Here is a 64,990-nt window from a genome sequence, read left to right as displayed (position 1 = left end):
AGCAATTACCAGATCATCGGCATACATAACATGGTTGAATACTAGGGAGCCATCCCTTGACCGCACCCGGGCATCGATCAGCCTCCCATTGTATCTGTAACAGATGGAAATTCCTCCGGTATAACTATTGAAGGCTTCACGAACTACGTGGTTGTAATAGATGCTAAATAATGTGGGAGCCAGAGGACATCCCTGTCGCACCCCAAAATGAACAGGGAATGGCTCCGACTCCTGGCCACGTAATTTTACCCGGGCCCGCTCACCATCATGAAGGTCCTTAATGATCGTGAGCAGCAGGTCAGGGACTCCGAAAGCACGAAGAACAACCCAGAGCCCAGGCCTACTGATGGTGACCAGGTCAATAAAGCAGAGATGTAGGTCTTTTTGGAATTCATTCTGTACACCTCTGCTGTAGCAGACGGACAGAAAATATGGCATCTGCGCAGGACTGCCCTTTCCTGAAATCACATTGGGGCTCCACAAGCCTCTCCTCAGCGTGCCTGGCAAGGCGATGTTGAAAAATCATTGCCAGGACCTTTCCCGGCACACTGAGGAGTGAGATGCCCCTGTAGTTGTCACAGTATGTGCAGTTCCCCTTCTTAAAGAGGGGGACCACCAGGGCATTCTTCCAATCCTGCGGAACCCGTCCAGTGGTCTAGACTGTTGTTATTACGTCATGTAGGGCAGTCTGTGCACAAACGCCTCCCTCAGCATTTCGCTTGGGAGATCATCTCTGTCCGGTGCCTTTCCTGGTCTCAGATTCTGGATCGCCTTTAGTACTTCCTCAACAGATGGCACCTCAGCCAGCCACTCACAGGGGGTGACTTCTTCCAATATTTCAGGCACCGCAGCCTCAGCAGAGTCATCCCCACTTTGTCCTACGATGTTTTCCGCGCTGAGGGATTTCCCCTCCCACAGGACCTCACAGAAATGCTCAGCAAATCTGCAAACCTGTTCCTGGGGGTTGGAGATTGGATCACCGTTCTTTCCCCAAATGTTGATAATCGGTGTGGCGCTGCAGGTTACTTTTCATGGAATTAACAAAAGGCGGCTTAACTTAGCTTCCCTTTTGTTCAGCTTAAATTCCGCCTCCGTTTTAACTCACTGGCCATCTCCTGCAGTATAAAAATAATGTCACCAGTTTATACCCCCCCCCCCCGCGGCCCATCCTGACTCCTCCCCCCCCCCTTCTTAACCTATATATAATCTCGTGTCTCTTAGAGCTCTTTTCACTTGATGCAGTACATTTGCTGTGACGGTTCCACCTGAAGACGGAAGATTGTGTAGCCTCCAAAACGTCGTGATTTAATGTATTTACATTTTTTACCTACGTGACTTTACCGAAAAAACATTGCAGTCACGAAAACTTCAAATCTCGAATTAATGCCATCTACATGGAGGATTTTCACTTATCTGTTAGAGTTTTTAACAGACAACGAGACAGGAAGTCACAGCTTATCGAGACGCTAACCTTCCTCAAGAGATGCCGCGACAATAATACCCATCGCTTTCACACTCACATCTGCTGCTGTGTCTTCACCGAACGCTAAACGGATTCTGTTTATATCTAGCCTATCACTAATCTCAAAGAGAATACGATTACTCCGACTTGAACTCGATAATTTAGACCAAGATTCTCTTACAATCAAAGTTAATGTTAACACAAAAAATGTCCCCTTCCGATTGGGATCGTGTTGACAACATGACAACCTCCTCTGCTGATTCACTGTCAACCAAATGTGAAGCTAACCTGATCGCTAAATTTAATCTCCTAGCAAAAAAGAATCCAGAACCATGCATTACAAAGCTAGATGTTAACAAGATCGTTATTAATCAGAGTAACATCCCAATCTCTGACAATCTAAAAACGATACTAGCTAAAGGGCTGAATTTCGCAGTTATCCCTAAACATATCCCAGTAGAGGATATAATATCACATGTCGATGTAGCCTTCAAATGCTTAGGACACATCCAAATGGACGTTGCTAAAGCTGAAATAGCCACTATCCTCAAGAATGCTAAGAAACCCATTAGCAACATGAGCAAAAACGAGCGTTCTGAACTCGCAAATTTAAAAAAGAGGGATGACAGTCATACTCTCGGCCGACAAGGGCAATGCCACTGTCATCATGGATAAAAACTCATACAACAACAAAATCCAGGACCTGCTCAATGATGGAAGCTACTCCAAAATCAATAGAGATCCGACTAAGAGCCTAACTACTAAAACAAACAAGATCATCACGAGTTCGACTTCCCTAATTGAACTTATCAAGCGGCTCTCCCTGAAACCCTCGGCTGCAAAACCTCCCAGATTCTATGGGTTTCCCAAGATCCATAAAGAAGGTACCCCACTACGGCCCATCATGTCCACGATCTACTCACCTACCTGCAAACAGGCCCGTTTTCTGTTGGATACTCTACTTCCCTTCACTGGCAAGATATCTGCAGCAGTACTGAACTCAACTCACTTGGTCTCTCTTGTCAAGGACATTGCACTGTCTACTGATGATGTCCTCGTTAGTTTTGATGTGGTCTCTCTGTTCACCAAGGTCCCAGTGCCTGACACCATAGCACCATCCGCCAAGCTGTTTCTCCCACCATACAGAAACAGCCACTTGAAACTCCGATCAAAACTGTGACGTTACCATACATAGCAGGCGTGACCAAAAAGATCTCCAAAATTCTAAACAAACATAAGATCCAAGTCCGATTCAGTACAGTACATAAAATCCGTGATCTAATTCCATCTGTGAAGGATGTCATCCCTGACTTGCAATACCCTGGAGTCTATAAACTGAGTTGCAGCTGTGGTGACTGTTACATTGGGGAAACGAAACGTCATGTCTCTGATCGTGTCCGCGAGCACAAATCAGATTTGAAACACGGCAAAATTGAGTCTTCCGCCGTTGCCGATCATTGCTACAACGCGGTGGGCTCTCATGAGATTGTTTTCTCCGAGACTAAGGTGCTCTGCAAACCCTCTGGCTACCATCAAAGGTTTGTACACGACGCCATTCAGATATACAAACAGACATAATTTCAACCGTGATGATGGGTACAAACTTAGTCATCATTGGAAAGATGTTATCAACCATACAAAAAAGATGTAATTACACATTTTTGGACCATCTTATCTGACAGGCACTATTTTACTTTACCGAGTATTTACATCCCTAACGTTTAACAGTACTCTCTTTATTGTCAGCCAACACTGGTATAAACATAGGCATTTTCGTTTTCCTTTTCTATTATGTACATCCACATTGACTTGCGCATAAACACGTCGTTGACCACGAGTACCTCATCCCTCTGTTAGCCCCCCCCTCCCGATACGTTCCATTCATTGGCTACCACATTCTGATAAGCCCCTCCCCTCCCTCCCCCCTTAACTGGCACTTAAGAGCTTACATCTTGAATCCCTCCTTCACTTGATGCAGCAAATCTGGCTGTGACAGTCCCACCTGATGATGGAGACTTGTGTTGCCTCCACAAAGTCGTGATTTTTATTGTTTGATTTTTATTATTTTTTATTTCATTTTTTTACCTACATGACTTCACCAAAAGAACTAAAAGTATGAATCCTTGCAGTCACGAAAGCTTCAAATCTAGAAGGAATAAATAATTGAAGACTTAGTCCAACATGGACTGAACCCTGATGTCCCTGCGCTGGTTAGGCACTGCCTCACCAACACTTACTTCACCTGGAATGATACCTTGTCACCAGTGATAGCCAATGTTTTCATGGAGAAATTTGAAACAGACGCCATCCAGACATCCACTCTGCGTCCTTCCCTGTGGAAGAGATACGTGGATGATACTTTCGTCACTTGGCCACATCGCCTCCCAGCATTGAACCAATTTCTAGATCACATCAACCCCATGCACCCATCCATCAAATGCACCATGGAAGTGGAGAAGGATTGTAAGCTACCATTCCTGGATGTTATGTTTGAGAGGAGACCCAATGGCTCTTTGTGACATTCTGTCTACAAGGCCACCCACACAGATTCCTACCTGAAACCTGATTCCCACCACCATCCGGCACAAAATAATTCCCTCATAAAAACACTATACCATAGGGCCCACTGCATCTCTGACCAACACCACCTGGACAGGGAATTGGAACATGTACATCTGGCCCTCAAGATGAACGGATACTCGGACCGTGCTATCTGCCAAGCTGTTTCTCCCACCGTGGAGAAACAAGCCCCGGAGACACCGATCAAGATCATTACGTTGCCATACATAGCAGGCGTGACCAAAAAGATTTCCAAAATTCTAAACAAACACAAGATTCAGGTCCGATTAAGTACAGTACTCAAGATCCGTGATCTGATCCCATCCATAAATGATGTCATTCCTGACTTACAGTACCCTGATGTCAACAAACTGAGTTGCACCTGTGGGGATTGTTATATCGGGGAAACGAAACGACATATTTCTGACCGCATTCGCGAGCACAAGTCACATTTGAAACATGGCAGGACGAATTCTTCAGCCGTAACTGACCAATGTTGTAATACTGCTGGTTCTCATGACATTGTGTTCTCCGATACCAAGGTGCTCTGTAAACCTACAGGTTACTACCAAAGATTTGTCCATGAAGCGATCCAGATATACAAACATAGACATAACTTCAACCGAGATGATGGATTCAGATCGAGCAATCATTGGAAGGATGTAATTAACCAAGTTAAACGTTAGCTGCACGTGCAGTTTATGGCTAGACAGACAGTTTAGATTCAATTGTCATAAACATATCCATATGTTATTAACCAAGTTAAACTTTAGCAGCCTTGTAGTTTAATGTAGTATACTGCAAGGCAAGCAGTTTAGCTGCTACTACTCCACATGGCTCGCCCTTGGGCCATCCGTCCTCCTCCCCCCCCAGCTTTACCTTCTCCCTTAACCTTCTCCTAATCCTCCTAATCCCCTGCAGCATAACAGAAGGTGGCTTAACTTAGCTTCCCTTTTGTTCAGCTTAAATTCCGCCCACGTTTTAACTCACTGGCCATCTCCTGCAGCATAAAAATGATGTCACCAGCTTATCTACCCCCCCCCCCCCACGGCACATCCTGGCTCCTCCCCCCCCTTCTTAATCTATGTATAATCTCGTGTCTCTTAGAGCTCTCTTCACTTGATACAGTAATTCTGCTGTGACGGTTCCGCCTGAAGACGGAAGCTTGTGTTGTCTCCGAAACGTCGTGATTTAATTTATTAAAAAATGTTACCTACATGACTTTACCGAAAAAAACCAGAGTAATTAAAGAGCGATTTATGATAGCGGGCCATTGAGGTAGACTCCATCTCCTCAGCAACCCACGACCACAAACCATCCTTGCAGCGCCTCACGGCTCTCCGAACCTCCGAGCGAAGGCTGCGGTCAGCCTCCTCATTCTCTGACGTGGGATGCTGTAGACGATGAGTGGGCCTGTCGCTTTTTCTCAGCCAGCCTGAACACATCTGTCAGCCAGGGTATCTGAGGTTTGGACCGTGTACCCAAAGCAGCCATTGCAGCTGCATGAGCCACAGTCCTAAACCTCGCCCATTTCCCCTCGACATCAGGAGTGGGGGACGATGCCAACCCCAGCCGCAAGCGATGATGAAATTCTCGATTGCAACTTTCATCAAATAGTTGGGACCATGCCATGATGGGTTTGAATTGGGTCCTGGGTGTACACCCACCACTGGAGTGGAAGAATGGCAGGCACACCTTACAGGCGACAATTCGATGGTCAGGTGGCAGATCAGCTCCACGGTAGGTCCTGGTGGCAAGGACATGGGCCCGCATCCGCTGTTCCATCACTATGTAGTCCAGGAGATGTTCTTGCTTAGACCCGGCACAGACACACTCTCATGCACACACCTTGACACTCACTTTCACATACACACGTGCGCACACACTCACGATCGACTAACTCATGACATCTCGCGGAGGATCACTCCACTGAACACAAGTTCCGCAGTTCAGATTTGAAGTGCGAGTTCGCGTTTAAAGTCAATGTTCAAAGAGTATATTTCATGGAAGCTGGTTCGTACGTATTCGTAAGTCGGGTGTTTGTAAGTCAAGGACTGCCTGTAATCCTATTTTATTTACCTCTACACTTGATCTTTTTTTCTGAGGCGGCTGGGCCACGCATGTCAGCTCATCAAAGTGGATTACCATGTCGGAATTTACAGGAGCCAAATAATCGAAATTGATGTTTGCAAATTTGGAAGACAAAACCGGAGAACTTGAATAAAAAATCAATGGGACCAACAGGGAGAACACACATTCCAAATACACGTGGCAGGGTCACGATCGAATGCATGCCTCCTATATACCACACGAAGGAGATAACATCTCGCCACAGAGACGCCACATTAGCCCACACCACTAAACAACCCCCCAACCTCGTATTTTAATCTTCTAAATCAACCCAAAATTGCCACGGCTATTTTACAAATTAATTATCAAAATAAACTTCAAATGTAAGCATAAATATGGATTTCCATTTATCCAATGAATCAAACATGGATTCACATTTATTTTAACCCAACAATTATAATTTAAGTTTATGAATATACTTTTAAAATTTTCTTCATACAGCGAGGCTATAACTACACGTGGCTTATCGATCTGTTGCTGAGCCAGCTGTGAAGAGAGCCCCTAAAACGTGGATTGTACAGCTGATGTGGACATGGCTTTAATGTGCGTGTATAGCTTTGGGTCCAATCCCCGTCACAACTGCTTTGTGTAAGACGACACATGCCAGATGAATTCACACCGGCAACACTCGCGTCGCCCTTCACAAGGCGAGACTAAACGCGACCTGTTCCAACAGCGCCATACTTCAACCCGGGGTTGTTCAAACCGCTTCGAGCTTCATTCGGGCAGCGAACCAATGAAGCTCAAGAGCAGTACGTTTATATCACTCAGTTATGGAAATTCTTAATCCACCGGTGCACTTAAATGATCAAATATGTGATCAATGCATTTGCGTTTAGAAATATCTTGGCAAATGCCAAACGTTTGTCAGCTGGTTCAGGGTCGATGGCAAGAATCTTGGCATGAAACGACTATCGCCTCACCCTAAAAATGTATAATTTTAAACTCTTTCTTTTAATCTCATGAATGTGTCGTTGCTCTGAATCTCTCTCAAGATGGTTTCAGGAGTTCCTTGTAATCAAGGACTGCCCCACGAGTGGTCATATGGATGTTCTCAAGTTGAGGCGGGTGGGGTGGTCAATCACGTGACGATGACCATGTGTCTTCTTGGTTCTATCGGTATAGTCACGTAGAATGGAAATAATAAAATAAAACATAATAAAATAATTCTCACGACGTTTCGGCCACAACGCAAGCAGCCATCCTCAGGTGAAGACCAGGTCTGTCGGGGAGACATCGTCTGAATGAATCACCATGCTTGGAGCGTATATTTAAGCTGGGTTGGAAGGGGGGGGAAGGGCGCCTTGACAAAAGGACGGCTGCTTGCGTTGTGGCCGAAACGTCGTGAGAATTATTTTATTGTTTTATTTTATTATTTTATTATTTCCATTCTACGTGACTTACCGAAAGAACCAAGAAGATGAATCCCTGCAGTCACGAAAGCTTTAAATCGAAAGATGACCATGTGACACGATGCTATTCTAATTATAGATGTGTGGTCAATCTCGCCTCAGCTGCTTCTAAGTTCTTCTCTTTTTGGAGAGATATTCCTTGGGGAATAATTTGAAATTTCTTATTTCTCGCGTGAGCTTTTCCAGCGTGATCTTTTCTGTCACTCGGGGTTGGAATATTGCAGATGTGTGGTGGTATTGTGTATAACAAAATATTTGGCAATACAGTTCAACTGGGGGGTGCGGGGTGCTCTAAAGTCTTTTGAGATTTAAGGTGTTTAATTTCAAATGCATTAAGGCAATACAATACATCCCATACATTGTGATCTTAGCTTTTGTTAAAAAACCAGAGCTATGCAATGAAACAATGGTTTTTAAGACTACAAAATCATTTTATATCATATTAGATAATAGAAGTCAAAACCCCACTTGAGTACAGGCTAAATCAACGTGGAGGATGTTTATATCTCCTTGAGAAGATCCTGTGTCTGTGGATTCTCCTTCCAGTGTGGAGGCCAGGACGCCTGCACACTCGGACGCTGCTCCAGCAGCTTGTAGTAAGCACCCAGATTCGGGTACCTCTCTGCAGACAGTCTGCACGCATACACACACAATGCACAAACGATAGAAAATAACCATAAAACAAATTTAACTTGTAAGCATAGCTAAATCTAATTTAAAATATCCAAAGTCCATACAAGCAAAATAATGTGTAAACATATTTTATTAACTACAGTACTATCCGACTTCCAAATGATTTGGGCACTGCAGTGGCGAGATGTTTATCTCCCTCGCATGGTATAAAGGAAGTCGTTGATACGACCCCGACCCTGACGCCTGTATATTTGGAGTTTGAAAATCTCTCCCTGTGGTTATGTGGATTGTTCTCCAGGTCCTCTGGTTTTTCCCTTCATATTTAAAATCAACATCACGCATTTAAGAGTATTTGGGTGCCACACATTGCCACGTGATAAGCAACTTTGTTGAGCTATCATTGGTAGCTAGGTCGCTTCTGAGAATATATTGTAAAACATTTCAGTGAGAAGGTAACTGGATAGAGAGCATATTTTTGATATTTTTTTCATTGGAGCCGTGGTATGGCCCAGCGGTAGCACGTTCGCCACCTGTTAGAGGTGTATGGTTTGAACTCAGTAGAACGCCCTGGTAAATAACTACAGGTGTATGGAAAATACCTGGTGTATTTACCATAAAATGTACCCATCCTGCATCACAGTGGAATGTTAAAGATCCCATAATGTAACTTGGAGTGGGTACAGCACACACGCAGATAGGAAAAGAAAATAAACATTTTACGGAAATATCAGCTGTACATTATCCGCGATACTGCAGGAGTCATGGTCCAAATTTGACAAAACCTAAACAACTACTCGCACTTTGCTTGATTAATAACCACAGCGAGCGGTTCTCTCCCAAATGTGAAATGTAGGACCCTCCTGAAAAAAAGGCTTGAGACTTCAATTGGAATGTAGAGAAAAACTGCAAACTGCTATATTAATAGTGCACAGTGCATTGTCATTGAAGTTTAAATGAACACTCGTGAAAAACATATTGTTGCATTAACTATTACGTGCGTTATTAGTGTTGTTTTACATGTGTAGTGGTATAGCGCTGGCTGCTGGCGGAAAAGGGGAACTGCGGTGTACGGCAGTACTCGCGTCAGTATATGAGAGACGGACATCTCGGGGAAAGTTCACAGAAGGGGCCTATCGGGGAGCCCCAGGAACCCGCGAGTAGGTTCTAGAAAGGGGGCGTGGCCAAGGCGGAGCAAGGCCACGCTGGGAGAATAACAGGGGGCCCTGAGCGGGAGCTCGGGGCTGTTGCTGGAAGTGGGATTCCCGTCATGCTGCTCAAGTCCATCGTCGTCACCTTCTTGTCGTCGTCACCATCTCCTCGTCGTCGTCTCCGTCTTCACCATCCCGGGGCGCTATTAGTCAGACAGCCTATCAACTGTTCTAACTTAGTAGTGCCGCCGACAGTAGACGGTCATAATAATAATAGTGTGCACCCACGTAGGGTGTGTGTTACCCCGATAGTGTGTGTTAATAAAAGAAGTGCCTCCAAGTATTACTGTCTCCGAGTTGAGTCACTACACATGTTTTCAAATTTACAAATGTAGCAACAATTGAATTAATGTAAATTAATGCGGTACATGCAAGTATGTAATTATAAATGTATAGCCGTCAACATCATCGGCTGTGATCAATACTTTTTGCGGAATTTTTTTTATTCTGACAATCCAAAATACTGAATATATATTAACTTATTATTGACCCCCCCCATTCACTCGATAATTATTTAAAGTAAATAAAACATTTAAGCCATGCTATCTGTGTACCAACTGGGTGTTTGGCGTCATGTGACCCGGCTGCAGGGCGAGGAGAAATGCGTTTGGTAAGTTGCACCACCTCGTCAAGGTGGCGTTCTTGTGCACAACTGAAGTCGACATTCACATTTTTCCATTACGCCTCGCACTGCTATTCTACTTGTATGCACATGTTTTAGCAGCATTAAAGGAGCGCTGGAAAACGGCCATATATATACACACACACAAAGTATACACTTGGGATACACTACCAGCTCAGCATTTTATAGCAAAGGATCTCTGCATTTCCCAGCTTCTTTTCAACAGAACACATTGTGACTCAAGCATGTGCTGCTCTGCAGGCAACTGTGGAAAAGTTCCCATGTACCTTAGAACTTACCCAAATCTGAAGCAGTAAGCAAGGGTAGGAAAGAAGGCAGCATCAGCGATGGTGAAGGCTTTTCCAGCAATGTAGGAACCTGGGCCCATCTAAAAAACAACAGCAAAATATCAGTTTAACACATAGGCTTTCACGACCAATATCATTCATAATAAAGGTTTTGTAAATGTTGCAGGTTTTGTAAATGTTGCGGATTTACTGTCCAACACACCAGTGGGCTGAAGTAACTAACTGGCGCATTGTTTACGTGACAAACCTTACTGGCTGTGTCAGGTGGTGGAGGGTGACGACACATTTATTAAGAGCGAAATATCTACTTTACAAAACGTCCGTGAGTATTTTTCGATTTAAAGCTTTCGTGACTGCAGGGATTCATCTTCTTGGTTCTTTCGGTAAAGTCACGTAGAAGGGAAGTAATAAAATAACAAAAATAAAACATAATAAAACAATTCTCACGACGTTTCGGCTACAACGCAAGCAGCCGTCTTCAGGTGAAGAATGAGACACTGCCAAGCTAGGAGCTTATATATAAGCTGAGTTGGAGGTGGAAGAAGAAGAGAGCCTTAACAAAAGAATGTGCATATCAAGAGGAATTTAGCATATTCATGGGAAATGCGTAGGAGGTGGGCGGGGGGGTTTCAAAGTCATATTATGCCCATGCATTATGCAGGATCAGCAGCACCAAAGGGAGGGGGGGGGGTAGCATTAACAAAGGGAGGGCATGTTAATAGTATGTAGAAGCAATGAAACATGTGAATGGGAAAACGGTGGCAGGAGATCCGCAGCGGAGCAAATAATGCATTCCCTGTGGAGAACACAAGATACACAGTTAATGCCAGTGAGTGGACTGCGGTCTGAAAGTCACCATAAACGCGAACAACAATCAGTTAAGATCCGAAGTGGTTTAATACGTCCTTCCAATGATTGCTGAGCCAGAATCCATCTTCTCGGTTGAAATTGTCTCTGTTTTTGTATATGTGGATCGCCTCATGAACGAATCTCTCATGGTAGCCAGATGGCTTGCAGAGAACCTCTGTCTTGGAGAAGTCAATGTCATGTGAACTCACTGAATTGTAACAGTGATCTGCCACGGCTGAGGTGTTTGTCCTACCGTGTTTCAGGTCAGCTTCATGTTCACGGATGCGGTCCAAGACATGTCGTTTGGTTTCTCCAATGTAACTGCTACCACAGAGGCAACTTAGTTTGTAGACGCCAGGGTACTGTATGTCTGGAACCACGTCTTTTACAGACGGAACCAGATCACGGATTTTATGTACTGTGTTGAATCGTACCTGAATCTTGTGTTTAATCAGGATTTTGGAGATCTTTTTTGTGACCCCAGCAATGTAGGGTAAGGTGATGGTTTTGAAAGGCTCCTCAGCAGGATCCTTCTTGACGGTTGGAGTGATGGCCTTGTGGATTGTGTAGTCGGAGTAACCATTAGCCTTAAGAGCTTGGCGTACGTGTTTGAGTTCACTGGCAATGTGTTCCTGGTCGGAGATGTATTGGGCTCTATGGTATAGAGTCTTGATGAGGGAGTTCTTCTGGGATGGATGGTGGTGGGAATCCGGTTTTCGGTAGGCATCCGTATGGGTGGCTTTCCTGTAGACAGAATGGCTCATTGAACCATCAGGTCTCCTTTTAATTAGGACATCCAAAAAGGGTAGCTTGCCATCTTTTTCGACTTCCATGGTGAATCTGATGGCTGGGTGTATGGAATTGATGTGGTCGAGAAATTGGTCTAGAGCAGGCCGGCCATGTGGCCAGATGACAAAAGTGTCATCTACGTACCTCTTCCATAAGGTCGGGTGTAGAGTGGCAGTCTGGATGGCGTCAGTCTCAAATTTCTCCATGAAAATGTTGGCTACAACCAGAGATAGGGGGGAGCCCATTGGGGTGCCCTCAGTTTGCTTGTAGAAGGTTCCATTCCAGGTGAAGTATGTATTGGTTAAGCAGTGTCTCACCAGGGGGGGTACCCCAGCATTCAGTCCTTGATGAACCAAGTCTTCAATGATTGCGATGGTGTCAGGCACAGGAACCTTGGTGAACAAGGAAACCACATCAAAACTGACAAGCAGGTCGTCTGGGGACAGGGAAATCCCCTTGATTGTCGATACCAGGTCAGTAGAGTTTTGTACCGCAGAGGTGGTTTTTCCAGTGAAAGGCCGTAGGATTTCAGACAAAAAACGAGCCAGTTTGTAAGTGGGGGAGTTGATAGTAGAGACAATGGGACGAAGAGGTGTATCTTCTTTATGTATCTTTGGCAAGCCGTACAATCTTGGTGGCCTGGCTGCAGAAGGTTTCAACGAGAACTGTTTGGTCTGATCAATTAATGCGGTTGAAGCAGAAATGATTTTGTTGGTTTTGGTGACGAGGCTGTTGGTGGGGTCTCTTTTTATTTTTGTATAGCTGCCATCGTTGAGTAGTTCTTGAATTTTGTTGTTGTATTCTATTTTGTCCATGATGACAGTGGCATTGCCTTTGTCGGCTGAGAGGATGACAATGTCATCATAGAGCCCAATGCATCTCCGACCAGGAACACATTTCCAGTGAACTCAAACACGTACGCCAAGCTCTTAAGGCTAATGGTTACTCCGACTACACAATCCGCAAAGCCATCACTCCAACCATCAAGAAGGATCCTGTTGAGGAGCCTTTCAAGACCATCACCTTACCCTACATTGCTGGGGTCACAAAAAAGATCTCCAAAATCCTGATTAAACACAAGATCCAGGTCCGATTCAACACAGTACATAAAATCCGCGATCTGGTACCGTCTGTAAAAGATGTGGTTCCAGACATACAGTACCCTGGTGTCTACAAACTAAGTTGCCTCTGTGGTAGCAGTTACATTTGGGAAACCAAACGACATGTCTCGGACCGCATCCGTGAACATAAAGCTGACCTGAAACACGGTAGGACAAACACCTCAGCCGTGGCAGATCACTGTTACAACTCAGTGGGCTCACATGACATTGACTTCTCCAAGACAGAGGTTCTCTGCAAGCCATCTGGCTATCATGAGAGATTCGTTCATGAGGCGATCCACATATACAAACACAGAGACAATATTAACCGAGAAGATGGATTCTGGCTTAGCAATCACTGGTAGGACGTAATAAACCATTTCGATACACATTAGGGTGGGTAGAAGAATACATAGTGTTATATTAAAATGTATAAGGTATAGGGTGGTTTATAGCAATACAGTATGTAATTTAATGTTGGGTTTGTCTATGGCAGTATATAGTACGGTATAGACGCGTGTGATGTAAGAGAATAAAGTTTAGATGGAAGCATATTATATATTTTTTTACAACGTAGAATTTTTTATGTATTACTTACTGTTAGTAACTCAGCTTATTGTAGAGTATAGTAAGTACACTGATGATGCTATGTAGTTTATACTTTAGTTTGTTATGCAGTTTTTACTTTAGTTTTTTACGTGGTTGTTTAGTAACTGCAGCTACATACTATTAACATTCCTTTCCTTTGTTAATGCTACCCCCCTCCCCCCCCCCCTTTGATGCTGCTAATCCTGCATAATGCACGGGCATAGTATTGATTTGGAACCCCCCCCCGCCCACCTCCTACGCATTTTCCATATGCTGAATTCCTCTTGATATGCAAATTATTTTGTCTAGGCGCTCTTCTTCCCACCTCCCCCCCTCTAACCCAGCTTAAATATACGCTCCAAGCTTGGTGGTGTTTCATTCTTCGCCTGAGGACGACTACTTGCGTTGTGGCCGAAACGTCGTGAGAATTGTTTTATTATGTTTTATTTTTATTATTTTATTACTTCCCTTCTACGTGACTTTACCGAAAGAACCAAGAAGATGAATGCCTGCAGTCACGAAAGCTTTAAATCGAAATTTAACCGCCTCTACGGGGAGGGTTTCCACATAACTTTGAGATCCTTCAACAAGCTCCGTGATAAGAAGGCTCAGCTAATCGAGTCTCTCACCTTTCTGAAGAGATGCCGCGACTCTAAGGTAATACCAAACGCATTTACACTAACATCTGCTGCTGTAACTTCTTCTAATGCGAAACGAATTCTGTCTAGAACTAGCTTAGCTCTTATCTCAGAGAAAATCAGACTTACGCGCACCGAACTAGATCAGTTAGACAAGACACTCTACAAATCACACTTATCTTTGAGTGCAACAATGTCCACATCGGATTGGGAACATGTGGAAAAAATGACTGCCTCTTCAGCTGCCGCTATGTCGACTAAATGTAAGGACAACTTGATTTCCAAATTCAACCGCCTCTCAAACAAGAAACCGGACCCACACATTGAAAAGCTAGATGTTAACAAAGTCGTAATTAATCGCAGTAACAGTCTTATTTCTGAAGGTCTGAAATCCGTTTTAGCTAAAGGACTAAACTTTGCAGTCACACCTAGACACATACCAGTTAATGATATAATTGCTCGAGTAGATGTAGCTCTCAAGGGCTTGAGTCACATCGCTGCAGACGTAGCAAGATCTGAAATCTCTGCAACCCTCAAAAACGCTAAGATGCCAGCTAGCAACATCAGCAAAGATGAGCGTTTTGAATTAGCTCAATTAAAAAAAGAGAGATGACATTGTCATCCTCTCAGCCGACAAAGGCAATGCCACTGTCATCATGGACAAAATAGAATACAACAACAAAATTCAAGAACTACTCAACGATGGCAGCTATACAAAAATAAAAAGAGACCCCACCAACAGCCTCGTCTCCAAAACCAACAACATCTTTTCTGCTTCAACCGCATTAATTGATCAGACCAAACAGTTCTCGTTGAAACCTTCTGCAGCCAGGCCACCAAGATTGTACGGCTTGCCAAAGATACATAAAGAAGATACACCTCTTCGTCCCATTGTCTCTACTATCAACTCCCCCACTTACAAACTGGCTCGTTTTTTGTCCGAAATCCTACGGCCTTTCACTGGAAAAACCACCTCTGCAGTACTAAACTCTACTGACCTGGTATCGACAATCAAGGGGATTGCCCTGTCCCCAGACGACCTGCTTGTCAGTTTTGATGTGGTTTCCTTGTTCACCAAGGTTCCTGTGCCTGACACCATCGCAATCATTGAAGACTTGGTTCATCAAGGACTGAATGCTGGGATACCCCCCCTGGTGAGACACTGCTTAACCAATACATACTTCACCTGGAATGGAACCTTCTACAAGCAAATTGAGGGCACCCCAATGGGCCCCCCCCTATCTCTGGTTGTAGCCAACATCTTCATGGAGAAATTTGAGACGGACGCCATCCAGACTGCCACTCTACGCCCGACCTTATGGAAGAGGTACGTAGTGTTGTGTATACGCCCCCTTTTTATTTTTTTTAAATATTATTTGTTAATATTTTTTTTTTAGAATTATTCTGCCAACATATAAAATATCGTTTTTTAATAGACACGGGGCAACGTGAGAACGGACACGCCCCCACACTCCCACAGATGTGCGCACACCTCATTTCAAAGGAAAGAGGGCATGAAAGAAGGGTAATCAAGATCATAAAAACTCCCCGAATTTCACACAGGAGGAACAAGGGAGGGGGGAATGGCAGGCGGGGGGTTGGAATGACACCCTCTCGTAAAAAGCCTTGCAGGGCCGGGCACCACGGAGTAAGAGATGGTTATGTTCTTAACAAAGAAACAGCATTGACGACAAAAAGCACATACGGGTCTTTGAACCATGTTAGATGCACAAGTACCAACTTAGCCATGAATATTAAGCAAACAATATCCATCCTCACTCCAATTGAAAACCAGAGTCGCGATTCATCAATTGTTAATTAAATACGGACATTACTTACCTTAAATAATTTCTACGCGGCCGGGCCGAAGCACCAAAGAATAATTATGACTTGATTTCGCTCCAAAACAAAGATCCCTAGCCGGGATATCAGATTAAATAATCACAAGAAGTCAAATAATAAGTACGGAATTAAAGTGGAAGAGGAATCAAGAGCGGATAAGGCTCTCAAAATTAACCAAACACAACATCCCATGGGAAGCGAGCAACACGACCGTCTTTGTCTTTCCGAGAGGATCTCCACACGCAGGCACAAAAGCGAGGAAACGACCCCAATAAAACTCCCGGGCAATGGCTCAAAGGAAATTAACACGCTCTCGGAAATAAATAAATAAGCGCATGCGACGGGTGCTTCCACCGTGGAAACAACCGTCTTTGTCTTCCCACAACACGGACAGCAAAAATTGCACACGCGAGGAAATAACATTTCCATGAGAGATCGGGTCACGATGAAACATCGGGAACACGGTTTCGGCATAACTGGGGCATAATGGAAATAAGTCGCATTTCAACTCCCAAACCAAAACAACTTAAGCTGTGTGAGACAAAAGATATGATCCCGAGCAAGGGAGGGAATAATGAAGCTCGCTTAACGCGTAGGTTTTCGCGACAAATATTATTCAGTAACAAAAACATGGATTCGAATATTTATTTTATATATATATAACTCGACGCGAATCATCGGTCTGGCTAACGGATAACTCCGGTGGCGCCGTCACGAGGCCCCCACCCCCCCCCCCTTCCAGAACGACACACAGCTGTGTCTTCAAAGCTAATAAACACACGGACAAACACGCACGCGAAACACACGGACGGACACGCACACGACACACACACACACGGATGCAGATGGTCCCACCCACAGGAAGGTTTTATGACAGACTTTGAACAACTCGGGAAACGGAGTGGATTTTCTCAATATAAACCGAAAGAAAATCCATTCAAGACAGATCGTCAGGGCCTCTGGCCCCATCACAGATCTCCAGGGCTTCGGCTCCAACTCTTCTCGTCGCCGCCAACGAAGAAGCTTTTCGTCATCCAGAAGGACGAGGTTCGCGGGGTGCCGAGGCGCATCGCCTGACCCAAACGAGTACACGAGACTCAACCCCCTTGCCGTGTCACCACGCCGAGGTGCATCGCCTGCCGCACACGAGTGTACGAGCCCAGCTCCCTTGCCGTGTCACCACGCCGAGGTGCATCGCCTGCCGCACACGAGTGTACGAGCCCAGCTCCCTTGCCGTGTCACCACGCCGAGGTGCATCGCCTGCCGCACACGAGTGTACGAGCCCAGCTCCCTTGCCGTGCCACCACGCCGAGGTGCATCGCCTGCCGCACACGAGTGTACGAGCCCAGCTCCCGTGCCGTGTCGCCACGCCGAGGTGCATCGCCTGACCACGCAAACGAGCGCGGCCGCGCTGACAATCATCGTACGGGGTCAGCCGAGGGCGGAGTCTGCAGCAGCTGATCACCGCAACCGCGACAAGGAGGGCCCTTCTCCGAAAGTCGTTCGTACCCACAACTTCCCCCACCAATAGACCCACACACACGCACGCATCGACGCCCCACTCACCTGTGAGACTATCCTATCTAGTTCACCCTTACCATCGTATCAACCCTAGTCAATTATCAGAAGACTGATTATCAACCACATGAACCATTAGCTGGCCATGAGGAATCGTGGCCCATCGAGTGATTAAGAGTCCGTCGGTTATAAGAGTGAGGTTCTTTTCCGTGCCTTTCCCTCATTCCGCTCATCACATAGGCGATCAATAGACTCGTCGAGGCAAACTCAACCTCCCAAAATCCTCATTACGAATCGACCGTGCACAAAGAGAGAAAATCTTGTCAAACCAGTTTTCTTTGTCAGAGAATCTCGCCGAAGAATTAATTAAAACAGAGCCAGATCCGCTCGCCACACACACACGCCCTCCCCCACCATTATATCAAACAATCCGTTAAAAGGATATTATACTTGCCGACGAATCTATTGACATATACTTTCGCCTCTCGGATACAATAAGTGCTTTTTCTTACCGCAAAATGAAGTGTGTCATGCTTGGGTTCAAACTCGGCCAGTCGCCGATTGTGATCGATACCAAAACGAACTAATGAGATGCCTGGTTGTTAGGAGGGTTTTTAGTCATTCAGTTCGTTAAATGCATAAGAGTTTTGAGTTGTTCTCGCAAATGCATAAGTGTTTATTCATTCATTTTAGTCAAATGCATAGTCTCGTAATTGCATAAGAATTTTAGTTATTCATATTAGTCGAATGCATAATATAGTTAAATGCATAAGAGGTTTGAGTTATTCAATTTAGTTAAATGCATAGTTTCGCAAATGCATAAGTGTTTATTCATTCATTTTAGTCAAATGCATAATCTCGTAATTGCATAAGAATTTTAGTTATTCATATTAGTCGAATGCATAATATAGTTAAATGCATAAGAGGTTTGAGTTATTCAATTTAGTTAAATGCATAGTTTCGCAAATGCATAAGTGTTTATTCATTAATTTTAGTCAAATGCATAATCTCGTAATTGCATAAGAATTTTAGTTATTCATATTAGTCAAATGCATAATATCGCAAATGCAGAAGTATTTTTAGGTATCCATGTTCGTTAATTGCATAATCTTGCTCAGGAATTATTGACGCATGTTTGACCTGCATGATAGAATGTCACGTGCTTGTTAGAATAAAATTGCTTAACACCAACTGTTCGAGTGCTTCTTTCCAAGTCCATGCAAAACTATCTTATTCTTGATAACTGTATCCTGTGATGAGATATGAAAATGGAGACCTAAATATCATAACACACACTAGGATAATCGGTAAAGGTTAATCGATGATAATCGTGTTATCCTGATTGATATAACACTGGATAAACGAAGCTGAGCCTAATTATCATAACTGCACACATTAACATAATCGCAAGCATCCGCATAAATTACTACGATTATCTCCGTGATTATCATAATTTATGCATATAATTACATGCATTATCATAATTTATGCATATAATTACTCACACCATCATAATTTATGCATGTTAATACACACATTAACATAATTAATGCGATTTGCGCATTTTTCGGAAAATTATTAATTTTTATTATTTTTATCAATTTCATAACCCGACACATACAACATAATGGGGTGGCGTCGTCCGGGATCTCTCACAGACAGTGTTTTGCATGGATGAAGGAATGAACCACTACGTGTTAACCAGAATATCGGGATCGAACATTGCATTGTGATTGTAAACGGGCGTAAAAAAAAAAAAACGCCCTCTAAGGTTAAAACCCAGAATAGCAGGTTGAAACAGAGACAGTGGAATTAAGATAAAATCGTATCAAACCGATTGCATCCTGTGATAAATGGTGTTAGAGGTACGCACTCTGAATCGGAAAATAACAATAGCTCGAGTCAAACTGACTACACTCTGTGAGATAATTGTTTTATATGCACTCTAAAAGGAATTGTCAAAGTAACTCTTGCCATACCTAAGATGCTAGGATTAAGAATAATTTTTGAATGGGTTACGGGATACGGGGAGCTCGTATTAAAACGTACCGACCAATCTGTTACAAAGCAGTACAGTCATAGAGACATATGGGAAGGGAGCTGTATCGATAACACGAACACACCTCGGGGGAAACTAATTGACTGGATAAAATGTAACGAAGGCGAACACGATGCAAAAGCTGCAGAGAAGGCAGGACAGGACTCATTCCTTTTCACACAGGCATACAGACAGGGATTGTGGAATGAGGAAAAATTTGGAAAGGAAACGGGAGAGAAATCGTCTCTAATAAACGAGGAAAAATGTCCTCACACCATCGTAAGGGAGGAGAAATCAGTGCTCGTGACACCAGCGAAACTCACAGACGTTGATCCACAGAATAAATATGGAAGTAACAGTAAACCACACTCTTGTGTACGTGGACAGAGTCCAGGGACTGATCGCACAAAAATTATGGATATCGAACAAAAAATCCTTGACAAAGGGAAACCCTCACAATTCGAGAGAAGGGAGGGAGAGATACATATGCAAACAAAAACATGTGAGACTGACAACTTCACAGATAGAGGGAGGCAAAGTAAAGTCGACTGGACATGCTCCACTAAGGGCAGAGGCAAAAACTGAAGGGAAATGGCAACACGAGCGACACAGCACTGGGCGCGCACACAAAAAATACACTCCACTTAAACACAAGCGACACAGCACAGACCAAAGTGACAGATTGCCTGATGATAACTTGTTTGATGATGACGCTGACGGCGATCAACTTTCGGAATACTTATTCAACAGTAAAACCCTTAAATTGATGGACAAGGCTCTAGTCAGAATTCCCGATTTTGACCCACACAATCAGACTATGGATATACACACAAATATCGCAACAGTAGAAGAGGAGGCAATGATTAGAGGGCTGAGGAGACGGGATGAAAAAGCGAGTTTGTTGAAACGGAGCTTACAGAAAAAATCTATTCCATGGGTAAAGTCACTACCACACAAGGTTAGAAATGATTTTAAACAACTGAGCCTGGCAGTGATTCGGAAGTTTGGAGAATATTCGACACTCACTGAGGGGTTTTATGCTGTAAAATCGATGACCCAGGGCATGGACCAAGATCCACGTGACTACCTCGTACAATTTAAAAGAGCGTATTACGCAGGCGATGTAAATCAATACCACGAAGGAGATAAAATGTTCAAAATTATGTTTTTTGAATCCTTGAGCCCAGAGATTACAGAAAGGGTGAGAATGGTTTTGAATCCAGAAACCGCATCCTTACGCCGCATAGAGAGCAAGGCGTACATGGCATGGTTATACAGAGCTAAGAATCGTAATTCGGATCTAGAACACAGGGAGAGGGATAAGGAACCCAGCCTCTCAGAGAGGAATAAAAATCACCGAGCAGTCCCACAATGCAGGACGGAGCAAGGACGCACGCACACATGGCAAAATAACCCAGAGAGAGGTTGGCACGAGAATGAGAGCGGCACAAAGCCGAACATTCAGAGGAATCGCAGGAGGGGGAGGTTCAAAACAGAACCATACCAACACCCCATGCCACGACACACACGAGGCCAAAGTTGCACACTAAGATGGCGAGATAACCACCTAGCGGGAAGGTGTTACACAGACCGCGGAGGTATGGATGCGAACATTCAGGAGAATCGCAGGATGGGAGGTCAAACACAATCGATCCAATTCCGACCAATTCCTCCACCGGCTATACCAGGAGGGAATAGAGGAATAACACAGAATGCGGTCCAAATACATGATGAACCACCCGCCGAGGTTTTGTTAAACCCCGAGCTCAATGGGAAATACAAGCAGGCTGCAAGTGACAGGGCGGGTAAAAACACGAGCAGTGCTCTTGTAAATGACGCGCGGATCGAATACAGGGACAGGGTGGCATTGAAGCGTGATCGGATAGTAGATAACGGACAGCAGAGACAAAGAGAGCACACAGAGACACGCCCTGAGGAGCGCAGGCGTGAGCCTTTGAATGAAAAATATCCAAGGGAAACAAAAATTTACGTGGATCGGAGTGCTAAAATGGAGACGAATGTTCATGACATATCGGGAATGGTGTTGGAATCTAACACACTCGTAAAAACAAAGAGGGCAACATTACGAGGCACAGGAGTAAATCGACACACTGACTCGGCAAATGTGCATGTAATCGCAGAGAGAGCGAACGCCACGAACCAAGTGTCAAAGTGGGTCGTGTGCGCGAATTCTGGGTATGTGCAGCACAATTTTTCACCACACACTCCCACGACGCGAGAGAGTAAGAAAGGAAACTACCAAAACGAACCCGAAAACCGTAATCAAATTATGAAAGTGATAAGTGGTAAACCAGGCAACATGAGGAAGGTGACGCATAAATGCGTTCGAAACAGCTACCTAGCGTTTCCCAGGATTTAACAAAAACAAAAATGAATATTCGTCGGAGTTATGATGTATGAGAACCGATGTAACGCAATATCGATGTTTAACGTGTTGTTTATTTTCTTTGCTTATTTCAGATGTAACCAGGTTAAGATTGTAATACGTGCACACGCGTCGTAAGAAATAACCGCCGAGAGTAAGGGCGGCTGATGGGATTCATGACAAAAAGGGGGCATTACTTTGTTTGAAAATTCGCCAGTGGCCAAATCGACCCCTGATAATTTTCAAACGGGCGGACTGTTGGGTATATGCCCCCTTTTTATTTTTTTTAAATATTATTTGTTAATATTTTTTTTTAGAATTATTCTGCCAACATATAAAATATCGTTTTTTTTTAATAGACACGGGGCAACGTGAGAACGGACACGCCCCCACACTCCCACAGATGTGCACACACCTCATTTCAAAGGAAAGAGGGCATGAAAGAAGGGTAATCAAGATCATAAAAACTCCCCGAATTTCACACAGGAGGAACAAGGGAGGGGGGAATGGCAGGCGGGGGGTTGGAATGACACCCTCTCGAAAAAAAGCCGTGCAGGGCCGGGCACCACGGAGGAATATATAATTATATTCTTAACAAAGGAAACAACATTGACGATAAAAAAAACACAGACGGGTTTTGAACCATGTTAGATGCACAAGTACCAACTTAGCCATGAATATTAAGCAAACAGTATCCATCCTCACTCCAATTGAAAACCAGAGTCGCGATTCATCAATTGTTAATTAAATACGGACATTACTTAGCTTAAATAATTTCTACGCGGCCGGGCCGAAGCACCAAAGAATAATTATGACTTGAGTCACCCCAAAACAAAATTCCTAGACGGGATACCAAATTAAATAATCACGAAGTCAAATAATAAGTACGGAATTAAAGAAGAAGAGGAATCAAGGGCGGATAAGGCTCTCAAAATTAACCAAACACAACACCCATGGGAAGCGAGCAACACGACCGTCTTTGTCTTTCCGAGAGGATCTCCACACGCAGGCACAAAAGAAGGGAAATGACACCCATAAAGGGGGCAATGGCTCAAAGGAAATTAACACGCTCTCGGAAATAAATAAATAAGCGCATGCGCCGGGTGCTTCCACCGTGGAAACAACCGTCTTTGTCTTCCCACAACACGGACAGCAAAAATTGCACACGCGAGGAAATAACATTTCCATGAGAGATCGGGTCACGATGAAACATCGGGAACACGGTTTCGGCATAACTGGGGCATAATGGAAATAAGTCGCATTTCAACTCCCAAACCAAAACAACTTAAGCTGTGTGAGACAAAAGATATGATCCCGAGCAAGGGAGGGAATAATTAAGCTCGCTTAACGCGTAGGTTTTCGCGACAAATATTATTCAGTAACAAAAACATGGATTCGAATATTTATTTATATATATATATAACTCGACGCGAATCATCGGTCTGGCTAACGGATAACTCCGGTGGCGCCGTCACGAGGCCCCCACCCCTTCCAGAACGACACACAGCTGTGTCTTCAAAGCTAATAAACACACGGACAAACACGCACGCGAAACACACGGACGGACACGCACACGACACACACACACACGGATGCAGATGGTCCCACCCACAGGAAGGTTTTATGACAGACTTTGAACAACTCGGGAAACGGAGTGGATTTTCTCAATATAAACCGAAGGAAAATCCATTCAAGACAGATCGTCAGGGCCTCTGGCCCCATCACAGATCTCCAGGGCTTCGGCTCCAACTCTTCTCGTCGCCGCCAACGAAGAAGCTTTTCGTCATCCAGAAGGACGAGGTTCGCGGGGTGCCGAGGCGCATCGCCTGACCCAAACGAGTACACGAGACTCAACCCCCTTGCCGTGTCACCACGCCGAGGTGCATCGCCTGCCGCACACGAGTGTACGAGCCCAGCTCCCTTGCCGTGTCACCACGCCGAGGTGCATCGCCTGCCGCACACGAGTGTACGAGCCCAGCTCCCTTGCCGTGCCACCACGCCGAGGTGCATCGCCTGCCGCACACGAGTGTACGAGCCCAGCTCCCGTGCCGTGTCGCCACGCCGAGGTGCATCGCCTGACCACGCAAACGAGCGCGGCCGCGCCGACAATCATCGTACGGGGTCAGCCGAGGGCGGAGTCTGCAGCAGCTGATCACCGCAACCGCGACAAGGAGGGCCCTTCTCCGAAAGTCGTTCGTACCCACAACTTCCCCCACCAAGACCCACACACACGCACGCATCGACGCCCCACTCACCTGTGAGACTATCCTATCTAGTTCACCCTTACCATCGTATCAACCCTAGTCAATTATCAGAAGACTGATTATCAACCACATGAACCATTAGCTGGCCATGAGGAATCGTGGCCCATCGAGTGATTAAGAGTCCGTCGGTTATAAGAGTGAGGTTCTTTTCCGTGCCTTTCCCTCATTCCGCTCATCACATAGGCGATCAATAGACTCGTCGAGGCAAACTCAACCTCCCAAAATCCTCATTACGAATCGACCGTGCACAAAGAGAGAAAATCTTGTCAAACCAGTTTTCTTTGTCAGAGAATCTCGCTGAAGAATTAATTAAAACAGAGCCAGATCCGCTCGCCACACACACGCCCTCCCCCACCATTATATCAAACAATCCGTTAAAAGGATATTATACTTGCCGACGAATCTATTGACATATACTTTCGCCTCTGGGATACAATAAGTACTTTTTCTTACCGCAAAATGAAGTGTGTCATGCTTGGGTTCAAACTCGGCCAGTCGCCGATTGTGATCGATACCAAAACGAACTAATGAGATGCCTGGTTGTTAGGAGGGTTTTTAGTCATTCAGTTCGTTAAATGCATAAGAGTTTTGAGTTGTTCTCGCAAATGCATAAGTGTTTATTCATTCATTTTAGTCAAATGCATAGTCTCGTAATTGCATAAGAATTTTAGTTATTCATATTAGTCGAATGCATAATATAGTTAAATGCATAAGAGGTTTGAGTTATTCAATTTAGTTAAATGCATAGTTTCGCAAATGCATAAGTGTTTATTCATTCATTTTAGTCAAATGCATAATCTCGTAATTGCATAAGAATTTTAGTTATTCATATTAGTCGAATGCATAATATCGCAAATGCAGAAGTATTTTTAGGTATCCATGTTCGTTAATTGCATAATCTTGCTCAGGAATTATTGACGCATGTTTGACCTGCATGATAGAATGTCACGTGCTTGTTAGAATAAAATTGCTTAACACCAACTGTTCGAGTGCTTCTTTCCAAGTCCATGCAAAACTATCTTATTCTTGATAACTGTATCCTGTGATGAGATATGAAAATGGAGACCTAAATATCATAACACACACTAGGATAATCGGTAAACGTTAATCGATGATAATCGTGTTATCCTGATTGATAAAACACTGGATAAACGAAGCTGAGCCTAATTATCATAACTGCACACATTAACATAATCGCAAGCATCCGCATACATTACTTCGATTATCTCCGTGATTATCATAATTTATGCATATAATTACATGTATTATCATAATTTATGCATATAATTACTCACACCATCATAATTTATGCATGTTAATACACACATTAACATAATTAATGCGATTTGCGCATTTTTTGGAAAATTATTAATTTTGATTATTTTTATCAAAATTTCATAACCCGACACATACAACAGTAGACGACACTTTTGTCATCTGGCCACATGGCCGGCCTGCTCTAGACCAATTTCTCGACCACATCAATTCCATACACCCAGCCATCAGATTCACCATGGAAGTCGAAAATATGGCAAGCTACCCTTTTTGGATGTCCTAATTAAAAGGAGACCTGATGGTTCAATGAGCCATTCTGTCTACAGGAAAGCCACCCATACGGATGCCTACCTAAAACCGGATTCCCACCACCATCCATCCCAGAAGAATTCCCTCATCAAGACTCTATATCATAGAGCCCAATGCATCTCCGACCAGGAACACATTTCCAGTGAACTCAAACACGTACGCCAAGCTCTTAAGGCTAATGGTTACTCCGACTACACAATCCGCAAAGCCATCACTCCAACCATCAAGAAGGATCCTGTTGAGGAGCCTTTCAAGACCATCACCTTACCCTACATTGCTGGGGTCACAAAAAAGATCTCCAAAATCCTGATTAAACACAAGATCCAGGTCCGATTCAACACAGTACATAAAATCCGCGATCTGGTACCGTCTGTAAAAGATGTGGTTCCAGACATACAGTACCCTGGTGTCTACAAACTAAGTTGCCTCTGTGGTAGCAGTTACATTGGGGAAACCAAACGACATGTCTCGGACCGCATCTGTGAACATAAAGCTGACCTGAAACACGGTAGGACAAACACCTCAGCCGTGGCAGATCACTGTTACAACTCAGTGGGCTCACATGACATTGACTTCTCCAAGACAGAGGTTCTCTGCAAGCCATCTGGCTATCATGAGAGATTCGTTCATGAGGCGATCCACATATACAAACACAGACACAATTTTAACCGAGAAGATGGATTCTGGCTTAGCAATCACTGGAAGGACGTAATAAACCATTTCGATACACATTAGGGTGGGTAGAAGAATACATAGTGTTATATTAAAATGTATAAGGTATAGGGTGGTTTATAGCAATACAGTATGTAATTTAATGTTGGGTTTGTCTATGGCAGTATATAGTACGGTATAGACGCGTGTGATGTAAGAGAATAAAGTTTAGATGGAAGCATATTATATAATTTTTTACAACGTAGAATTTTTTATGTATTACTTACTGTTAGTAACTCAGCTTATTGTAGAGTATAGTAAGTACACTGATGATGCTATGTAGTTTATACTTTAGTTTGTTATGCAGTTTTTACTTTAGTTTTTTACGTGGTTGTTTAGTAACTGCAGCTACATACTATTAACATTCCTTTCCTTTGTTAATGCTACTCCCTCACCCCCCCCTTTGATGCTGCTAATCCTGCATAATGCACGGGTATAGTATTGATTTGGAACCCCCCCCCCCCGCCCACCTCCTACGCATTTTCCATATGCTGAATTCCTCTTGATATGCAAATTATTTTGTCTAGGCGACTTCCCACCTCCCCCCCTCTAACCCAGCTTAAATATACGCTCCAAGCTTGGTGGTGTTTCATTCTTCGCCTGAGGACGGCTACTTGCATTGTGGCCGAAACGTCGTGAGAATTGTTTTATTATGTTTTATTTTTATTATTTTATTACTTCCCTTCTACGTGACTTTACCGAAAGAACCAAGAAGAAAATGTCATCCCTCTTTTTTAATTGAGCTAATTCAAAACGCTCATCTTTGCTGATGTTGCTAGCTGGCATCTTAGCGTTTTTGAGGGTTGCAGAGATTTCAGATCTTGCTACGTCTGCAGCGATGTGACTCAAGCCCTTGAGAGCTACATCTACTCGTGCAATTATATCATTAACTGGTATGTGTCTAGGTGTGACTGCAAAGATTAGTCCTTTAGCTAAAACGGATTTCAGACCTTCAGAAATAGGACTGTTACTGCGATTAATAACGACTTTGCTAACATCTAGCTTTTCAATGTGTGGGTCCGGTTTCTTGTTTGAGAGGCGGTTGAATTTGGAAATCAAGTTGTCCTTACATTTAGTCGACATAGCGGCAGCTGAAGAGGCAGTCATTTTTTCTACATGTTCCCAATCCGATGTGGACATTGTTGCACTCAGAGATAAGTGTGATTTGTAGAGTGTCTTGTCTAACTGATCTAGTTCGGTGCGCGTAAGTCTGATTTTCTCTGAGATAAGAGCTAAGCTAGTTCTAGACAGAATTCGTTTCGCATTAGAAGAAGTTACAGCAGCAGATGTTAGTGTAAATGCGTTTGGTATTACCTTAGAGTCGCGGAATCTCTTCAGAAAGGTGAGAGACTCGATTAGCTGAGCCTTCTTATCACGGAGCTTGTTGAAGGATCTCAAAGTTATGTGGAAACCCTCCCCGTAGAGGCGGTTAAATTTCGAATTAAAGCTTTCGTGACTGCAGGGATACATCTTCTTGGTTCTTTCGGTAAAGTCACGTAGAAGGGAAGTAATAAAATAATAAAAATAAAACATAATAAAACAATTCTCACGACGTTTCGGCTACAACGCAAGCAGCCGTCTTCTGAAATCCTACGGCCTTTCACTTGAAAAACCACCTCTGCGGTACAAAACTCTATTGACCTGGTATCGACAATCAAGGGGATTTCCCTGTCCCCAGATGACCTGCTTGTCAGTTTTGATGTGGTTTCCTTGTTCACCAAGGTTCCTGTGCCTGACACCATCACAATCATTGAAGACTTGGTTCATCAAGGACTGAATGCTGGGGTACCCCCCCTGGTGAGACACTGCTTAACCAATACATACTTCACCTGGAATGGAACCTTCTACAAGCAAACTGAGGGCACCCCAATGGGCTCCCCCCTATCTCCGGTTGTAGCCAACATTTTAATGGAGAAATTTGAGACTGACGCCATCCAGACTGCCACTCTACACCCGACCTCATGGAAGAGGTACGTAGATGACACTTTTGTCATCTGGCCACATGGCCGGCCTGCTCTAGACCAATTTCTCGACCACATCAATTCCATACACCCAGCCATCAGATTCACCATGGAAGTCGAAAATATGGCAAGCTACCCTTTTTGGATGTCCTAATTAAAAGGAGACCTGATGGTTCAATGAGCCATTCTGTCTACAGGAAAGCCACCCATACGGATGCCTACCTAAAACCGGATTCCCACCACCATCCATCCCAGAAGAACTCCCTCATCAAGACTCTATACCATAGAGCCCAATACATCTCCGACCAGGAACACATTGCCAGTGAACTCAAACACGTACGCCAAGCTCTTAAGGCTAATGGTTACTCCGACTACACAATCCGCAAAGCCATCACTCCAACCATCAAGAAGGATCCTGTTGAGGAGCCTTTCAAGACCATCACCTTACCCTACATTGCTGGGGTCACAAAAAAGATCTCCAAAATCCTGATTAAACACAAGATTCAGGTACGATTCAACACAGTACATAAAATCCGTGATCTGGTTCCGTCTGTAAAAGACGTGGTTCCAGACATACAGTACCCTGGCGTCTACAAACTAAGTTGCCTCTGTGGTAGCAGTTACATTGGAGAAACCAAACGAGATGTCTCGGACCGCATCCGTGAACATAAAGCTGACCTGAAACACGGTAGGACAAACACCTCAGCCGTGGCAGATCACTGTTACAATTCAGTGGGTTCACATGACATTGACTTCTCCAAGACAGAGGTTCTCTGCAAGCCATCTGGCTACCATGAGAGATTCGTTCATGAGGCGATCCACATATACAAACACAGAGACAATTTCAACCGAGAAGATGGATTCTGGCTCAGCAATCATTGGAAGGACGTAATAAACCACTTCGGATCTTAACTGATTGTTGTTCGCGTTTATGGTGACTTTCAGACCGCAGTCCACTCACTGGCATTAACTGTGTATCTTGTGTTCTCCACAGGGAATGCATTATTTGCTCCGCTGCGGATCTCCTGCCACCGTTTTCCCATTCACATGTTTCATTGCTTCTACATACTATTAACATGCCCTCCCTTTGTTAATGCTACCCCCCCCCCTCCCTTTGGTGCTGCTGATCCTGCATAATGCATGGGCATAATATGACTTTGAAACCCCCCCGCCCACCTCCTACGCATTTCCCATGAATATGCTAAATTCCTCTTGATATGCACATTCTTTTGTTAAGGCTCTCTTCTTCTTCCACCTCCAACTCAGCTTATATATAAGCTCCTAGCTTGGCAGTGTCTCATTCTTCACCTGAAGATGGCTGCTTGCGTTGTAGCCGAAACGTCGTGAGAATTGTTTTATAATGTTTTATTTTTATTATGTTATTACTTCCCTTCTACGTGACTTTACCGAAAGAACCAAGAAGATGAATCCCTGCAGTCACGAAAGCTTTAAATCGAAATTTAACCGCCTCTACGGGGAGGGTTTCCACATAACTTTGAGATCCTTCAACAAGCTCCGTGATAAGAAGGCTCAGCTAATCGAGTCTCTCACCTTTCTGAAGAGATGCCGCGACTCTAAGGTAATACCAAACGCATTTGCACTAACATCTGCTGCTGTAACTTCTTCTAATGCGAAACGAATTCTGTCTAGAACTAGCTTAGCTCTTATCTCAGAGAAAATCAGACTTACACGCACCGAACTAGATCAGTGAACAAGACACTCTACAAATCATACTTATCTTTGAGTGCAACAATGTCCACATCGGATTGGGAACATGTAGAAAAAATGACTGCCTCTTCAGCTGCCACTGTCGACTAAATGTAAGGACAACTTGATTTCCAAATTCAACCGCCTCTCAAACAAGAAACCGGACCCACACATTGAAAAGCTAGATGTTAACAAAGTCGTAATTAATCGCAGTAACAGTCCTATTTATGAAGGTCTGAAATCCGTTTTAGCTAAAGGACTAATCTTTGCAGTCACACCTAGACACATACCAGTTAATGATATAATTGCACGAGTAGATGTAGCTCTCAAGGGCTTGAGTCACATCGCTGCAGACGTAGCAAGATCTGAAATCTCTGCAACCCTCAAAAACGCTAAGATGCCAGCTAGCAACATCAGCAAAGATGAGCGTTTTGAATTAGCTCAATTAAAAAAGAGGGATGACATTGTCATCCTCTCAGCCGACAAAGGCAATGCCACTGTCATCATGGACAAAATAGAATCCAACAACAAAATTCAAGAACTACTCAACGATGGCAGCTATACAAAAATAAAAAGAGACCCCACCAACAGCCTCGCCACCAAAACCAACAAAATAATTTCTGCTTCAACCGCATTAATTGATCAGACCAAACAGTTCTCGTTGAAACCTTCTGCAGCCAGGCCACCAAGATTGTACGGCTTGCCAAAGATACATAAAGAAGATACACCTCTTCGTCCCATTGTCTCTACTATCAACTCCCCCACTTACAAACTGGCTCGTTTTTTGTCTGAAATCCTACGGCCTTTCACTGGAAAAACCACCTCTGCGGTACAAAACTCTACTGACCTGGTATCGACAATCAAGGGGATTTCCCTGTCCCCAGACGACCTGCTTGTCAGTTTTGATGTGGTTTCCTTGTTCACCAAGGTTCCTGTGCCTGACACCATCGCAATCATTGAAGACTTGGTTCATCAAGGACTGAATGCTGGGGTACCCCCCTGGTGAGACACTGCTTAACCAATACATACTTCACCTGGAATGGAACCTTCTACAAGCAAACTGAGGGCACCCCAATGGGCTCTCCCCTATCTCCGGCTGTAGCCAACATTTTCATGGAGAAATTTGAGACTGACGCCATCCAGACTGCCACTCTACACCCGACCTTATGGAAGAGGTACGTAGATGACACTTTTGTCATCTGGCCACATGGCCGGCCTGCTCTAGACCAATTTCTCGACCACATCAATTCCATACACCCAGCCATCAGATTCACCATGGAAGTCGAAAAAGATGGCAAGCTACCCCTTTTTGGATGTCCTAATTAAAAGGAGACCTGATGGTTCAATGAGCCATTCTGTCTACAGGAAAGCCACCCATACGGATGCCTACCTAAAACCGGATTCCCACCACCATCCATCCCAGAAGAACTCCCTCATCAAGACTCTATACCATAGAGCCCAATACATCTCCGACCAGGAACACATTGCCAGTGAACTCAAACACGTACGCCAAGCTCTTAAGGCTAATGGTTACTCCGACTACACAATCCACAAGGCCATCACTCCAACCGTCAAGAAGGATCCTGCTGAGGAGCCTTTCAAAACCATCACCTTACCCTACATTGCTGGGGTTACAAAAAAGATCTGCAAAATCCTGATTAAACACAAGATTCAGGTACGATTCAACACAGTACATAAAATCCGTGATCTGGTTCCGTCTGTAAAAGACATGGTTCCAGACATACAGTACCCTGGCGTCTACAAACTAAGTTGCCTCTGTGGTAGCAGTTACATTGGAGAAACCAAACGACATGTCTCGGACCGCATCCGTGAACATAAAGCTGACCTGAAACACGGTAGGACAAACACCTCAGCCGTGGCAGATCACTGTTACAATTCAGTGGGTTCACATGACATTGACTTCTCCAAGACAGAGGTTCTCTGCAAGCCATCTGGCTACCATGAGAGATTCGTTCATGAGGCAATCCACATATACAAACACAGAGACAATTTCCACCGAGAAGATGGATTCTGGCTCAGCAATCATTGGAAGGACGTAATAAACCACTTCGGATCTTAACTGATTGTTGTTCGCGTTTATGGTGACTTTCAGACCGCAGTCCACTCACTGGCATTAACTGTGTATCTTGTGTTCTCCACAGGGAATGCATTATTTGCTCCGCTGCGGATCTCCTGCCACCGTTTTCCCATTCACATGTTTCATTGCTTCTACATACTATTAACATGCCCTCCCTTTGTTAATGCTACCCCCCCCCTCCCTTTGGTGCTGCTGATCCTGCATAATGCATGGGCATAATATGACTTTGAAACCCCCCCGCCCACCTCCTACGCATTTCCCATGAATATGCTAAATTCCTCTTGATATGCACATTCTTTTGTTAAGGCTCTCTTCTTCTTCCACCTCCAACTCAGCTTATATATAAGCTCCTAGCTTGGCAGTGTCTCATTCTTCACCTGAAGACGGCTGCTTGCGTTGTAGCCGAAACGTCGTGAGAATTGTTTTATAATGTTTTATTTTTATTATTTTATTACTTCCCTTCTACGTGACTTTACCGAAAGAACCAAGAAGATGAGTCCGTGAGTATTTCAATCTTTGCTGGTCAAATATCATTAGCACTTAAATCACTGAATAAGAGCTCAAATCTATGTAAAATACAACTTGTGTTCCACCTCAGGGGGTCCAGAATTCCAGTAGATATTTGAGCCAGTCCCAAGCCCAGATAAAACGGAGGAGGGTCGGGCAAAAGGGTTGCTGATACCTCGGACCGTAAAAAAAATACAAAAGGAATCTAATACACATGACGACCGCAGAAGACGAAGGATGCAAGCTCTGATGTCGCCGGGGTCAACAAGGTCCGATTGAGTAACCAGGATCAGGTAGAAAAATGTACTACCGGAAAGCAGCAATGGCAGCAGCAGCAGCTATGACACCATTAGAAAACAAAGCAGTCACATTCCGAAACAACGAAGAGGCTGAGAATGGCGAATGAGGAGATTACAGTAGGGACACGAAATGTGAGAACACTATAGGCAAAGGAAATAAAAAGATACCAGGTACGACATCCTAGGACTAGCAGAAATGAGATGGACAGGAACAGGGGAGATAAATGGGGGGGATGTTATCTGGTCAGGGGAAGGTAAAGTACACACCAGAGAAGGTTTCTTGTTGAGCACAAAAGCCAAAGCATCATTATTGGGATACAGACCGGTTAGTCCAAAAGTAATTGTCACGAGATTTAATGAGCAACCCCTAAACATGTCTGTCATCTAAATATATACACCAACATCAGATAGCGCAGAAGAGGATGTTGAAGAATTATATGAAATTATGTAAAGCACGTAAAAGGAACTTCCTAGGAAGGATATCAAGATAATTGTGGTAGACTTGGGAAGGATAACGCCAGATGGGAACGCATCATGCAAAGGTATGGATAATTAAATTCAAGAGGCGAGATACTGCTACAACTTCCTTCATAAATGACAAGCTAATATTTAATACTCAGGTGAAACTCAGCAGTACATTTTGGACAGGAAATAGGAGAATGGTTCCGAACAACAATAAGTAATGAGGGAGATCCACTATCACCAAACAACTTCATCACATACTTGGAAAGAGTGATGGATGCCATTCAGGACAATGGCACAGGAATATCTGTGTAAGGTGAAAGAATAAAAAACATGAGATTCGTGGACGACATAGATCTGATGGAAGAAAGGTTCGTAGTACTGCAAGAAAGTGCTCCTACGCTGAATAAGTCAGAAAAGGACTGATGAACGTGGAGAGGCCAAAGACAATGGTGTTCAAAAGGGAGGAGTAATAATAGAAAGCAGCAAGATTGTGAATGTAAAGAAATGTGTATACTTGGCAAGTCTACTGACATGGGACAATAACTTCACAAGGATCGCAAGGCAAAATGAGTAATGGCAGGATTCAATAACATCTGGATGAGCAAGCAAATCAGCTACAAGACCAAACTGAACATCTTAAGAACATGCGTGTTCAGTACAGCTTTGTATGCCTGCGAGACTTGGGACATTAAAAAAGGCTGACAGAGATAAGATATTGGCACTCTAAATGTATTGCTAGAGAAGGATACTGCATCTAAACTGAGCCCAAAGAGTGATCAACGTAGAAGTAAAAAACCGTTGAACATAGAAAAATACCCAATGATGCAGGGAGTGATGAGAAGGAAACAGGCACTGTTGGACACATATGTAGGATGGACAACAATTGGAAAATTAAAAAGGATTTTTTTCGGAAAAATAGAACCCGGAAAAAGAGGAAAACCTAGCAGAGAATGGCTTGACGACACATAAGACATTAGTGACAGAAAGATGTGGCACTACTTGAACATATTGGATAGTGGAAACGAATGATAAAACGTTCATACTCTTTGGTTCTTTTGGTAAAGTCACGTAGGCAGAAAAAATAATAGATCATGACGTTTCGATCGCAACAACAAGCGACCGTCTACCTACGTGACTTTACCAAGAGAACCAAAGGGTGTGGATTCCTGCAGTCACGAAAGCTTCAAATCAAGATTGATAAAACGTTCATTAGAGACCTTCAGGCTATCTGCTCATGAATCGTAATTATGATAACTTGAATTAGTAATACACATTTAATATGTACAACCAACTTGAAAGAAGATGTGTAAATTCACACATATCAATGCTGATCATTTTTGTAGCACACCTTGGCAAGATACCCCTCCCATAGCAACAGCTCCTTTGCCAATGCCTCAGTGTTTCGTTTTAGAGCAGAGTTGTGCCGCTCCTCCACTGGAATGCGCCAGTTGTAGTAGATGACATCCCCTGAATAAATATAAAGGCAAAAGTTTTACGAAATGTGCAATGCAGAACTAAAACACAACAGTAGATACCTTTAAAAACAACCAATCCTCGAATAAAACCAATTTCAACAAATACAGTCATAGCAAAAGGCACCACACGTAGTCAATCAAAATATATGTAACTTTTATTTATACCCAGGTAAAACTCAATTGAGGTAATATGTCTATTTAGGACGTCTCTTGAGGAAGATAGAATTTTAAACTGCGTAGGGATGATTTGAGAGCCCGAGTCCTCTGCCTTGATATACATGATGCAATGCACATGTTAGTGGTGCTTAATACAAATCAATCACAATTACAATTGTAAGGCATAACAGGTTCCAAATTTTCTTGGCATTTATTTTGATATAACATCTTAATTGGGAACACATTTGCATCATCTACCTGCGGATTTCCCCTCAGTTATCCCAGCCATCAGACCACCAGGAAACCCCACTTTGTTAAAAAAAATGTGCATATCACTTATTATTAAATGTCGTATTGAACTAAAGTAGGATTTTCTGATTTCATTTTAGCTTCCTCTCCTGTTTCCTTTACAAAATCAAATCTAGATACTGAAAGTCACGTCCTTTCTCTGTTCCTTATCAACTGGTTTTCCATCTGTCTGCAATGACCTTGCTGTTCATATTATACATGCTCTATAATGCCGAAGAGATGTAATTCACTTTTGCCAAACGTCCCCACTGTGGCATCAACTCTCTTCATTAGACCTGTAAAAGCATTTTATTTGGCTCAATTAATCCAGAAACATCTGTAACAACATCATTTGAGCTTATATCTGCAAATGGATGCAAGCTATATTCACATATTGGACGGATCTTCCAAAAGGGTTAGAGAGGATTTGATTCTGATCTACCAGTCCTGGACTGGCATGGTATGTAATGGGTTTTTCTTACTTTGCACAATGTGCATCTGTAGATTTAGGAATGTTCAATTTAATGAGTATGCAAAATGTATGTTTTTTTAGGCCGAATTATGCAACTTAATTGTTGCCCCAATTTATATCCTGGAAATCCACAAGCCCTGCTGGTGAATCCAGGGCTCCATGCATAAATAATTGCTTAAATGGTGAGGGCATATGAGACAGAGAAGAGAGGAGCGGAAAAAAAAGTGTACACACAGAGGCAGAAAGGGCAGACACGCAGATACTGAGTAAGAAGGGACAGATGTAGAGAAAGTGATAACAACATTGATGTGCCACCTCTCTTTCTGTGTCTCACAGTGCTAGAACAAGCAACTATAAGGATTTTGAAGAAATTAATATAATGTGAGAACATATCATTATAATACAGCACTGGTGATAGGGGGATTTAAATACATTTTCTAAGAAACATGTGACTCCACTGAATATGCCACCCAAGCAACGTGATTTTTATATTCCCCTGCACGACAGTGTGTGGACCACTGTGTCCACAGTGCATCATACAAAATGTAACGCCCTAGTCATGCTTCCGTAATGTGCGGGCCACTAGGTTCATACGCGAGTTTCAAATGTGTGCAATGTGTGATCATCACCAGATTTCTGTTGCAAGGTGAGGACCTCAAATGTGCGCTGCAGAACCAAGGCCTGCTCTGCTGCTCCATCTGGCATCAGTTTTGTGCCCTGTGCCTTGAACTGATTCTGCACAGACAAACAACGTATGTGAATTGCAACAAATAATAACCATAGGTATTATTTCCACCTTGTTTGACACCAATTCGTCCATAAATATAGACATTTTGACTAAAACACGAACGTTGTTATCTTCAAGTTGACTTTAAATATAGAATGACCAAGTGGCACAATGATTAAGACAAGAGGATCAAAACAATTAGTCTCTTCAGCTTTTCAACCCCCTGGGGTTCATAATATACATACTATTTAGTGTGAAGTCAACAGTGACTGTACTATAGACCCCATAAGAATATGTAATTCTACCACAAGCTCAGGCCGATGAACTGCAGATGAACAAGGCTGCATGTACGATTGAATGGGAAAGCACTTTGCTGGAATGAATAGCCTGACCCAGGCATTGTGCACAGGATAACAGGGATAGCACAACAGTTGGCTCATGAATTGAAGACAATTGTGTTCTAAGGAAACTTTCTGCCACTGGGAGCTCACATCTGTATCATGTTCCAAATTTCTTTCAACTCATGAGTTGGGTCCCATCCGTGAGATGCATATTGTGCTATACAGGCGTGTCGTATCGCTTATCGAGCACGATGTATTCCACGCAAATTGCTCGGTAAGCGAAATCTCGTTAAATGATCATTGTTTTCCCATTGACTCCCTGCCACGTTAAAAGCTGAGTTACATTCCAGCCCCAAAATGTTCCACTCTTGAGCAACTTCTATCATGTGAGAAATACCAATTATTGTATCATTTTAAAATAAAGTAATAAAACATCAAATTTAACACTTACCACACATGAAGCACCACAGTGCAAGATCCCCCATATAGCCTTAACAGACTGTCGGGGTAAGTGCTGTTAGCGAGCACCTATGAAGGCTGGCACGGCACACGAGGGGGTGAGTGGCTAGCACCATGGCCCGGCCGCCTTTGTCTCCCCAGTGGTTATGTTTAAATACTGCACCAGGTACTCACTCATTTGAGTCGGCCTCGGGGAAGCCCAGGATCGGTTCAGATAATCCTCACTGGTGTTGACCGTGAGCAGGAATTGAACTCTGGTCGCCGGGTTCGTAGCTCCGCTCCCCACAACAACCACCATTCGCCACTAAGTGATCGTGATGTCACCACGGCCCTTGTGCCAGGTTATGTGGACTTTAAGGCCATGTGAAGAGTCAAATGCTCGCTGGCAGGTGGTCACGGAACAAACCCAGGTACCATGGGTTGACTGACTGAGATAACCGGTAGATGCACCATCCGTGTCCCCTACTGTGCCAACTTGCTGTTTTAGCCATCCAGCGCTCTGCTCATTGTTGTGAGAGTCACTCCTCCGCCCTCTGCTGTTGTTGGAGGGTGACTATCTCCAACTACCCGGTGGCATCGTTCACGAGCCTTCTTCACAGAGGTCGACCTTGGCACTGCTTGTACCGGTCATTGGATTGTCCACTCAACTCTATATTCTCTCGGACCACATCATTCCATCTCTTATCTTGCCCGTGCCACGCCCATTTAGCCCCCTATATCCAGTTGAACAAAAACTATTTGTACATGTCGTGGCTGGGCATGTGGGCTACATGACCCAGCAAACACAGCCTTGCCTGATGGAGCTCACCAAAGGGACTTTGTCCAGATTTTTCAAGGGATTTGTGAGCTCTCAAACATTCCAGCCTGGTTAAACCCAGGATGGACCGTAGGCAGGCCAGTCTAAATGTATCTAACCGGTGATGATATTCCATTAGGGGGGTGCACGTTTCGTAAGCATAGATAAGGGAGGGCATGACTGTGGCCATGAAGACCCTAATCTTCGTATGGAGCGACAGACCGGGTAGCTTCCACAGCATTATGCAGCTGATGAAATGATAATACCATTTGACTGATGAAGAGTAAGACCTCTGCCGTCTAACCGGAGCTGGTCATAAGCACACTGCCAAGGTATGGAAACCTCTCCACTCTCTCCACAACTGCCCCATCACCAATGGAGAGTTGAGGGGTGAAGTTTTTGAAGATACGAAATACCCAGGCACATGCTTAGTTATAGTGGGGCTGATGGTAACGCCCAACCTTATAGTAGCATGCTCCAGGTCAAGCAGCAGAGCCTCCAACTCCTTCTGCGAGTGAGCAGCAATCACCAGATTATTAGCATACATAACATGGTTGACCAATTAGGAGCCATCCCTCAACTGCACCTGGGCATCCATCTGCCTCCAATTGTATATGTACCAGATGGCAGTTCCTCCGGTACAGCAATGGAAGGCTTCTCGAATTATATGGCCGAAAAATATGTTAAGTAATGTAGGCACCACAGGACATCCCTGTCGGTACCAAAGTGAACAGGGAATGGCTCTGATTCCTAGCCACATAGCTTTACCTGAGCAGAAAGTCCGGGACTCCAAAAGTACAAAAAACAACCCAGAGCCCAGGCCTATTGATGGTATCATAGGCCTTGACCAGGCCAATAAAGCAGAGATGTAGGTCCTGTTGGAATTCCTTACACCTCTTCTAAAGCAGACAAACAGAAAATATAGAAAATATGTCATCCGTGCAGGATCACCCTAGCCTGAAACCACATTGTGGCTCTGCAAGGCTCTCCTCAGAGTGCCTGGCAAAGCAATGTTGAGTAATCCTTGCCATGACCTTTTTCGACACACTGAGGAGGGAGGTGCCCCTGTAGTTACGACAATCTGTGCGGTCTCCCTTCTTAAAGAGGGGGACCACCAGGGAATCCTTCCAATCCTGCAGAATCCGTCCAGTGGTCCAGACAGTTGTGATTATGTCATATAGGACAGTCTGCACATAAACGCCTGGTCAAGACTCTGGATTGCCTTCTGTACTTCTTTAATAGAGGGCACTTCAGTCAGCCACTCACAAGGGGTGCTTACTTCTTCCAATATTTGAGGCACTCTAACCTCAGCAATTCCATCCCTACTATGAAGAGAACAGTTGATTGGAATTGCCCCTCCCCCATTGCTGTGTTCACAGCCATCACAGAGTTACCGTCCGGCACCATCGAGGAAGGGGGTTGTTTTTGCTGGATACTGCTCCTCACACCACACGTAGCCAACCATAAGCGACACACGCCTGTACTTCAAACACACTTTTCACGAACGTTGCTTCAATACCTTTTTCCGTTGTTTTGTCAATATTCCCTCTGAGGAGTTCGAGCCACCTTTTCAATTTTCATTCCTCTTGATTTACTTTGAGCATCTCCCATCTTATTAAGAATTTTGTCATGGTTCTCGACTTTATTAATACAACTATAAGAGAGGTTATGGCCTGAGTTATCTTGTTACTTGGTCCAATTTTTCATTCACAATATTTTTCATCTCTAAATAAAGCTTTTTTAACAAATGACTGCAGGAATCCATACTCTGGTTCTTTCGGTAAAGTCACGTAGGTATAAAATAAAATAAATCACGACGTTTCGATCGCAACACAAGCGGTCGTCCTCAGGCAGAAAAAATATAATCCAGCAGTGGAACAGCTGAACTAGCGAGAGAGCAGCTACAACAAGGAGGCTATATATGTGGCGATGGGCAAACAAGCGGGATCTGAGCTGGAAAGGAATTCCACCCCGACCCAAGCACCTCAGTTGTGTTAATGGGGGATTAGGGAGAGAGGGAGATTAGCATGAATGAGCTTCTGTCACCACATAAGAGTATCATGCCCGCATATGCGCACAACAGCAGTGTTAATGAGAGATTAGCACCATGAGAGTGCAATCCAAATGGTATGTGAGCATGAGAGTGCAATCCAAAGGACATGTGAGAGATCTAAGAGAGGCATAGAGAGAGAGACAGAGTCTGAAATAACAGCTGACATCGGCAGGTAGGATGGAAACATCACAGTCAGTGAAGACTTTACCCATTAACACAACTGAGGTGCTTGCATCCGGGGGTGGAATTCCTTTACAGCTCAGACCCCGCTTGCTTGCCCATCAACACATATATAGCCTTGTTGTAGCTGCTCTCCCGCTAGTTCAGCAGTTCCACTGCTGGATTATATTTTTTCCGCCTGAGGACGACCGCTTGTGTTGCGATCTAAACGTCGTGATTTATTTTATACCTATGTGACTTTACCGAAAGAACCAAAGAGTATGGATTCCAAACAAAACCTATGAAAATATGTTTAAAACATTCACACAATTCATCTAAGACATTTTCAAACGAGCATATTCATTTTGACATTTTGTAATTTTACGGCATATGTTGTGGCATGCACAACATAAACAAAATTGTAACATGTTATGGGTATCTAACATTTTCATCAAGAGTTTCACTCCACATTACTTTGAAAGGTTGCATTATGTAACCCTTTGCCATTACTTGAAAGTGCACACATTGAGGCTTACGTTCTTGTATCATGACTCACCTCCAGGTAGAAGCACGCCCCTAAGGATTCGTTGATAATGTTGTCACCGTGACGGAAGGAGGGAAGCTGCGGGGGGACAAGATTGATCAACTAAGTGAACCCACTCAAGAAATCACAGTATTAATAAACTCAAGCAATGAACAAATCTATGAAGAATTTCCATTATTCAAACTATAACCTCATGTTCCAAGAATCCATACACATATTTTAAGAACAGGCAGACCTCGCTTAGCACAACCCCATAGCAAGCTGATTAATTATAGCGCTCTTTGTCCTGGAGAAACGAAAACACGGATAGATTGCTTACAAGTGATAACAAGCAGCAACGCTAGCTGAGGAAAGGGGCCATCCATTTAGTACGTATGTAATAAAGGACTCTTTCACAGGGTCGATCTCCGTTGTCCTTTATTTGGGTTTGTGTAAATCTCGCTCCCACGGCGTCCTCGCTCAGGCCCGCGTCTCCTCCGTTGATCACTCCGCAGCCCCACTGCTGCTCCGCTCCGCAGCCCCACTGCTGCTCCGCTCCGCAGCCCCACTGCTGCTCCGCTCCGCAGCCCCACTGCTGCTCCGCTCCGCAGCCCCACTGCTGCTCCGCTCCGCAGCCCCACTGCTGCTCCGCTCCGCAGCCCCACTGCTGCTCCGCTCCGCAGCCCCACTGCTGCTCCGCTCCGCAGCCCCACTGCTGCTCCGGACACCGATGGCCGACGGTGCCGACGTCTCTCAACACGTGGCGATCGCGCCACTCTCCCAGTACTGCCCAGCGTGGCCTCCTCCCATTTCACTCCGTCATAACTCCCCGATCCCCTTCCGGTTCTCTCCCTAAATCCTCTCCCCCACGTGACCCTAACTCCTCCCTCTCCTCACGTGACCCAGACTCCGCCCCCCTCAATCCTTGCTCGCATTACACATATGCAAAAATCTGTCAAAACTTGACCCCTCCCCCCTCCCTGTAGGCACGCGTTCTTTTTACACCGCGCCCCACCTGCATACCCCACCTGCATACGTATGCTTGACGCACCCCCTCCCGAATCCTATAGAACGGTCGATATTTAATCCACGTAGAAACGATCAAGGATTAATAACAGTAACGTGTGATAATAGGTTTTTCCCTTTTCTGGAAACAAAACAGGTGTTATGATGTTAAAACACCAAACTGAAACCTTTTACAAGGAATCATGTCTGCATCAACCACAATACTTGGTGTCAGAATGGAAACAAAAAACATACTCTGATAATATATGCATTGCCCTTGAAACTGATTGGTCCAAACCAGATAGTTTTCTTTTGAGCCTCCTCTCAAAAGATGTTAGACCAGAGGACGCCAAAAGGCATATGTATATAGTAACGTGTTTAAGCAAACAGATAGTCCACCGCCGGACTATCAAACTAATTTGAAGGCCAATGTATACAAATTATTATCGAGGCTTAACCCCCTCTCATTTCCTACGAGTAAGTACAATGTCAGTAGATCCCCCCCCATACGCAAGCGTACGCATTTGGGTTAACCTCCCCTCCCCCCTCTGTATACGTACGAAATGGATGGCCCCCAAACATAGTCGCCCCCAAACATAGTCGCCCCCATCATTCGCTCAGCGATTGAGAGCGACGCATGGCTCTGAGCCAACCAGACCCCACCACTCCCCGTGATTCGATTATCACGATTCGTGGCTACGATTCCATTTTAAAAAGCAAATCAAATTATATATTTTTAGCACATAGGCTTTCGCGACCAATATTATCAGAGGTTTTTTGGATTATATTGTGTAAATATAAGTGTACCGGTGAAAACATTGTCACTCAAATTGTAAATGTTGTGGGTTTCCTTTCCAACACACCGGCGTGCTGAACTCATAAACAATTGGCACATCTTGTTTATGTGAGAAACCTTTATATTTATGAAATCTAATCCAAAAAACCTCGACTATGGTTATTTAAAAAAAAATCATGTTATTATTACAGTGCCTTTAGCCAGGTGAGAACTTATATGAGACTAGGATAGTTTCATGCGACATCTCAAATAAACCTCACCACAAAATTGACTGAGGGAGTCACTAAGACCCAGGTTGAGAGTGCAGCAGCTCCAACCAATGCCTTATAGGAGTACAGTCGAATGCACTTGTGAGTACATATACTCATGTTATTATAAATTATTTTGATCTATGAATTGTTTATCGTACGGATTACTATTATATGCACTACTAGCTTTACTACCCAGCTTCGCCCGGGGCTTGGATTCACGACGCCCGGCCGCCTTTGTCTCCCCAGTGACGATGTTCACACCGCACGAGTTAGTCGTTTGAGGCCGAGCCGACGTAGGGGAGGCCCAGGACGGGTTCAAATAATCTTCACCGGTGGTGGCCGTGAGCGGGAATCGAACTCGGGTCGCCGGGTTCGTAGCGCAGCGCGCTAACCACTACACTACCGCCACATAAACGCACACACGCGCTTGCAGCAGACACACACAACTTTCAGGGTGCGGAGGGCAGTAAACGACTGAAATAATAAAGCAATGCTGCGCAAAGAACGCCTTAGACCTGCAACACATTTGTATTTCACTTTACCCGCGATCAGCAGGCACACTCCGATACGCTTCCGCAAACGGGCCACATGACAGATGTGACGTCACAGCTCACTTGCCGTGCAAAATATATGTATTATTGCGCCCCCCCCCCCCCGAAAAAATGTACAAAAGTCTATTTTTATAATTTTTGCATGGTGTACAGTAGGCCTCGGCAAGGTAAGGTAATTTACTCTTTTTACCGGGTAAAGGGTAAAGGTGTCGACATGCCAAGGGATAAGGTAAAGGGTAGGGTAAAGGTAGCTCGGAAGAATTACCCGGTAGGGTAAAGGTAGCGCGAAGTATTACCCGGTAAATACAGTAACTAGTTTACCACTAAAAGCTCCGTGGCGCAGTCCGTGGCCTCGATTTAACAATATTAAAAAAAAACTTTATTAAAAACATGCTTTAATTAAATGTACTAATAATGGCAGAACTCCACAACTCCAGGAAGTGGCCCCGAAGCTTGCCATAACGTAAGGGGCCATGGCCAATTACAGCCAACGTCAGTTGACCGTGGACAATTAGACCCAAGCCGAAACATAACATATAAAAAAGAATGTTTAAAAATATATATATTTTTATGATAGAATATAGTCTTGTCATCAGTATGACCATAAGTATACCAAGTTTGCAGTCGATACCACATTAGGAAGTGGGTAAAAATTTAGTTACAAGATTTGAGGATAAAACGAGAACAACGACAACAACAACGACAACAACGAGCGTGTAAAATTGGAATCATCGAGAGTATTCTAAATGAATAAAGCGCTCTACCCAGCATTTACCATTATAAACCTTGTTCATGTGTAGTTTCCTAGTGATTACCCTGTAATCAGGTAATTTGTATGGGGTAAGGGTAAAAGGTAGGGTAAAGATAGGCTCGTTGTTTTTACCTTTTAACATTTACCTTACCTTGCTGAGGCCTAGTGTACAGCCTGGAAAGTACCCACATGGCAAATTTCAAGTTTGTTGTATGTCGGGAAGTACGCTAAACATTTTGAACAGACACAAAATCACAAATTTCACTTTTATATATATGGATAGACTAGCTTTACTACCCGGCTTCGCTCGGGACTTGGATTCACCACGCCAGGCCGCCTTTGGCTCCCCAGTGGCGATGTTCACACACCACACCAGTTACTCGTTTGAGGCTGAGTTGACCTAGGGGAGGCCTAAGAGCGGTTCCAATAATCGTCACTGGTAGTGGCCGTGAGCGAGAATGAAACTCGGGTCGCCGGGTTCGTGGCGCAGCGCGCGAATCGCTACGCAGTCACTGCCCGCCCCCACACACAGGATAAAGACAAAGATCCCCCATGTAGCCTGTGAGTCTGTAGGGGGCAAGTGCTTTTAGCGAGCACCTATGAAGGGCGGCACGGCACACGAGGGGGTGGGTGGCCAGCACCACGGCTGGCCGCCTTTGTCTCCCCAGTGGCGATGATCACACAGCACACCAGTCACTCGTTGGAAGCCGAGTCGACCGAGGGGAGGCCCAGGACCGGTTAAAATGATCGTCACCGGTGGTGGCCATGAGCGGGAATCGAACTTTGGCCACCGGGTTCGTAGCGCAGCGCAGCGCGCTAACCACTACACTACCACTCCCCCCACACACAAACGCGCGGGCGGCCATAGGTCCACATACACGCGCTTGCTGCAGACACACACAACTTTCAGGGTGCGTACGGCAGTAAACGACTTAAATAATAAAGCAATGCTGCACAAAGAACGCTTTAGACCTGAAACACATTTGTATGGCACTGTACCCACGGAGGGTTGGGGGGGTGCGTGACGTGAGGCAGGCACACTGCGTGACGCTTCTGCATGCGGGTCACATGACAGATGTGACGTCACAGCTCACATGCCGTGTGAAATATATCCATTATTGCGCCCCCCCCCCCCCCCCAAAACACAAAAGTCTATTTTTATACTTTCTGCATTGTGTATAGTCTGGAAGCTAACCACATGCCCTATTTTGTTGCATGTCGGGAAGTATGCTCAACATTTTGAACAGACACACAATCACAACTTTGCCTTTTATATATATGGAGATATATATAGACTTGCCTTACTACCCGGCTTCGCCCGGGACTTGGATTCTTGTCTTGGATCAATACATGGCCTACATGGAGGGTGGGGGGATCGGGATGCGTGACGTCAGCTGGCACACTGCATAATGCTGCTGCATGCGGTGACATCCCAGATGTGACGTCACCACTCACTTGCCGTGCAAAATTTATCCATTATATTGTCCCCCCCCCCCCTAAAATACAAAAGTCTATTTTAATACTTTTTGCATTGTGTACAGTCTGGAAGCTACCCACATGCCAAATTTCAAGTTTGTTGCATGTTGAAAGGTATGCTAAACATTTTGAACAGACAGACATTCACAAATTTCACTTTTATATATATAGATGATGATGGCTAGCTTTACTACCCCGCTTCACCCGTGACTTGGATTCACCACGTACGGCCGCCTTTGTCTCCCCAGTTGCGGAAACCTATCCCTATATATATGTAGTGGTTTAACACGCGCCAAGGGGGAAAATTGCACACACGTGCGTGTGGGGTACAGTGGGGGCATATCGGGACAAGCAGCTGTTACCAGGGGCCAAAGGGTAAGTCGGAGACAGCCCGTCGAGCAATTAGGGATGCAGGGCTGCGATTGGCTGGTTTATGTTGTTGACTCTGAGTGGCGCCTACAAGTCTGGGAAAGGAGACAGGTGGCAGCGGGGGCTGGGGGACGAGGGGCGTCGGGGGGAAGCCAACTAATTAATTGGGAATTAATAAGGGCGGGGATAAATAGAAGGGAGTTTTGGAGTTGTGGGGAGTTGGAGTGGAGTCATGCCTGGGAGTGGATGCAGATAGTCGGAGCTGAAGACAGGGAGTAACAGAAGTATAGGGTAGCAGTGGAGTAACAGAAGTATAGAGTTGCAGTGGAATAACAAAAGAAGCATAGAGTAGCAGTGGAGTGAAGGAAGAAGTATCATGTAGCGGCTGGAGTGAGACGGGGAGACCGTGAGAGAGCGGCTGGAGTGAGACGGGGAGACCACGAGAGAGCGGCTGGAGTGAGATGGGGAGACCGCGAGAGAGCGGCTGGAGTGAGACGGAGAAGCCGTGAGAGAGCGGCTGGAGCGAGACGGAGAAGCCGCGAGAGAGAGGTTGGAGTGAGACGGAGAAGCCGCAAGAGAGTGGCTGGAGTGAGACGGGGAGACCGCGAGAGAGCGGCTGGAGTGAGACGGGGAGACCGCGAGAGAGCGGCTGGAGTGAGACGGGGAGACCACGAGAGAGCGGCTGGAGTGAGACGGAGAAGCCGCGAGAGAGTGGCTGGAGTGAGACGGGGAGACCGAGAGAGAGCGGCTGGAGTGAGACGGGGAGACCGAGAGAGAGCGGCTGGAGTGAGACTGGGAGACCGAGAGAGAGCGGCTGGAGTGAGACTGGGAGACCGCGAGAGAGCGGCTGGAGTGAGACGGGGAGACCGAGAGAGAATGGCTGGAGTGAGACGGGGAGACCGCGAGAGAGCGGCTGGAGTGAGACGGGGAGACCGCGAGAGAGCGGCTGGAGTGAGACGGGGAGACCGCGAGAGAGCGGCTGGAGTGAGACGGGGAGACCGCGAGAGAGCAGCTAGAGTGAGACGGGGAGACCGCTAGAGAGCGGCTGGAGTGAGATGGGGAGACCGCTAGAGAGCGGCTGGAATGAGACGGGGAGACCGCTAGAGAGCGGCTGGAGTGAGATGGGGAGACCGCGACAGAGCGGCTGGAGTGAGACGGGGAGACCGCGAGAGAGCGGCTGGAGTGAGACGGGGAGACCGCGAGAGAGCGGCTGGAGTGAGACTGGGAGACCGCGAGAGAGCGGCTGGAGTGAGACGGGGAGACCGAGAGAGAGCGGCTGGAGTGAGACGGAGAAGCCGCGAGAGAGAGGCTGGAGTGAGACGGAGAAGCCAGAAGAGAGTGGCTGGAGTGAGACGGGGAGACCGCGAGAGAGCGGCTGGAGTGAGACGGGGAGACCGAGAGAGAGCGGCTGGAGTGAAACTGGGAGACCGCGAGAGAGCGGCTGGAGTGAGACGGGGAAGCCGCGAGAGAGAGGATGGAGTGAGACGGAGAAGCCGGAAGAGAGTGGCTGGAGTGAGACGGGGAGACCGCGAGAAAGCGGCTGGAGTGAGACGGAGAAGCCGCGAGAGAGTGGCTGGAGTGAGATGGGGAGACCGGTAGAGAGAGGCTGGAGTGAGACGGGGAGACCGCGAGAGAGGCTGGAGTGAGACGGGGAGACCGCGAGAGAGCGGCTGGAGTGAGACGGGGAGACCGAGAGAGAGCGGCTGGAGTGAGACTGGGAGACCGTGAGAGAGCGGCTGGAGCGAGACGGAGAAGCCGCGAGAGAGAGGCTGGAGTGAGACAGAGAAGCCGGAAGAGAGTGGCTGGAGTGAGACGGGGAGACCGCGAGAGACGCTGGAGTGAGACGGGGAGACCGCGAGAGAGCGGCTGGAGTGAGACGGGGAGACCGCGAGAGAGCGGCTGGAGTGAGACGGGGAGACCGCGAGAGAGCGGCTGGAGTGAGACGGGGAGACCGCGAGGAAGCGGCTGGAGTGAGACTGGGAGACCGCGAGAGAGCGGCTGGAGTGAGACGGGGAGACCGCGAGAGAGCGGCTGGAGTGAGACGGAAAAGCCGCGAGAGAGTGGCTGGAGTGAGACGGGGAGACCGATAGAGAGTGGCTGGAGTGAGACGGGGAGACCGATAGAGAGAGGCTGGAGTGAGACGGGGAGACCGCGAGAGAAGCTGGAGTGAGACGGGGAGACCGCGAGAGAGCGGCTGGAGTGAGACGGGGAGACCGCGAGGAAGCGGCTGGAGTGAGACTGGGAGACCGCGAGAGAGCGGCTGGAGTGAGACGGGGAGACCGCGAGAGAGCGGCTGGAGTGAGACGGAAAAGCCGCGAGAGAGTGGCTGGAGTGAGACGGGGAGACCGATAGAGAGTGGCTGGAGTGAGACGGGGAGACCGATAGAGAGAGGCTGGAGTGAGACGGGGAGACCGCGAGAGAAGCTGGAGTGAGACGGGGAGACCGCGAGAGAGCGGCTGGAGTGAGACGGGGAGACCGAGAAAGAGCGGCTGAAGTGAGACTGGGAGACCGCGAGAGAGCGGCTGGAGTGAGACGGAGAAGCCGTGAGAGAGCGGCTGGAGTGAGACGGGGAGACCGCGAGAGAGCGGCTGGAGTGAGACGGGGAGACCGCGAGAGAGCGGCTGGAGTGAGACGGGGAGACCGCGAGAGAGCGGCTGGAGTGAGACTGGGAGACCGCGAGAGAGCGGCTGGAATGAGACGGGGAGACGAGTGAGGCCAAGAGACCGCGAGAGGGCGGCTGGACTGTGACGGAGGAGTGGAGAGGAGAGTCGGGAGAGATGGCAGAGTGGAGCGAGCGAGACCGGCGGAGCGCGGTGAGCAAGCGAAGAACGCGCCGGAGAATGTTATGGAAATGTGCTGCGGTAGTAGAAATAAAGTGATGACAGAAAAGCAAGAAGTTGTCCACGTAAACTACAGCACTACATATACAATGGTATAATGACCCCTTTTAGCATCGATTTGATTAATGCTACATTCTCCAGCAACGCATTTTGAATGCTAAGAGAGGTCTACTTATACTTTAAAAAGTGACACACTTGCAGATATACATTTAATTATAGCACACCTTTATGAAAGAGGGAAAACACGTGTAATTGGAAATGACAATTTCAGCAATCCTGGTTATATGGAAGATCCTTGAATATCACGGGTTTATTGTTCGCGGTTTCGGCCTATGGCGGGCAACTTCTTTGTTATATTTTAGCTATTGTGAGGGTTAGTTTTGGCCTTTTGCAGATAAACTGTACCCAGAAGTACTGTATCATTTGATGATACTGTGGGGCGGGGCGGGCGAGCAACACGAGACAGTCGGTGGCACCTGAACCTTTGCCGTGCAAGCATCTCGTGGACAAAAACAAAGACGCCGAGTATAGCCTAGACATCGACTGTTGGGGCAAATGCTGTTAGCGAGCACCAAAGAAGGTTGGCATGGTACACGAGGAGATAGGTGGCTGGCACCACACCCAGCCACCTTTGTCTCTCTCGTGGCAACATTTACACATCGCACCAGGTACTCATTTAAGACTGAGTTGCCCTAGGGGAAACCCATAACCGGTTCAGATAATCTTCACTTGTGTTTTCCTTTAACGGAAATCAAACTCGGGTCAGCAGGTTCATAATGTGGTGTGCAAACCGCTACACCACCGCTCCCTCCAAGCATCTCGTGAACAAAGACAAAGATGCCCCAATATGGCCTTTAACAGACTGTTGGGGCAAGAGCTGTTAGTGAGTAGTGCCTATGAAGGCCAGTACGGTACATGAGGGAGTAGATGGCCAGCACCACGTTACACCGCCTTTGTCTCCCCAGTGGCGATGTGTACTCCACCGCAGTAGGCACTCATTATGGTCTGAGTCGACCTAGAGGAGGCCCAGGACGGGTTCAGATATTTGTCACGGGTGTTGGGCATGAGCGGGAATCGAACGAGTCGCTGAGTTCATCGCGCAACACAATAACCATAACACGACCACTTCCCACTCGGGGATAAACACACACACACCCGTTTTGGATCATTATCATTAGTAAATATAGTATTTATTCAGTATTTATGCTATTTATTGTCAAGGAATGTTTTTTGTAAAATAGTTTTGTGTGTATATTTCAATAACTTTGCTTTCATTTATTTAGCATACCGTGCAGTGCTCATTTCAATTGTGATGTCTATTTTTGGATGCAGTGTACCTAACCCCATTATTAAGGTAATATATAAGTATTAGATATTGCGGTTTTGGCTTTCGCGGCACTTTCCAAGAATGTAACCCCCACGATATTCAAGGGTCTCCTATATCATGGACAAATACCCAGTAAATCCTCCTATTCCAGAGAGGGGGAGAGCCTTTCCAGTTATGGGGGCGGGGGGGTATCCTGCAAATGATAAAATAATGAATGCTTATTTCCTTTTATTTAACCTTGCACATAAATAATAGATAACACATTTAATCAGCGCTTAATATCAAGATTCATAATTGGTTTCTTTTGGGTTAGAGCATGTAAACATGTCTAGCTAAGCAGTTACATTTCATACGTAATTATTACGAGAAGATTTCGGGCCTAAGTCCTGCAGAGGCGCTTTTGGGGGCCTTTGGTCTTCACTTGTAACCTATAAAGGCTAACCTAAGGCTAAGGTTAGCCATTAAAGTAAAATATACATTGTAAACTACTATAATAACATTCAGATTTTTTTTTGTATTTCAATAGCAGCATAATAATGTTAACAATCTCTTTATAGACCACATTATCCATGTATGTTCCATCTTTGTCTGGAAATGATGCCTTCTGAGCCAGAATCTTGATGGCTTTGCTGGTTCCAACGCACGAGTTTGCCATGGACGAGAGATTTTTATTTGTGTTACCTGTGTAGTGGTGATAACTACTCGCTGTTCGCAAGCTGTGAGAGAGCGGATCGTAAACAAGGTTTTCCCGCTCAATCAAACGGTCAGGGTCAAATGGGATGAGGCACAGGTTGACTGGGACTTGCAGGTCCCGGGGGTCCTCGCCACGTACAGAATGGCCCCCCATGCAGCTATGGGATTTTCCCCATTTTATCTGATGTACGGTCGGGAGGCCGATCCGCCCATGGAGACTCAGCTGGGACTTTCCGTGCCACGGCCTAATTCCAAGTTGGCCGACCATATTAAATTTAACATTGCAAAACTGGCCGAGGCACGGGAGGCCGCACGGCTTAATTCGAGGTCTCGCCAAATCGCCAACGAGCGCTTGCGTGCACGGAAGGTGTCCGTGCACAATTGGAAACCGGGCGATAGGGCCTGGCTGCACTGCCCTCATGCACCTTTGGCTACGTCGCCTAAATTATTGAGGCCATGGCGGGGACCCGTGGAGGTCGTGCGGGTTGCACGCCCCCAGTGTGTTCAGATAAAATGGGGAAAGCGCCGTTGGTACGTTCACCCCTCCCGGCTGAAACCGTTCTCGCCACCATATGGCCTTCCTTTATGTCGTGAGGACCGAGCATGTGATGTGACCGACGACCTGGGGAGGGAAATGTCTCCGCCTGATCCTCACATGTTTTCGCCTGATCCGCTCCCAGGTGTCTCGGAACTGACGGCTGCCGACCACCGGTGACCGGATCCCCGCGGCACGGCCGGTTCTTCCAGGCCCGAACCGTGCCTTCCTGGGCTGCCGGAGCCACCGGACGGTCGACAGCGTCCCGTCCCGTACGACGGACCGGCCAGGCGGACTCGCGCTAGGTCGCGCAACTTTTCCTGACCAAATAAATGAGGTGGGGGTGCGGGACGACGCGGCCGGATCGTCTCGTCACGACGTTCCCCGTCCGTTCGACCGCTCTATCGGTCCGTTCAAGGAGCAAGCGGAAAGGGGATCGGTAGTCAAGGAGACACTGGACATGTCGGGTTTTTTTTTAAAATAACTTTTATTGTGTTGCTCGTCGGTTTGTATATAGGTCGTTGTTGTGTTGTGTTGTTGTGTTGCGTTGTGGTTGTGTTACGGGGCACACTTGGGGAGTGGGGTTTTTTTTGTTGTTTTAGCAGCCGGGCCGGCTGCGAGCTATGTGGGAGGGGGTGATGTAGGGGTGATACGCGCTGCCAGTAGGGATCGTGGGGCAGCGCGTGGTGATTGGCTGTGTAGTGGTGACGCGCGCTGACAGTGATGAATCGTGTGGCAGCGCGTGGTGATTGGTCAACTAGGGTGGGTGCTCACATCGCCGTCCGCATAGGCTCCGTCTCCTCAGGAGCGGAGGACTATAAAAGGCGGTGCGCGCGGGCGCTCGGGGAGTTGGTGACCAGTGAAGACGGAAGACAGAGGAGGAAGAGATAGGGCCCTGAGACCCCTAGTCCCGCTGTCCTTGTAAGGACCGGGACCCTGTGTGGCTCAGAGGCGGGACCTTGGGACCCGGGGCCGGACGTCCGTGTGAGGGCCGGGCCGCGGGACCCAGTGGTCGTGACCCATACCCAAGCTGGGGTGGGTCGGTAGGTTCCCCTGGATGCTACGGGGCTGGAGAGCCCGTGTGTGTGTAGCCGGGTGGAACGTGTAGCGTGAGCTGTAGTGACCACACGTGTTATTGTGGCAAAGACAAGTGTTAATAAAGTGTGCTACCCGTCAAGTGGTCTCCCGCCGTAATTTACAATATTACAAGTGTGTGGTGAGTGTGTGGTGAGTGTGTTGTGACCTGCAGTGGGGTGAGTGGGTGGTGAGTGTGTTGTGACCTGCAGTGGGGTGAGTGGGTGGTGAGTGTGTTGTGACCTGCAGTGGGGTGAGTGGGTGGTGAGTGTGTTGTGACCTGCAGTGGGGAAAGTGGGTGGTGAGTGTGTTGTGACCTACAGTGGGGTGAGTGGGTGGTGAGTGTGTTGTGACCTGCAGTGGGGTGAGTGGGTGGTGAGTGTGTTGTGACCTGCAGTGGGGTGAGTGGGTGGTGAGTGTGTTGTGACCTGCAGTGGGGTGAGTCCGTGGTGAGTGTGTGGTGAATGTGTTGTGAACTGCAGTGGGGTGAGTGCGTGGTGAGTGTGTGGTGAGTGTGTTGTGAACTGCAGTGGGGTGAGTGGGTGGTGAGTGTGTTGTGACCTGCAGTGGGGTGAGTGGGTGGTGAGTGTGTTGTGACCTGGAGTGGGGTGAGTGGGTGGTGAGTGTGTTGTGACCTGCAGTGGGGCGAGTGGGTGGTGAGTGTGTTGTGACCTGCAGTGGGGTGAGTGGGTGGTGAGTGTGTTGTAACCTGCAGTGGGGTGAGTGGGTGGTGAGTGTGTTGTGACCTGCAGTGGGGAGAGTGGGTGGTGAGTGTGTTGTGACCTACAGTGGGGTGAGTGGGTGGTGAGTGTGTTGTGACTTGCAGTGGGGTGAGTGGGTGGTGAGTGTGTTGTGACCTGCAGTGGGGTGAGTGGGTGGTGAGTGTGTTGTGACCTGGAGTGGGGTGAGTGGGTGGCGAGTGTGTTGTGACCTGAAGTGGAGTGAGTGCGTGGTGAGTGCGTGGTGAGTGTGTAGTGAGTGTGTTGTGACCTGCAGTGGGGTAAGTGCGTGTCGAGTGTGTGGTGGGTGTGTTGTGACCTGCAGTGGGGTAAGTGGGTGGTGAGTGTGTTGTGACCTGAAGTGGGGTGAGTGGGTGGTGAGTGTGTTGTGACCTGCAGTGGGGTGAGTGTGTTGCGACCTGCAGTGGGGTGAGTGGGTGGTGAGTGTGTTGTGACCTGCAGTGGGGTGAGTGGGTGGTGAGTGTGTTGTGACCTGCAGTGGGGTGAGTGGGTGGTGAGTGTGCTGTGACCTGCAGTGGGGAGAGTGGGTGGTGAGTGTGTTGTGACCTACAGTGGGGTGAGTGGGTGGTGAGTGTGTTGTGACCTGCAGTGGGGTGAGTGGGTGGTGAGTGTGTTGTGACCTGCAGTGGGGTGAGTGGGTGGTGAGTGTGTTGTGACCTGGAGTGGGGTGAGTGGGTGGCGAGTGTGTTGTGACCTGAAGTGGAGTGAGTGGGTGGTGAGTGTGTGGTGAGTGTGTGGTGAGTGTGTGGTGAGTGTGTGGTGAGTGTGTGGTGAGTGTGTGGTGAGTGTGTTGTGACCTGCAGTGGGGTGAGTGCGTGGTGAGTGCGTGGTGAGTGTGTAGTAAGTGTGTTGTGACCTGCAGTGGGGTAAGTGCGTGTCGAGTGTGTGGTGGGTGTGTTGTGACCTGCAGTGGGGTGAGTGGGTGGTGAGTGTGTTGTGACCTGCAGTGGGGTGAGTGCGTGGTGAGTGTGTGGTTGGTGTGTTGTGACCTGCAGTGGGGTGAGTGGGTAGTGAGTGTGTTGTGACCTGCAGTGGGGTGAGTGGGTAGTGAGTGTGTTGTGACCTGCAGTGGGGTGAGTGGGTGGTGAGTGTGTTGTGACCTGCAGTGGGGTGAGTGGGTGGTGAGTGTGTTGTGACCTGCAGTGGGGTGAGTGGGTGGTGAGTGTGTTGTGACCTGCAGTGGGGTGAGTGTGTTGCGACCTGCAGTGGGGTGAGTGGGTGGTGAGTTTGTTGTGACCTGCAGTGGGGTGAGTGGGTGGTCAGTGGGTGGTGAGTGTGTTGTGAACTGCAGTGGGCTGAGTGCGTGGTTAGTGCGTGGTTAGTGCGTGGTGAGTGCGTGGTGAGTGTGTGGTGAGTGTGTTGTGACCTGCAGTGGGGTGAGTGCGTGGTGAATGTGTGGTGGGTGTGTTGTGACCTGCAGTGGGGTGAGTGTGTTGTGACCTGCAGTGGGGTGAGTGGGTGGTGAGTGTGTTGTGACCTGCAGTGGGGTGAGTGGGTGGTGAGTGTGTTGTGACCTGCAGTGGGGTGAGTGGGTGGTGAGTGTGTTGTGACCTGCAGTGGGGTGAGTGGGTGGTGTGTTGTGACCTGGAGTGGGGTGAGTGGGTGGTGAGTGTGTTGTGACCTGGAATGGGGTGAGTGGGTGGTGTGTGGTGAGTGTGTTGTGACCTGCAGTGGGGCGAGTGGGTGGTGAGTGTGTTGTGACCTGCAGTGGGGTGAGTGGGTGGTGAGTGTGTTGTGACCTGGAGTGGGGTGAGTGGGTGGTAAGTGTGTTGTGACCTGCAGTGGGGCGAGTGGGTGGTGAGTGTGTTGTGACCTGCAGTGGGGTGAGTGGGTGGTGAGTGTGTTGTGACCTGCAGTGGGGTGAGTGGGTGGTGAGTGTGTTGTGACCTGCAGTGGGGATAGTGGGTGGTGAGTGTGTTGTGACCTACAGTGGGGTGAGTGGGTGGTGAGTGTGTTGTGACCTGCAGTGGGTGAGTGGGTGGTGAGTGTGTTGTGATCTGCAGTGGGGTGAGTGGGTGGTGAGTGTGTTGTGACCTGGAGTGGGGTGAGTGGGTGGCGAGTGTGTTGTGACCTGAAGTGGGGTGAGTGTGTGGTGAGTGTGTGGTGAGTGTGTGGTGAGTGTGTGGCGAGTGTGTTGTGACCTGCAGTGGGGTGAGTCCGTGGTGAGTGGGTAGTGAGTGTGTTGTGACCTGCAGTGGGGTGAGTGGGTGGTGAGTGTGTTGTGAACTGCAGTGGGGTGAGTGGGTGGTGAGTGTGTTGTGACCTGGAGTGGGGTGAGTGGGTGGTGAGTGTGTGGTGAGTGTGTGGTGAGTGTGTGGTGAGTGTGTTGTGACCTGCAGTGGGGTGAGTGCGTGTCGAGTGTGTGGTGGGTGTGTTGTGACCTGCAGTGGGGTGAGTGGGTGGTGAGTATGTTGTGACCTGCAGTGGGGTGAGTGCGTGGTGAGTGTGTGGTGGGTGTGTTGTGACCTGCAGTGGGGTGAGTGGGTAGTGAGTGTGTTGTGACCTGCAGTGGGGTGAGTGGGTGGTGAGTGTGTTGTGACCTGCAGTGGGGTGAGTGGGTGGTGAGTGTGTTGTGACCTGCAGTGGGGTGAGTGGGTGGTGAGTGTGTTGTGACCTGCAGTGGGGTGAGTGGGTGGTGAGTGTGTTGTGACCTGCAGTGGGGTGAGTGGGTGGTGAGTGTGTTGTGACCTGCAGTGGGGTGAGTGGGTGGTGAGTGTGTGGCGAGTGTGTGGTGAGTGTGTTGTGACCTGCAGTGGGGTGAGTGGGTGGTGAGTGGGTGGTGAGTGTGTGGCGAGTGTGTGGTGAGTGTGTTGTGACCTGCAGTGGGGTGAGTGCGTGGTGAGTGCGTGGCGAGTGTGTAGTGAGTGTGTAGTGAGTGTGTTGTGACCTGCAGTGGGGTAAGTGCGTGTCGAGTGTGTGGTGGGTGTGTTGTGACCTGCAGTGGGGTGAGTGGGTGGTGAGTATGTTGTGACCTGCAGTGGGGTGAGTGTGTGGTGGGTGTGTTGTGACTTGCAGTGGGGTGAGTGAGTAGTGAGTGTGTTGTGACCTGCAGTGGGGTGAGTGGGTGGTGAGTGTATTGTGACCTGCAGTGGGGTGAGTGGGTGGTGAGTGTGTTGTGACCTGCAGTGGGGTGAGTGGGTGGTGAGTGTGTTGTGACCTGCAGTGGGGTTAGTGTGTTGTGACCTGCAGTGGGGTGAGTGGGTGGTGAGTGGGTGGTGAGTGTGTTGTGAACTGCAGTGGGCTGAGTGCGTGGTTAGTGCGTGGTGAGTGCGTGGTGAGTTAGTGGTGAGTGTGTTGTGACCTGCAGTGGGGTGAGTGCGTGGTGAATGTGTGGTGGGTGTGTTGTGACCTGCAGTGGGGTGAGTGTGTTGTGACCTGCAGTGGGGTGAGTGGGTGGTGTGTTGTGACCTGGAGTGGGGTGAGTGGGTGGTGAGTGTGTTGTGACCTGGAATGGGGTGAGTGGGTGGTGTGTGGTGAGTGTGTTGTGACCTGCAGTGGGGCGAGTGGGTGGTGAGTGTGTTGTGACCTGCAGTGGGGTGAGTGGGTGGTGAGTGTGTTGTGACCTGCAGTGGGGTGAGTGGGTGGTGTGTTGTGACCTGGAGTGGGGTGAGTGGGTGGTGAGTGTGTTGTGACCTGGAATGGGGTGAGTGGGTGGTGAGTGTGTGGTGAGTGTGTTGTGACCTGCAGTGGGTTGAGTGCGTGGTGAGTGTGTGGTGGGTGTGTTGTGACCTGCAGTGGGGCCAGTGGGTAGTGTGTGTATTAGGACCTGCAGTGGGGTGAGTGCGTGGTGAGTGTGTGGTGTGTTGTGACCTGCAGTGAGGTAGTGTTGTGTGGTTATCGCACTGCGCTACAAATCCGGCGACCGGATTTCGATTCCCGCTCATGACCAATAAGAGTGGCGAATTACCGCAACGATCCTGGGCCTGCCCGAGGCTGACTCACTCTCAAACGAGGACAGTACCCGGTGCGGTGTAAACATCGCCACTGGGGGAGACAAAGGCGGCCATGCCGTAGTGCTGGCCACCCACTCCATAGGTAAGATCGCGAAACACCAATTGCTCCCGAGCGTCTCAAACTTCTGACTTTTTGTCTTTGCCACCTGCAGAATTGCGTGGTTGAACGTGACCGGAGTTATTGCGTGCGACACGGATAAAAAAAACCACGACCTGTTCGTCTCAAGCTACCAGGCTGATCCTGCTGCAGTGTGGTGCGTGCGAGTGTGGTGCGTGCGTGAGCTGCACCTGTCCCCTGGGGTTGATCTCGGTCACAGCTGCACTCTTGTGCTCCTGCTTCTCGAAGGAGAGCAGCTTTTGCTGGTAGCCCTGCAGCGCTTTCTCCTCCAGGCACAGCTGGATGCGCCAGCACGGCGGGCTGCCCGAGCCCCAGTACAGCAGCATGTCGCTCGCCATGGCTTGCGGGAGGGGAGAGGAGCACAGCGAGCACAGAGAGAGGAGCACAGCGAGCACTGCGAGCACACAGCCGACGGACGTCGTCTGATAAAAGGGCCCCGAAACTGAAATTCCAGAAGAATCGATTGCAGATTTAACTCCGTCGATCTTTCGGATCGATTCCTTTATTGGGAACGAAAATGTACTCGATTCCGATTTTTGAATTCTAAATAACGGGCAGTCCTGGGATTACGAACACATTTAGTTCCTGAGAACCGTTCATAAGTCTAACGGTTCGTAAGTCAGAACGCCATAATGCGCTGTATTTACATGCACATACGATGAGTGTTATGACATGTGTTGCATCTTCTTGGTTCTTTCGGTAAAGTAACGTAGAAAGGAAGTAATAAAATAATGAAAATAAAACATAATAAAATAATTCTCACGACGTTTCGGCCACAACGCAAGCAGCCGTCTTCGGTGGAGAACAGGTCTGTCAAGTAGACCGAGTCTGAATGGCACGCTCCAGGCTTGGAGCGACTATTTATGCTGGGATGGAGGGGCAAAGAGCGTCTTGACAAAATAATTTGCATATCAAGAGGAATTTAGCATATTTATGGGAAATGCAGATATGCGATTAGTACTACTTGTGAAATGCGTAGGAGGTTTGGCGAGGGGTTTAAAGTCATTATGCCCATGCATTATGCAGGATTAGCAGTATCAAAGGGAGGGAGTAAGGTTAGAATCAATAAAGGGAAGTAATGTTAATAATATGGCGCCGCAGCAACTAATATGCTTATTGACTATACCTTGTCATATTACACTGTTTCATTCTATCCACTCAACTGTATAGCACACTGCTATATATTCACTATAAAATTACGATACTATATATTACCTTATACATTGTATTAAACATTACACTTTAATACTATTTATTATTATATAATATGCTATACACTATACCAGGGGTCGGCAACCTACGGCTCCGGAGCCGCATGCGGCTCTTTACGGGCTGCTTCTTGACGATATGTACGTATGTACATAGATGCATTGCGGCTCTTGAAATACTGAATTTTGTACCGAATTGGAAAGAAATGGCTCTTCTTGTTATTTTGGTTGCCGACCCCTGCACTATACCATAAACCGTCGCATGAAAGGTACTAAGAGGAAGCAACGAAATATGTCAATGGGAGAATGGTGATAGGAAGCTTGCAGCGGAGCAAAGAATCCATTCTCTGCGGAGTGCATATCAAGAGGAATTTAGCATATTTTTGGGAAATGCAGTTATGCGATTAGTACTACTTGTGAGATACGTAGGAGGATTGGCGAGGGGGTTTAAAGTCATTATGCCCATGCATTATGCATGATTAGCAGTATCAAAGGGAGGGAGTAAGGTTAGAATGAATAAAGGGAAAGAATGTTAATAATATGGCGCCACAGCAACTAATATGTTTTTAGACTATACATTGTAATATTACACTATGTATTATTCTGCCCACCCAACTGTATACCACACTGCTGTATATTCACTATACAATTACGATACTATATATTACCTTATACGTAGTATTAAACATTACACTTTAATACTATTTATTATTATACAATATGCTATACACTATACCATTGACCGTCGCATGAAAGGTACTAAGAGGAAGCAACGAAATATGTCAATGGGAGAGTGGTGGTGGGAAGCTTGCAGCGGAGCAAAGAATCCATTCCCTGCGGAGAATACAGGATATATCGTCAATGTTATGGAGTGGAACGCGGTCTGAAAGTCACCGTAAACGTGGACACAATCAGTTAAGATCCGAAATGGTTTATTACGTCCTTCCAATGATTGCTAAGCCGGAATCCATCTTCTCGGTTGAAATTGTCTCTGTGTTTGTATATGTGGATCGCCTCATGAACGAATCTTTCATGGTAGCCAGATGGCTTGCAGAGAACCTCTGTCTTGGAGAAGTCAATATCATGTGAACCCACTGAATTGTAACCGTGATCTGCCACGGCTGAGGTGTTTGTCCTACCGTGTTTCAAGTCTGCTTTATGTTCACGGATGCGGTCCGAGACATGTCGTTTGGTTTCTCCAATGTAACTGCTACCACAGAGGCAACTTAGTTTGTAGACGCCAGGGTACTGTATGTCTGGAACCACATCTTTTACAGACGGGACTAGATCACGGATTTTATGTACTGTGTTGAATCGGACCTGGATCTTGTGTTTAATCAGGATTTTGGAGATCTTTTTTGTGACCCCAGCAATGTAGGGTAAGGTGATGGTCTTGAGAGGCTCCTCAACAGGATCCTTCTTGATGGTTGGAGTGATGGCTTTGTGGATTGTGTAGTCGGAGTAACCATTAGCCTTAAGAGCTTGGCGTACGTGTTTGAGTTCACTGGCAATGTGTTCCTGGTCGGAAATGCATTGGGCTCTATGGTATAGAGTCTTGATGAGGGAATTCTTCTGGGATGGATGGTGGTGGGAATCCGGTTTTAGGTAAGCATCCGTATGGGTGGCTTTCCTGTAGACAGAGTGGCTCATTGAACCATCAGGTCTCCTTTTAATTAGGACATCCAAAAAGGGTAGCTTGCCATATTTTCGACTTCCATGGTGAATCTGATGGCTGGGTGTATGAAATTGATGTGGTCGAGAAATTGGTCTAGAGCAGGCCGGCCATGTGGCCAGATGACAAAAGTGTCATCTACGTACCTCTTCCATAAGGTCGGGCATAGAGTTGCAGTCTGGATGGCGTCAGTCTCAAATTTCTCCATGAAACGTTGGCTACAACCGGAGATAGGGGGGAGCCCATTGGGGTGCCCTCAGTTTGCTTGTAGAAAGTTCCATTCCAGGTGAAGTATGTATTGGTTAAGCAGTGTCTCACCAGGGGGGGTACCCCAGCATTCAGTCCTTGATGAACCAAGTCTTCAATGATTACGATGGTGTCAGGTACAGGAACTTTGGTGAATAAGGAAACCACATCAAAATTGACAAGCAGGTCGTCTGGGGACAGGGAAATCCCCTTGATTGTCGATACCAGGTCAGTAGAGTTTAGTACCGCAGAGGTGGTTTTTCCAGTGAAAGGCCGTAGGATTTCAGACAAAAAACGAGCCAGTTTGTATGTGGGGGAGTTGATCGTAGAGACAATGGGACGAAGAGGTGTATATTCTTTATGTATCTTTGGCAAGCCGTATAATCTTGGTGGCCTGGCTGCAGAAGATTTCAACGAGAACTGTTTGGTCTGATCAATTAATGCGGTTGAATCAGAAATTATTTGGTTGGTTGTAGAGACGAGGCTGTTGGTGGGGTCTCTTTTTATTTTTGTATAGCTGCCATCGTTGAGTAGTTCTTGAATTTCATTGTTGTATTCTGTTTTGTCCATGATGACAGTGGCATTGCCTTTGTCGGCTGAGAGGATGACAATGTCATCCCTCTTTTTTAATTGAGCTAATTCAAAACGCTCATCTTTGCTGATGTTGCTAGCTGGCATCTTAGCGTTGTTGAGGGTTGCAGAGATTTCAGATCTTGCTACGTCTGCAGAGATGTGACTCAGGCCCTTGAGAGCTACATCTACTCTAGCAATTATATCATTAACTGGTATGTGTCTAGGTGTGACTGCAAAGTTTAGTCCTTTAGCTAAAACGGATTTCAGACCTTCAGAAATAGAATTGTTACTGCGATTAATTACAACTTTGTTAACGTCTAGCTTTTCAATGTGTGGGTCCGGTCTCTTGTTTGAGAGGCGGTTAAATTTGGAAATCAAGTTGTCCTTACATTTGGTCGACATAGCGGCAGCTGAAGAGGCAGTCATTTTGTCTACATGTTCCCAATCCGATGTGGACATTGTTGCACTCAAAGATAAGTGTGATTTGTAGTGTCTTGTCTAACTGATCTAGTTCGGTGCGCGTAAGTCTGATTTTCTCTGAGATAAGAGCTAAGCTAGTTCTAGACAGAATTCGTTTAGCATTAGAAGAAGTTACAGCAGCAGATGTTAGTGTAAATGCGTTTGGTATCACCTTAGAGTCGCGGCATCTCTTCAGAAAGGTGAGGGACTCGATTAGCTGAGCCTTCTTGTCACGGAGCTTGTTGAAGGATCTCAAAGTTATGTGGAATCCCTCCCCGTAGAGGCGGTTAAATTTCGATTTAAAGCTTTCGTGACTGCAGGGATTCATCTTCTTGGTTCTTTCGGTAAAGTCACGTAGAAGGGAAGTAATAAAATAATAAAAATAAAACATAATAAAATAATTCTCACGACGTTTCGGCCACAACGCAAGCAGCCGTCTTCGGTGGAGAACAGGTCTGTCAAGTAGACAGAGTCTGAATGGCACGCTCCAGGCTTGGAGCGACTATTTATGCTGGGATGGAGGGGCAAAGAGCGTCTTGACAAAATAATTTGCATATCAAGAGGAATTTAGCATATTTATGGGACATGCAGATATGCGATTAGTACTACTTGTGAGATACTTAGGAGGATTGGCGAGGGGGTTTAAAGTCATTATGCCCATGCATTATGCAGGATTAGCAGTATCAAAGGGAGGGAGTAAGGTTAGAATTAATAAAGGAAAAGAATGTTAATAATATGGCGCCGCAGACACTAATATGTTTTTAGACTATACCTTGTCATATTACACTGTTTTATTCTACCCACCCAACTGTATAGCACACTGCTATATATTCACTATAAAATTACGATACTATATATTACCTTATGCATTGTATTAAACATTACACTTTAATCCTATTTATTATTATACAATTTGCTATACACTTGTAATGCGGGCGTAAACGGCCTCGCGGATATGACGTCACGGGGGGAGGGGTTAGGTCACGTGAGAGAGAGGGGTAAGCTCTTAAGGGAGAGAACCGGAAGAGACGGGGGAGAGTATGGGAATAGACACAGGGTGAGGCCACGCAGGGCAGAGGGTGGAGAGTGGCGAGATCGCCACGCGGTGAGACTCTGCACCGTCGGCCAGCGGTGACCGGGCATGGGAGGAATGGGGAGCAGCGGTGGAGCTGCAGTGAGAGCAGCTGAAAGACTGCACAAGGAACCCTGCAGCGGAGCTGCATCGGAGTGGAGAAAGGCTACGGGAGCGACGGCAGCTGTCGAGCTGCCAAGCGGGGAGGCTCTGAGCGAGGGCCGTGTGGGACAAGTTGTAAGAACCCGAATAAAGGACAACGGAGACAGACACAGTGAAAGAGTCATTTATTACACTGGTGTCAGAAGTGAAACGGCATGTGAAAACAGCTCAGAAGAAATAATATTCCTGCGTCATCATCTGCTACATCATCCGACGACGACGACCTTCCTCAGGCGGTGGACCTGCCTGTGATGGAAGAGGAGATCCGTGCGGGAACGAGTACGGGTCCGGGTGTACAAGATGTCGCCGCGTCGGTGGACCCGTCCGCGCCGGAGGACGCGGACTTACGATGGAGACAGATGGCGGCGCAGCTGGAGACCTTGAAAATCGTGCTGGCGCAATTGTGCGAGCTCGTCACGCCGAGGACGGCGTCGGGGAGGGCCGGTGGTGATCTGCAGGCCGCCGCCTTGCCTGCGCTGTCGGCGCCATCTGCCACGCGGCACGAAGACGCCATCTTGGGCGTGGCAGGGGAAGAACGGTGGGAAGCCGCCATCTTGTGCTCTCCGCGGCGGGGAGCCGCCATCTTGGACACGTTGCGATGCGATGCCATTTTGAATATGCCGCGTGATGAGTCACCTGCTGAGGACGGCGCAACAAGGAGTCGCAGTCGTCATCTGACAACTGTTAAAGAATTCTCCATCGGTGGCGATTGGAGTGCTTTCGCCCTCAAGGTGGACTGACGCTGAGGCATTGGAGGTTCTACCAACTCTTCTCGACGACGAGTCGGTGCAATTCTTCCGTTCTATAAAGGCCGAGAAGAAGAAAACGTTGAGAGGAGTTTTCGACGAGATGGCAGATGCATACGAGCCACCGGATGATGCTCATCGCCGGTTTGTTCAACGCCAGCGAGCACCCGAGGAGTCGCCGGTGGCATACAGGGGTGCTGTCTTGGAGTTAGCCATGGCCGCATACCCGGAGACGGAGCCTGACCTACTCGAATTTTGGGGAAAATGCTCGAGCTGTCCCGGGATTTGGGGATCCCTATGCCGGTGTGTGGCCACGAAAAGCTGGCATCCCGGGCGGCCGCTAAATGTCTGGATGCCCAGTTCAATCTACGCCGCTGGAAGCAAGTCACGGCGTGGACGGGTGGGCCCATCATCGAGGGAGGTGCCGTGGGTTGGGATCCCAAGAAGGCGGTGTACGTTCCTGACGGGGGGGGGGGGCCCGCAGGAGCTGACAGCCGCCTCTGCTCAGTGGTCGGCCCGCAGTAGACCTGGGCCACGATTTGCACCGCCGACGCGGGAGCGTCAGGACGGGGGGCCTGCGGCGCGGCGCAACGACATCGACTGCTTCCGCTGCGGTCATAAGGGCCATTACGCCAGGGACTGCTGGGCCCGTATCCCAGGTCCACCCCAGCAGGAGGCCTCGACAGCAGACGCGCCGCGGAAGGATCCTCCAGGACAGGCAAGTCGGTGCGCACCAGACACCCGGCAAGGCTTGACACCTCATTCATCACCATTGTCGCGCGATCCGGGTGTTGTTAATAACGGGAGGCCATCGACTGGGCCATGTCGCTTGGTAACGCAGTGGCGTAAATTGGCACAGCGGGTCGTCGCGGCCGCTACTGGTTCGTCCACTGTACCTGGTTCTATACAGGGGGTTGATGTGCGCATTTTAGTGGACTCCGGGGCGTCCGCGACCATTATATCGGATGTAATTTTCCATCTGTTGGGCATCCCACCAGAGGCCGTGCGTCCAGTTTACGATTCCTGCGTCGCGGCGAACGGGGGTAGTATGGGCATTGTGGGCCAGGTGGACGCCAATATATCTATCGGGGGAGTGTCGGCCTCGGGAATTGTGTTAATTTCGAGGTCCCTTGCAGTTCCTTCTTTGTTGGGAACTGATTTTCTGGCCAAAATGCCCATTCTAATTAGAATTAATTAAACTGTATTGAATTACCGGGGGGTCGTAAAATTACATTTCTGCCGTCGC

The 64,990-nt window shown here is 46.9% G+C and overlaps 1 protein-coding gene across 1 annotated transcript; it reads right to left on the bottom strand.

Moving 5' to 3' along the window:
• Positions 1-7,857: 7,857 nt before the first annotated feature.
• LOC144933760 (glutathione S-transferase A-like) lies at positions 7,858-58,073 on the bottom strand. Its single transcript, XM_078858829.1, has 6 exons — positions 57,777-58,073; positions 41,161-41,226; positions 36,699-36,804; positions 35,027-35,145; positions 10,326-10,414; positions 7,858-8,196 (listed from the first exon to the last, which is right to left on the bottom strand). Exons 1-6 carry the CDS (start codon positions 57,942-57,944, stop codon positions 8,064-8,066), a joined length of 681 nt encoding a protein of 226 aa, XP_078714955.1. The 5' UTR covers positions 57,945-58,073; the 3' UTR covers positions 7,858-8,063.
• Positions 58,074-64,990: the final 6,917 nt, after the last annotated feature.

This window comes from Lampetra fluviatilis, chromosome 8 (assembly GCF_964198595.1).
Source record: "Lampetra fluviatilis chromosome 8, kcLamFluv1.1, whole genome shotgun sequence".
NCBI classification, from domain to species: domain Eukaryota; kingdom Metazoa; phylum Chordata; class Hyperoartia; order Petromyzontiformes; family Petromyzontidae; genus Lampetra; species Lampetra fluviatilis.
Note: the sequence above shows the minus strand (reverse complement) of the source record. Positions and strands in the feature narration are given on the sequence as shown.

Excerpts from the sequence above, each read along its gene's own strand:
- LOC144933760 (XM_078858829.1), bottom strand. The coding sequence starts at position 57,944 with ATGGCGAGCGACATGCTGCTGTACTGGGGCTCGGGCAGCCCGCCGTGC. Across the intron at positions 35,146-36,698 it reads CACCTTGCAACAGAAATCTG|GGGATGTCATCTACTACAAC; the intron begins GTGATGATCACA and ends ATATTTATTCAG. Across the intron at positions 10,415-35,026 it reads GGGAGGGGTATCTTGCCAAG|ATGGGCCCAGGTTCCTACAT; the intron begins GTGTGCTACAAA and ends GTTGTTTTTTAG.